At 37.2% G+C, this 72,089-nt stretch overlaps 3 protein-coding genes, 1 long non-coding RNA gene and 1 pseudogene across 11 annotated transcripts in view; 2 read left to right on the plus strand and 3 right to left on the minus strand.

Moving 5' to 3' along the window:
- Window positions 1-5,989: 5,989 nt before the first annotated feature.
- On the plus strand, window positions 5,990-7,212 carry LOC114311098 (L-type lectin-domain containing receptor kinase IX.1-like). Its single transcript, XM_028257166.2, has 2 exons — window positions 5,990-6,502; window positions 6,913-7,212. Exons 1-2 carry the CDS (start codon window positions 5,990-5,992, stop codon window positions 7,210-7,212), a joined length of 813 nt encoding a protein of 270 aa, XP_028112967.2.
- Window positions 7,213-31,545: 24,333 nt separating this feature from the next.
- Window positions 31,546-44,091, minus strand: LOC114311085 (septum-promoting GTP-binding protein 1). Of its 4 annotated transcripts, XR_014347364.1 has the most exons (6): window positions 43,869-44,091; window positions 43,713-43,752; window positions 43,150-43,233; window positions 34,485-34,564; window positions 34,255-34,377; window positions 31,546-32,163 (listed from the first exon to the last, which is right to left on the minus strand). XR_014347364.1 is itself a non-coding variant. In XM_082900029.1 (4 exons), the coding sequence occupies exons 1-4, from the start codon at window positions 44,042-44,044 to the stop codon at window positions 32,032-32,034; spliced, it is 432 nt and encodes a 143-aa protein (XP_082756155.1). In that variant the 5' UTR covers window positions 44,045-44,086; the 3' UTR covers window positions 31,546-32,031. The 4 variants fall into 4 exon arrangements, 1 of the variants encoding a protein (XP_082756155.1); XR_014347365.1 differs by lacking the exons at window positions 43,150-43,233; window positions 43,713-43,752; window positions 43,869-44,091 and adding an exon at window positions 35,211-35,280; XR_014347366.1 differs by lacking the exons at window positions 43,150-43,233; window positions 43,713-43,752; window positions 43,869-44,091 and adding an exon at window positions 35,253-35,271.
- Window positions 35,567-42,763, minus strand: LOC145804834 (uncharacterized). 4 transcript variants are annotated; one of them, XR_014347360.1, is made up of 12 exons: window positions 42,634-42,763; window positions 42,300-42,502; window positions 42,140-42,201; window positions 41,990-42,054; window positions 41,659-41,702; window positions 40,668-41,177; window positions 38,670-40,470; window positions 38,523-38,578; window positions 38,109-38,151; window positions 37,919-38,002; window positions 37,008-37,086; window positions 35,577-35,936 (listed from the first exon to the last, which is right to left on the minus strand). It is a non-coding gene; the product is annotated as an uncharacterized LOC145804834 (long non-coding RNA). The 4 variants fall into 4 exon arrangements; XR_014347363.1 differs by having other exon boundaries at window positions 35,567-35,936; window positions 38,670-38,786; window positions 41,073-41,177; window positions 42,300-42,746; XR_014347361.1 differs by having other exon boundaries at window positions 35,580-35,936; window positions 41,073-41,177; window positions 42,300-42,746.
- Window positions 44,092-47,969: 3,878 nt separating the features above from the next.
- LOC145803941 (lectin 9-like) lies at window positions 47,970-48,443 on the plus strand. Its single transcript, XM_082897323.1, has one exon. It carries the CDS (start codon window positions 47,970-47,972, stop codon window positions 48,441-48,443), a length of 474 nt encoding a protein of 157 aa, XP_082753449.1.
- A 22,622-nt stretch (window positions 48,444-71,065) lies between these two features.
- LOC114311075 (L-type lectin-domain containing receptor kinase IX.2 pseudogene) overlaps window positions 71,066-72,089 on the minus strand; it is a 2,390-nt pseudogene continuing 1,366 nt past the window's right edge. The window contains exon 1 of the transcript XR_014347367.1: window positions 71,066-72,089. This exon is cut by the window's right edge and continues 1,366 nt beyond it. The product of XR_014347367.1 is annotated as an L-type lectin-domain containing receptor kinase IX.2 pseudogene (transcript).

Genomic DNA, 72,089 nt, shown 5'->3' on the forward strand with positions numbered 1-72,089 from the left:
AAATGCCTCAGCCTTGCTAAGGTGGACACATTTCAAGTAAGGTCCTGTGAAGGATTTTTTGTATAATGCCAATGATGGAGAGAGCCAAAATTGCTGTGACTTTGCTCTTATTTTGTTGGCCTCTTTCTTCTCTTCAGGTAAGATGTCGTCTTTTAAGAATACTATAATGGGATCCATCCATGAAGGGCCCAGTTCGGCACAACATACCTTAGTTATTTCAGGTTCTTCAATACTTTGTCTGGGTAAGAAGTCGATCAGTAATGGATGTGGGATAGATGTATCTGCCATTGAAGCAAAATCTGCCAGTTCGTCTACTCTACTGTTTTCTTCTCGGCCGATCTGCTCTATTCATACTACTTCGAACTTCATGATTTTCTTCCTGACCAACTCTTGGTACTTGGCCATCTTCTCATCTTTCGCCTCATAGTCGCCTGAAATCTGGTTTACTACCAGCTGAGAGTCACTTAAACCATTAGCTCGGTGGCCTTCATAAAAAGTGCTAATCTTAGGCCTGCTAAAAGTGCTTCATACTCCGCCTCATTGTTTGATGCTGGGAAGCCAAGGTTGATTGCTTGTTCAATTGTTAGGCCGTCCGGGGAGATGAGGACTACGCCAAGTCCTGCACCATGTCTATTGAATGCTCCATCCACGAATAGCTTCCACATCTCTCCTATGAATAGCTTCCAGCAAGTAGAGGGATCGGATGATATCTTGGGATAAAAAATGTTGCTAATGTTTTCTTTCAAGTCCATGCCTGCTGTTGGGGTTTGATCTTCATTATCTGACTGCCCCAAGTCTTTACTTTTTGATGAGTCTTTGCTGGGAACAACGTGGTTTGCCCCCTCCCTTCTTTCCTCAATCATGTGTGGCTTACAATGTGGTTCGACATCCTATATTAGGGGTTGCGCAGTTCCAGCGGCACTTTCCCTCCTTACTTCGGTTCCGTCGGTCAAGTCAACTGGGCAAATGTGATGGCTTCTTGGTGTGAACTCAGCCACGAAGTCTCCAAAGCTTAGGCTTTTATTGCAGTTCGAGGTTGCAGTTCTAGGTTGAAACTTGATATCTAACTGTCCCAATTCCACCGCCCATTTCAAGATTCGTCCAGAAAAGTCTGCGCTTTCAAACAAAGCTTTTAAGGGAAAAACTGTTAAGACGATCATGGTGTGGGCGTGGAAGTAATGAGACAACTTCCTTGAGGCCATCATCAAAGCTAAGGCCAGCTTTTCCAATGGTAAGTACCTGGTTTCTGCACCCAGCAAGGTTTTGCTAACATAAAAGATGGGCAGGTATTGGATTCCTTCCGCTCTGACCAACACTGCACTGACTGCGTGCTGTGAAACTGCTAAGTACAAAAAGAGCTCTTCTCCAGGTACTGGGGTTACTAGCAATGAGGGAGAGGTCATGTAGTCTTTCAAGCTCTCTAGGGCGTGGTCACATTCTTCATCCCACTCAAATTTGGCCTTTAATGCTTGGAAGAATGGTCGACATCTATCTGATGACCGACTTATTAATCGGTTGAGTGCGGCTGCTAGGCCAGTGAGGTGTTGCACCTCTTTAATTGTGTTGGGCCTCTCAAGATTCTGGATTGCTTTGATCTGAGAGGGGTCTGCTTCTATACCTCGGTTGGTGACCAGAAAGCCTAGGAATTTACCTGATCCAACGCCGAGTGCACACTTGGATGCATTTAGACGCAACTTGTTCTTCTTTAGAATTTGGAACATTTCATCTAGGTCCCTGAGATGGTCCTTCTCATCCTTTCTTTTGACCACCATGTCATCTATGTAAGCCTCCATTGTTTTGCCTAACAACGGTTCAAACATTTTGGTGACCATCCGTTGGAATGTAGCCCCTACGTTCTTTTGGCCAAAGGGCATGACCTTGTAACAATATAATCCTCTAGGTGTTGTAAATGATGTGACCTCCTGATCTAGTTCATACATATCGATCTGATGGTAACCTCTATACACATCAAGGAAGCTAAGTCGATTGTGTCCTGCCGTCAGGTCTACCAGTTGGTCTATCCGTGGTAAGGGCAAACTGTCCTTTGGGCATGCCTTGTTGACTGTTTTGTAATCCACGCAGACGCGCCATTTTTCTTTCTTCTTTTGTACTACTACGGTATTGGAGATCCACCTGGGATAGTGCACTTCTCTGATGGCTCCTGACTCCAGCAAGGTTCCCACTTCCTTCGCCACTATCTCCGCGTGATGGAGTGCCGATCTGCGAGTTCGCTGTATAATTGGTCTGGCAGTTGGGTGGACATTAAGTTGGTGACAGATGAAGTTTGGGTCAATGCCAGGCATGTCGTATGGCGTCCAGGCAAACACTTCGATGTTAGAGGTTAAGAATTTCATGACCTCTATTCTCTCAGTGCTACACAAAGACGAGCCGAGCAAAAAGAACTTTGCTAGGTTCTTTTCATCTATCCTTACCTCTACCAAGTCTTCCACTGCCTTCTGTTCAGCTGTCTTGCCAACATCCGCAAACAGTTCATTGCTCTCTGGTTCTTCTGCCATTTGTATATACCCTTTTGCAGCCCAGCTGTCATTTACTGTAACGAAGTACTGTTTTGACATAATGTGGTCTCCCAAGACCTCTTCAATTACTCTGGTTTCGTTAGGGAATTATAATGCCTGATGGTAGGTTGATGCTACTGAGTGCATGGCATGCAGCCATGTCCTTCCTAGGATTATGTTGTAAGTGGAAGGGACCTTCAATACCTAAAATTCCACCTGTTTTGTCATGGTTCCTGCCTTGACTAGGAGGATTATCTTTGCTACCGGCCACTCTAGCATTAAGTTAAAACCGACAAGGGGAAATGTTGCAAGTGCCAAGTCTTTGTCCTCCAATTTCAGCTGTTTGAAGGTCCCATAGTACATTATCTCGCATGAGCTTCCTTGGTCAATCAGAATCCACTTGATGTCGAAATTCTTGATGCGTAAAGTCACCACCAGTGCGTCATTGTGAGGGCAATGTAGCCTTACTAGATCTTTGTCTGAGAAGGATATGACGTTCATAGCCTCTGTTCTGTTCCTTTTGATGGTAGGTTATGCACTTAATACCTCTCTCAAGTGTTCAGCCTTTTTGATCATCCCCTTGAGTTCACATACCTGCTCAGGTTCGATGATCCCATATATGACGTTGATTACGCCTTGGGGTGGACCATCGACTGGCATCCTGTTCGGTTTGTTGAGATCTTGGAGGGCTGGCTGTGTCCCTCTTTCTATGTACTGGTCCAGGTGCCCAGCTGTCACTAACTCCTCCAGATGTTGCGTCAATGGCGTGCAATTTTCAATGCGGTGCCCCTTCTCATCATGGAAGGTGCATCGGGACCTCTCGTCATAGCCTTTTTGTGCTTCTCCCAACTTGGTTGGCCGCCGAACGAAGGGTTCATTATGTATCTCGTTGAGAATCCGGTAGATAGGCTTATTGAATACTGTGGTAATGGTAGTGAGGATTCTAAAGTTCTTTTTTTATGGGTCCTCTCTGTTAGCTTCCTGCCGCGCCCATTCCTATTTGGTTGTTCCATCGTGTTGACTTTCGCTGTAGTCTTTTTATCTAGCCTCGCTGTTGCGCCAGTTTTTGCTTTAACACGTGTGCTATCCTCTTCTACTCAGATATGTTGGTGCACTCTCTCCATTAGGGCCTCCATCGTGAGGGGTGTCATCATTGTTATTGAGTCCCTTAGTTTGTTACCGACTGGTAAACCTCGTTTATATTGTGCAATGGCGAGATTGGTAGGGCAATCCCCAATTTGATTGAAGGTCTCCTAATAGCGACTGTTGTAAAACCTCAATGTTTCCTTTTCGCCCCTGTCGATGGAGAGTAACTAGTCGATCTCTACTGGTGTCTTGGTATTCGTTATGAACCCGGTCACGAACGCTTCTGCCAATTGTGCCCATAAGGCTATGCTGCCTTCTGGCAGTCTTTCGAACCAGGTTAGACCTAGGTCACCAAGGCTAGATGGAAACAGGATACACATTAGGGCCTCGTTCCGCCGGTATACTATCATAACCTGGCGAAAGTGGCTTAAGTGCATGTAGGGGTCTGTCTTCCCTTTATAGGTGGTGAATTTGGGCTGATGGAAACCTAAAGGTAGTGGTGCGTTCTCAATTTCCAGAACGAATGGCAAGCTCTGTAACCTTGCTAATACCTTGTCTGTTGGTTCGTAAGCAAGGCGCGACATTGGCATTCCTACCTCAACACTCCTATGTGTCCTAGGGGCCAATCGCTGCAGGGCTGAAACTCTGCGAGGGTCGCGAGCCTTGGTGTCCTCTTTCTATCGGGCCCTTTCCTCGAGCACTGTCCATAAGTCCGCTGATCTAGGCAACTCCGTGTGCCTAGATGTCGTCTGGTGCTTGTGCGAGGGGCGATAGTTGCTTCCCTCTGTATATAACCTTTCAGTCCTCGTTCTTTCAGACCTGGAGTGATGAGTCCTGGAAGTCCTTGATTGAGTATCGCCTATTCTAAGGCTCCTACTTTCTACTTACGATGGTGTGGTATGTCTGTCACGATCTTCTGAGTGGCGAGGGGGCGTGTTGCCTTTACGCCCCTCTCCTATCACCACTCCTTTACCCTTTATCTAGCGCTTCATTGTCTCCATGTCTACCACCATTAACTCGTCTTGCTCTCTTACGTGATCCTCCAGAACTTGAGGATCCAACCTCCGCCTCTGTCTATCAGGACTTTGAGAGCGACGGGGACTAGCGCCCCGTCTCTCCCTTGTGTCCCTCCGGGAGTTCCGTCGCTGGGGTTCTAATTCTGCCATGGATGGGACAAAGGGCAGACCTTCGCGCCTTGCACCCCCCTCCGGGGTTTTCCTATCAATAGCAGATTGCGGCAAGTTTTCGTTGTGCGCCATTTTTTCCAACTAGAGAAGAAAACTTGATCAAAAGGTATTGTTCTTTGTGCACTTCCCATAGACGGTGCCAATTGTACGAGCACGAAATAATCTTCTTGTATAATCCTGTTGATCAAGTTTTCACTCCTCCAAACGACGTTGCTTTACTTCCTGAAAACACAATCGTGAGCTTGCCGGCAGGTGTGTGCCGAAAACCCCTCTGATGCCTAAGTCAGCAAAATAGACAATAGACACAAAAGCTCTATGTATTTGAAAGTAAGAATTGTGATACATGTACATAGGTCCTATTATGAGCTTTTATAGATTCTGTGTGGCACAATCCTAGTAGGACTCTTTATTCCTCAATGTAGAGTCCTCCTAGGAAAAGCATCTCTAAGAGATAATGCTTATCCCTTAACCCCCTTCTTACTACTTTAACTAAGTGAAATGGTTTTACCTCGGTAGTATGACAAAACGACCGAGCTAACACTGTCATGCTTAAGCTTGGCAAATTTAGCCAAGCTTCACTTAGCTCGGTTCCACCTTGCTCTTCCAATTATCTTCCTGTACCTCGATTTAGCTTACTCCAACCGGGTTATCTCAGTCATTTATGACCGAGCTAACTAGGCCCAATGGCGAAGCCCATTTTACTCAGCCCACAGCTCAGCTCACTTCTGCCCGGTCTTAGCTCAGCCCAGATTTACACATTTTACCCTCTCAATTATTAATCAATCAATCAGTCATTTTTTCACTCGCATCTCTCATTTCTCCTCTCACATTCTTTCACATTCTATATATCAATCAATCAAAAAAAATTATAAATCATTCCAAAACTATTTTCAAAACTCATAATCAAACAAATTTTCTCTTTTTAAATCATGATTCAAAAACTCAAAACTCAAAACTCAAAACACAACTTCACACTCAAATCATAATTCTAAAACTAAATCAAACGGACATAGTTTATCATTTTTTCTCTTTTCCTCTTTTTTCTTTTCAAAATTTTTCAAATACAGTCTTAAAAAAAAATGCATAAAAGACTTTTGAAAGACTTTGGAACAACTAATGAGCAATCCCCCAATTATTTGCTAATTTATTAGGCCAAACTCACTCATCAAGCATTCATTTTCGTCACAACTAACCATTCCTATGGCTACGGCAGTCTACAACTCTTGGCCTTGGAGCTCCTTCCTATCACCTATTCAGCTTTGTTTTCTCTTCGTCTTCTTCTTTTTCGTCATCTACTTTCCTCATCATGCAACTGTACTGAGCTTTATCTTCACCAATATTAATCAAACACTTGTCGAAAGAGCAACTTCTGTTTCCAATCTCAAAATCATCCCTACAAACCAAACGTGGAAAGCCGGTCGAGCCTTGTATAAGGATCTTCTTCACCTTTGGGACAAAGCTTCTGGAACACTGACGGACATCGACACCTATTTCTCGTTTGTCATTGATTCACAAGGAAACTCGAGTTTTAGAGATGGGCTCACATTCGTCCTTCTTCCTAACAATTCTACTCTGATGAACGCAGATGGTGCTGCCATAGGTCTTCCAATCTTGTCAATTTTTTCCCCCATATCAACTCCATTTGTTGTTGTGGAGTTTGATACCTTTCAGAATGGGCAATGGGACCCACTCGACATCACACCAACAACTCATGTATGTATCGATATCAACTCTCTCACATCTAATGTTACTGCAATATGTTTACCATAACATAACATATGGGAAAGAAAATGAAGCTTGGATTAGTTACGATTCTAGTTCAAAAAATTTGAGTGTTGTTTTCACTAGATATGTAAATAATGAAAAAATTGAAAGTACCCTTAGTTTGCCAGTTAATCTAAGGGACTACTTACCAGAATGGGTTAAAATAGGCTTCTCAGCCGCAAACAGGAGATTATTCTGAGAAACATATTATTAAATCGTGGTCATTCAATTCAAGATTGCAAATACTTGGAAAGCAAACACCTAGAAAGAAGACAAACAAAAAAGCACTAGTAGTGGAATTGACTATCGGCTCATCTGTTTTGGTTGGTGGGTTGGCTTTGTTTGTGTTTGTCTTGTAGATGAAAAATAGTGCACATCAAGAAGATGGGGAGTTTTCCTTTAATATGTCCATGGATAATGACTTCGAGGCAGGTATTGGGCCAAAGAGGTTTTCATATAGTGAATTGTTTCATGCAACAAATAAATTTGCGAATAAACTTGGACATGGAGGATTTGGTGAGGTTTATAGAGGTTTCTTGAAGGAATCCAAGTCCAATGTTGCTGTGAAGAGGATATCAAAGGGATCAAAACAAGGACTAAAGGAGTACGCATCAAAAGTGAAGATCATTAGTCGGTTGAGGCATAGAAATTTGGTGTAACTACTTGGTTGGTGTCATAAGAAATTTGGTGTAACTACTTGGTTGGTGTCATGGTTCGATCGTCTCCCCGCTGGATCGATTTACGACTAGAAGCAGCTCTCTGAAGAATTCTTGGCCAGATTTGTTTCCTACACCAAGACCCAAAGGAACTGGACACTTTGTTCGGTCTTCGAAAGGAACATAAGGAAACACTGAGGAACTACGCAAGGAGATACTAAGAGGAATACAACGATTTGGAGGAAAATGTTTACAATGAAGAAATGGCAGTATTATTTTTTAAGCATGGTCTATGACCAGAAAATAAGTTGAGGCAATCATTTACCAAGCGCCTAACCACTGCGCTGAAGGATTTACGTACTAGGATTGAGCAGTACGTTCGCCTTAAAGATGATCAAATTCCCATTGATGTGCCTTTAGTCGAACAGCTAGGCTGGGGGAACCGATGAAGAGCAGACCAAAGAGAACCCTAGGGGGTCGTAGTAAATGAGGTAGACAAGTCTAAATCCCATGAAGCAGTTGTCACAGTCTTCAAGGAACCCATCTACTGTATTATGGAAAAAATCAAAAGAGAACCATTCTTTGCTTGCCCACCAAAAATGTTAGAAGATCCAGCGCAGCGTAACCAAAAACTTAGGTGTTCCTATCATCAGGACCGAGGGCACATGACTCAGAACTACAGATCATTGAAACAACACCTGGAGCATTTGGTAGCTGCTGGGCACCTTTAAGAATACATCGATCCAGACAAAATGGTAACTGAAATGTATTATTGGAGGTGCCTAGCAACTACCAAATCGATACAGACATACATAGTCCATTAAGCTGTGCAGATATATATGGGACAAAAATTTCAAACTTTATATGCATACACATGACGTCATAATTACAGTAGTCTTACATCACCCACTTATATAAAGAAAACCAAAATGGGACTTAGCCAATATACAGGCAAACAAAAATGTGTTTGAGATACACAAAAAGAAAACAAGATCTTAAACATAGTTCACAAAACATGACCACATGACTTTTTTCTTCGGAACCTCCTTGAGAGGGACAAAGGTTGGCCAACAAAACAAAACTCCAGGTGATCATTATTGAGCCTGGCCACGCATCTGATCACTTACATATATAAATAATACAGTGAGCGGGAGCCTAGTAAATAATAACAAGGTAAAGGAGTGTAATGAATGTTGTCCATAACAGGTACAGAAAACGGATTCAGTAGTTAATAGAAATGGATTCATAATCATGTTCATAAATCAGAGTTCATAACAAAAATAGATTCAGAATCAGACCCATAATTAGAATTTGCAGTTAATCATACGTGGTACATCCATTAGCACTAGCAGAAACAGTTGACCCATAAAGGCATACAGTTGATTCATGTGTATGAAGATAATACAGTTGGCTAATGAGACGTACAGTTGGCCCATAAATGGGACGTATATAGAATGATCCATAACAGTAGGCTCATGAGACATACAGTTGACCCTAATTGGGATGTATACAGAATAGATAACAGATGTCATCTGAAGCTAATGATGCCACGAGTACATTTTGGAAACATTGGACAACCATTCATTCACACAGAAAATAATATTTCAGAAACAGTTCATTTTACATCAATCAAAAAATTCTTATTAATTGAACATAACTTTACAAAGTTATTACTTATAGAAGACTCTAGAAGCAAATAGACAGAGCATACAGATTGAATAGCTTACGGCGTGTGACCTACACAAATAGATAATAGATGCACACTGAAACACATGCTCGGAAAATACTTGACTCATTGCATTTCGTTCTTAGAGTGTTTCTAAGTCTTATCCTCATTATTATGTTTTAATTGGGGCTTAAGAATGCCTAAAATGCAATGAGGATGCCAAAATGTGATTCAAAACACTTAATCAAATTTGCCGAAAACAAGGTCTTCGCTTGAACGTAACTTCATTCGCTCGAGTGAAGGTTAAAAAATAAAGGTGGTCGCTCAAGCGCAACTTCGGTCGCTCGAGCAGTCTGTAAACTCTGCAAAAAGTACTGGTTGCATGATTTCTCTGCTCGACGGTCACTCGAGCGTAAGACTGGGGTCTCCGCTCTAGCGCAACTTTGGTCACTTGAGTAGTCTGCAAAATTTGCAAACTTCTGGGAGCATGAATTTTATGCTCGAGCCAACTTTGGTTCGCTTTAGCGGAAGTGCAAAACAAAGAGTGATCGCTCAAGCGCAGGTTCTATCGCTCGAGCGGTGAGGCAAAATTCTGAAATTTCCATATTTGCTCCCAAGCTTCAAAACTTGAATTCAAAGTTACAAAACAGGTTCTTTTGGACCAAAAGGTTGAGAAAACACTTGTAAACTTGTAAGTCATTGTAAATTTAGAATCATTTCGCAAAATCAAGCCCAAAAACTTTGCCACCTGAGCAAAACCAAACTTAAAATGATGAAAACATGACATGCATGTATTAATTCATGTTCTACACTTTGAAAACATGATCAATTAATGTCAAATGATGTGGAATGAGACCAATTGTCAAAACCATGCTAGAATGAACACATGCATGTATAAATTTCTTGGAAACAACCTCAAAACATGATAAAATGAGCATGCATGCATGAATCATGTTCAATTCTACCATCTAAACTTAGTTCTCTTTGAATCATGCATAAAGTAACTTAAACTCATAGAGTGTGAGTTAATTTCTTACCTAAAGTTCACAATTTCCTTAGATTCTAGCTAGGCTTGACTAACTATCACCAATTCCTTCCAATTCTTGATCAATCTTAGCAATTCTCCCTTAATCTTCTTGAATTTAATCTTTTTCCGTGGTCTCTCTTTCTCTTTCACGTTTCCTGACTCAAGGAATGAAGGTGAAGTGGTGTATGAGAGAGTCCTAGAGTTGTATTGGCCTTATATAGGCTACTTAGTAGGGCTTAATTAAAAATTGGTTTAAGCCTAATCAAGTAACATCATTTATTCTAATTATTTCGTTTTGAATCGAATTTCAATCAAACCTATTATAAAATTCTAAATACCTTATAAACCCAGTCAGTTTCGTAATCGGATGCCGATAAAGCCTGCAATTCGTAGAACAAAACAAAAATACAAACATATATTCCTACAACAGATAGATATAAATATAAATAATGTGATACACATGCAATTAATCCATAATTTCTTCTTGATTACTAATTAGGTACTCTTAATCATGGATTAGTGACTAATCACAGGCCGAGGTTGTTACACCTTTACCTTGTTATTATTCACTGGGCTTCCATTCACTGTATTATTTATGTATGTAGACGATCAGCCACACGACCAAGTTCAATGATGAATGCCTGGAACTCTGTTTTGTCAGCCAACCTTTATGCCTCCCGAGGAGGTTCTGGAAAAGTCATGTGGTTGTGTTTTGTAAACTAAGTTTAAGACTTTGTTTTCTTTTTGTAAAATCTGAACAAGTTTTTGTTTATCTGTATATCGGACTAAGTCCTGTTTTGGTTTTATCTATATATGTGGGTGACGTAACACTATTGTAAATTTGACGTCACATGTGTGTATATAAAGTTTTAAACTTCTGTTCCATGTATGTCTGCACAACTCTATGGATGTTGTATTTTGTATAATTGCTTCCGCTAGCCCCTTAAATATATGTTCTTCTGTACAGAGGCCTTTGGTAATCTAAGGATTACTGGCCAGTTACAACACTAAACCTAAAGGGCAGATTTGGGTCGTGACAGTAGCCATCGTTTTTAGGCATCCTCTCAAACTAGAACTCGGTCCCAGCAAGGAATTCCCAGTTCCCACTAACTTGCAAGAAATCATCATTGTGCTTACCGAAGTCAGGTAAACTGGTTACGAGGTGGCAGTCAACAGAACGAACACGGAGGTAATAGGTACTATGGTCTTTATTGTGAGAAAGGGTATAACAACCTAGGATGTCCCAGATGTCCAAATTCAGACCTAATCGCCTATTCAGAGCAAAAACACTGCAAATGACTCGGAACAGGTTTACAGACACTTGCATTGGGGTAAGTTGGACTTGGAGCAGAAAATGGCATACTAATGGGTCAAGAGGGAGTCGGACCCCTCCTTCAACGATAGCGGCAATAGGGAAAGCAACAGTGTTTCTGGTACCCATGCGTTGGGCATCGACCTTAGCCAAGGTGAGGGTAATATCATTAGGGATGCCATAGTCACAGCAAAACAAAGCCATTGCCTTAGGAGTATCCACCAGTGCATGAAATTTTCCCATTGACTAGACCTAGAAGGGCAAGGACAGAACTAAGCTAAGCATGAAACAGGGAAATAGCACCAGTCGCCAGAAACAGTGGCACGAGGGCCAACAACGGCGACACAAACAGAAAAGCAAGAGAAAAGAAGAGCTTCATAAGAACTTACAGGGATTCAATGAAGATCGATGAAGAAACAGTAAGGAGCGAAGGTCCTTGAAACTAGAACAAGAACGAAAGCATTCGCAACCCTTAGTAATAGCGGCAAGTGTCTAAGGGGAGTACCGTCGAAACCAAGAGTAAGTGAAAAGGTTTTGGGGATTTCAAAAATTAGAGCAGATGAAGCGATTGAGGAGGCATCTCTAGGGCATTTATTACCCCCAAACGACATGATGGTACAAAATCACGTCCCTCTGTACGGAATCGGCGCACTATCTCTACATTCCAGTGCCACGTTGCCACGTGTCCTAGTGAAAAGATATATGTGGAAGTATATGTGTACGGATTGAACCACCACCAAGGCCGAGCTAAAGTAGATTCGAAGTGACACGACGGTTGGGGTACTGAACAGTAGCTCGTCCCAAGGGAAACCTTTACACGAGTTAGGGGGGCAAATGAAGGGACTAAATATGAAACGGTTCGGATCTAAGCCTTGGGCTGACCTAATCTACTATACCCAAGTCCTAGTTAGTCAGATGAACATGTGGGCAAACCAATTAAGCCTAACTCCATGATCAACAGTCCACTCAAATCCTTAAGTACTTGGGCCTAACTTACAGTGGAAATGCCAGTTCAGCCGCGATGCTGGGCTAGGCTGAGTTACAAGACTTAACCTATGGACCGAACTGATGAGCAGAACCCATACAAAGATATCTAAATGGGCCAGCCCATCTATACAAACAGTCCTACAAAATTCCGAGCCGAGGCACAACGATATCGAGCTGAGGGAACCTTTTAGAGAAACATGGAAGCTATGAACGCATACATGTGCAGGCTACCACCTCAGTTGGTCCTCTCCTCCCTAGAATCACAGAAACAGTTAATCAAAGGAATGTGGTATGTTGAAAGCATGATTACAAAGAGCATATGCCTTCATGGTCAACTAACTGGAGGTCCCTCACCTTGAGCTATGTTAAAAGGAACCTGGAAGCACCAAAAGCTTCATGAAACCATCTTGAGCAACAAGTAAGTTGTTTTATATAAACTCCACTCACTTCACATTGAGGGGAAGGAATGGGAGCTGAACTATACTCATTTAAACACAATTAAATTCATTACACATTTTCTCTCTCTACAGCTAGAAAGGGTCCCTCATTTTTCCCATCCACTCACTTCCATACCGGAGGGATTATCCAGCCAACCCCGGCTGAGCAGCTCTGATGGTGTTTTTTGTTGCAAGGTCTCAGTTCTTGGTTAGTCCAACCAAATGTGAAGCTCTGGTCCATAATCATCTAGTACAGTATTCAATAGGCACAAGTAGTATCAATTCTATCCAATCCTACCAAAATAGACTTGAAAACATACGAATCACAAAATAGACTTGAAAATTGAGCATCTGGAAGCAACACATAAACTCTACTGATTGCTTTGAAACCAACACACAAACCATAAATGTGATGCTTTGAGCAATCAATCATCTTTGTTCATGTCTAGGGTTTTCAATGCAATGAATGGTAAGAATAATGATCTCATTTGTAGGCACAATTCATGGTGATTGGTAATGGTATCATGAATGTGACTTGATCATATCACAACAGCACTGTAGAAACGAGATGAAAATGATCGCTAATGAATTCAACAAAATGGATAAGTTACAATACTATTATCCTTCTTGCAAGAAAAACCTATCTTAGTGGACTTTACACAATAAAAATTGTTGGACTGTCCTTTCACCAAAGAAGGGCCCAATTAAGGGATTTTAGCCAAATTTCCCTTAAAAGTGTCTTAGTTGGCCAATTGATCTGAGGGAGTACTTACCAAAATTAGTTACAATTGGATTTTCAACTAGAGCAAGGGATTATTTTGAAAAAACAAATTGTTAAATCACGGTCATTCAATTCGAGTTTGTAAATCGATGCACCGACCAGTCCCAGTCCCAGTCCCAGTCCTAGTCCCAGTCCCAATCCCAGAATGAAACCAAATCCTAGTCCTAGTCTCAGTCCAAATCTAAGCAACAACGTAGTCAGCTTTTGTTCTGGAAAGAGGATTGGTGAAAACAGCAAAAAGGCACTAGCAATGGGATTGAATATAGGATCATCTGGTTTGGTTTGTGAGTTGGCTTTGTAACGTGGAAAAAAAGTAGAGCACAAGAAGAAGATGATGAGTTTCCCCTTGATATGTGCATGGACAATGAATTCAAGGCAAGTATTGGACCAAAGAAGTTTGCTTATGGTGATTGATTCATGCAACAAATAACTTTACAGATGAACAGAAGCTTGGAGAAAATGAGGATTTGGTGGGGTTTATAAAGGTTTCTTGAGGGAATCCAATTCTTACGTTGCTCTGAAGAGGATGTAAAAGGGATTAAAGCAGGGATTCCTTGCATATCTGAAATACATTTAGGCTCTGTTTATTTTGATGTAAAATTATTTTACTAATTTTTTATTGTTTGGTTGAACGAAAAATAAAAACAATTTTAAGAAAAATATTTTTGCATCATTTTCTCAAAAATGACTTACCTTTAAAATTTTCGTAAGTCAATTTTTACAAAATTGATTCTCACTCTCTATATTTTCAACACATTTAGCATTTTCAAATAAGTACCTTAACTCATTAAAAAGTCATAAATGACACTTTATTGAATCAAAATTTCTTTTCCAGACAATAAAATATTTTTGTTTCAGGTGTCAACCAAACACGAAAAACAAAAATAAATTTTTTTTTTGTGTAAAATCAAATTACAAGAAAATATTTTTTTTTTGTGTAAAATATTTTACTTTGAAACAAAGGGAGAAGTTAATATATTTAAATTAAGGGTTAATTACACTTTTCACCCCTGTAATTAACCCAAAATTCATTTTAGTCCTTATAGTTTTAATTTGGACAATTTGGTCTCTACATTTCAAGTTTAGTTTTAATTTTATCCTTCCATCTAAATTAGAGGTTAAAATTAACAATTTTTTGATACTTGTTTTTATCTAAATTTGAGGTTAAAAATGACAATTTTTTAATACTTGTCAATTTTTCACATTAGACAAAATTACCAAAATTGAAACTAACTTTAAAGTGTAGTAATCAAATTATTGAAATTGAAATTACAAGGACTAAAATGATATTTGAATCAAATTGCAAAGGTGAAAAATATAATTAACCATTAAATTAAGTTAAAAAAATCAAGTTATAACTTTTACCACAAAAATCACATGTTGAGTTGTTCTCCCTAAAACTCTCCACAAGTATATGCTATTTACCGATATTGAAGATATTGGAGAACTCTCCACAAGTGTATTCTATTTACTGATACTGAAGATATTCTAGTTGTGACGTGTTTATTTTTTAAAAAATGTTAGAAATCTCTAAAATTTTATTAAAAAATTTATCAAATGTCTCAGTGTGGGAACCACAAGGGACTCATATTGTATGAGTCCCACACCCATGTGAGATATTTGATAAAATTTTTGAAATCTCTAACATTACTCTTATTTTTTTACTTGTTTTAAATTAGGCATCAACAACCGTGTCATTTGGTGCTCTTATTTGGCTCCGGTCCACATATCATGTGAAAAAGAATTTTGTTTGTTAGTTAAAAATATAGGTGCATTGTATGAAATTATTCATAGATTGAATCCAATAGCCTAGCCCCACTGGTCTCCACTCTTCACTGGCATGATCGATGCCTTTCGTTTTCAATGTTGAAGAAACGTCTTGTTGGATTTGTCAAGTCAATATTGGAAATTTGGATCACATAAAAAGAGTTTTTGATTTTTCAAATAAATGAATGTTCTATCCATCTAAAAAAATAAAATAAATGAATGTTCTAATCCTTGTCTTTTGAAATGTATTCCTTAGTTTCTAGCCACAATATTATTTTGATCAAAATTAGAAACTTTATAAATAGGTACAACAACCATGATACTATCTCATTTAATGTCATTGATTAATAAAATAAAATAGGGCTAATTGTAAAAATAAAAAAAAATTAAAAATTAAAGTTTCACACTTTTTTTATTTTAAATTCTAGTGTTTTAATTTCTATAAATTAAATTTTGGAGTTCCATCCGTATTTCGATGTGTCCTCTCTATTTATCTCCTTCTATATAAGGTAAAGGAGAATCATTTTGGGATTTAAAATGAAAAATACTGAGATTTAAAGTGAAAAAATGTGTGACACCTTAGAACTACAAGAAAAATATTTTTTTGTGTAAAATATTTTACTTCAAAACAAACGGAGAAGTTAATATATTTAAATTAAGGGTTAATTACATTTTTCATCCTTTTAATTTAACCCAAAATTCACTTTAATTCTTATAATTTCAATTTGAATAATTTGGTCTCTACATTTCAAATTTAGTTTTAATTTTGTCCTTCCATCTAAATTAGAGGTTAAAATTAACAATTTTGGGATTTCTATCTAAATTTGAGGCTAAAATTAACAATTTTGAGATACTTGTCAATTTTTCATATAGACAAAATTAGCAAAAAAATTAGACAAAATGACCAAATTGAAACTAAATTTAAATTGCAGGAACCAAATTATTAAAATTGAAATTATAAGAACTAAAATGATATTTAAGTCAAATTACAAAGGTGAAAAGTGTAATTAACCATTAAATTAAGTTAAAAAAACCAATTGGTAACTTTCACCAAAAAAAATCTCCTACAAGTGTATGTTACTTACAAATATTGAAGATAATCTGATTGTCGTGTGCTTATTTTTTACTTGTAAGGCTTCGTTTGGCATTTGGAGTTGGAGCTAAATTAGTTATAAAATGAAAAAAAGAAAAAAGAAAAAAAGATTAAAAAGTTAATAAAACAAAATATGAAATCCAAACTATAATTAATTTTTTTTTCTCTCATAGAAATAAAAAATGTCAACTGAAATGAATTTTTTAGTCTAAACTAAAATAGTTTTAAAAAAAAACTAAAAAACTAAAACTCTAACTAAAAAAATCACATGCCAAATGACAACTTAAATTAGGTGTTAACAACAAGAGTTTGGGGATGCTGTTGTGCATTATACATGTGACGCCCTCAAAATGTAGTATAGGTCAATCATTCATAAAACCACAAACATAAGAAAAATATTATATTTTCATTCATCAGAGTTTCCTTTACAAAAGATATCACATGCATTACATTTTCATTGATGTTTATCCTGAAACTATAGCATGTAATTCTAACTCTTAATAACAAGGTAAATGCCCTAAGGGCATACATCTTTCCAAGCTATCACTTGATTACAGCAAAAGAAGAGTTCTAACTCTTTTACATATAAAGCCGTCGGCTTGATTTTACATGCAACATCAAAAATAAATCATCAAAAATGGAGCCTTCAACTCCTGAACCTCCCAAGCTAAGACCTTGGAGGTGGCATGTCCCCTGTACTTGAAAAATGGTATCCCAAGTAGGGTGAGCCAAAACCCAGTAGAGATATGCTAAACAACATATGAGAATTAACTAAAATATTAACATCTGATAAATGTTTAACACTCGTAAACCAACTTACAACATTCCCATAATCAATCAACATTTACATCATAATACCTTTTAAGCATCGAAATCAATTTGTTGACATAGCTCAATTTTATTCAAAGAATTCAAAACGAGACTACAACTCATTTATGAACACTTCAATCACAAACATCATTCATACACTTTCTTCATTCACTTGCCATTTTACGGAACTACGTCCGAGGGAACTGGTACCCAAATATAAATAAGATTTCCGGACTTTCACCCTGGACACTCCAACCAACTTAATTATCCATGGAGTCCATCCCCTATTTCCTCCCAAACAATGGAATACATACCATATCTCCTCCCAAACAAAGATACATATACAATGTATTTAAACACGTTGTCATATACCATGACCAATTCAATCACATATATAATGTTTACATCCAACTGTCATATTCAATGACATATTCTAATTGATTAGTTTCAATTTACCTAATCATCATGTAGTTTCTACAACAATCATGGCTATCCTCCACTAATAGCCCAAAACAGTTATTTTTAAACAGATAAATTAACAACCTTTCCATTGGTGAGCGATTTATCAATCCAACTACATCATTTAATCACATTTTTCCCAAATTTCATAATTTCCAAACCAATTTCATATTCCCACATTGATTTCATAATTCAAACCAATAATTAATTCAATTCAAATTATGGCATTTTTTCCCTCTTTCTCAAATATTGCACCCAATGGCCAAATTTTCCCCCATTATACACAAATAACCCCATTTTCAAGACCTCACATACATATAGAACCCAAAAATAGAAAACCCCTCTTTTACTATTTCGAACTTAAAACCCTACACCCAAACCAACCATTTATACAAAATGACCAATATTTATGTTAAAGCTCATAGTAATGAGTAGATTATCCCTACCTCAAATGGAGAAGCTCAAAGGAGAAGAAGAGAAAAACTCAAGATGCTCCAAATCCAAACTTTTTTGGATCAAAAGATAGCCCACGCGATGCTCTAGCTTTTTAACAAAGGGAGTAGGGTAGAAAGACCCTAGAATAAGGTGTATTTGTAGAGAGAGATGAGCTGTCGATCTAGGGTTTTGGAAGAAGAAGATGATCAAAAATGGTAAAGTTCACCTCTGCCGCGAACTGATATATGCGAGGCTCGCTCGAGTGAAGGAGTTGTCGCTCGAGCGACCAGACACAAAAGAACCTTGTTCGAGCGCAAGAAGCGTCACTCGAGCGAACAATGAGAAGCTTCAAGTCTGTACCAATGCAAACGCACGCTCGAGTGAAAGAAGTCTTGCTCGAGCGAAGGAACAAATAACATGGGGCTCGCTCGATCGCAAGAATGCTAGCTCGAGCGAAGAATACCAACCTTCTGGTCTTACAGAGATGCAGACGTACGCTCAAGCACAAGAAGCCTTGCTCGAGCGAAGAGACACCCCACAAGGCTCGCTTGAGCGCAAAGAAGCTCGCTCGAGCGGAAGCTGCACCTGAAAAAGAAACCTGAGGACTCTCAAACCTCGCTCGAGCGTAAGAACTCTCGCTTGAGCAAAGAAGCAAATACCCAAGGCTCGCTCAAGCACAAAAAGCCTCACTCGAGCGCAGAAGCCAAAACCTGGGCAGCAACCACTTGCACTAACTCATAACCAACCTATTCCAAACTCACCCAATACGTCCCAAAACTCAAATACAAAGGATTAAAGGACGAAAATGAGATATAGACAATAACACACAACCACAGAACTCGAGTCCGGAACACAATAAAGGTCGGGGTAAAACCTGGACCGCTATAATACACAGCAGTTACTGCTAAGCTCAAAATTGTGACATTTTGAATGCTTGAATAAAAGCTATCTTAGTCCAAACACCATCTTTTCAGTTGTGGAAACTTTACATGAGTTTCGTCTCTCTCTCTCTCTCTCTCTCTCTTTTTTTTTTAGTATCATGTTGATGAAGATCTCGCCGAAGCTCCTCTACGCGAAACTCAAATGAGTGAGTTCCATTAATTTTTTGTATGAGTATTGAAGTTCTCAAATGAAATCAAAGGGAAGAAAAAAAGAGACCAAAAATATTTTAGCTAAATGTGGAATTTGGCCTCAAATCTTCCAGATTTCTTTCACTTGAATGTTTTATTTCACTAATTTTGTATTTCTTTTATTTATTTATTTTTTTTCAAATGAGAAAACAGGGTTTGTTTTCAAGTTGCTTGCTGTTGACCTATCATATGTTTCATAATGAATCTTGGAGGAGATTATTGCACTGCATACACAGAAAAATGTGAACTTAATTAAACTGACTAATCCGGGAACTAATCTCACCATGAACTTCATGTATATCTATATATATATATATATGGGAGCAGCAGCCCTATGGCAGTGGAGACGGAGGTTAGACGGAACATGAGGCACACTACAACAAAAACATACTTTAGTGGCACTACACTAGTGGCATATTTTTAGAAAATGCCACAAAAAATGATATTTAGTGGCACGTTTTTGAAAAATGCCACAAAACGATAAACATAAAAGGCTCTAGTGACATTTCAATGAACAAGTGTCACAAAACTACAACAAAAACATACTTTAGTGGCACTACACTAGTGGCATATTTTTAGAAAATGCCACAAAAATGATATTTAGTGGCACGTTTTTGAAAAATGCCACAAAACAATAAACATAAAAGGCTCTAGTGACATTTCAATGAACAAGTGTCACAACACTACAACAAAACATAGTTTAGTGACACCATACTAGTGGCATGTTCTTAAAAAATGTCACAAAATAAATATTTGGTGGCATTTTTTAGAAAAATGTCATAGAGCCACAAACATACAAGACTCTATTGGTATTTCAATTAAAAAAAGTGTCACTTCACTACAATAAAAATGTCACTACAAAAACTTTTTATAAATATTTGCAATGACATTTTTAAAAAAATGTCAGGACACTAGGTAAGTGCAAATTACTTTTTATGGCACTTAGGTGAAAAGTATCATAAACAAATATTTTATAGCATTTTGAGAAATGCCACTAAGCCAAAAACTTTCCAAGCTTATAATGACATTTTTGAAAAAACAAAAAATACCAATATATTTTCTAAATTTTTAAAATGCAGTAAATGATTAAAAATAAATGAATTAAACTCAATATACACTACAGGAAAAAACATATTCGGCGATTAAATTCCCTGACCAAAAAAATTTGGTCGCTGAAATGATAGCTTTCAGCGACCAAAACAGCATTAGTTGCCAAAAGTAAAACTTTTTGGCGACTAAATAATTTTAGTAGCCAAAAGTCTACAATTGACGACTAAAACTAAGTATGGTCGCTGATTATATGGGTTTTAGTGACTAAAAAATTTTTAGTAGCTCAAAGTAAAGCTTTTTGGCGACTAAAAAAATTTAGTAGCCAAAAGTCTACAATTGGCAACTAAAAATAAGTTTAGTCGCTAATTATATGGGTTTTACCGACTAAAAAAATTTTAGTAGCAAAAAATAAAGCTTTTTGGTGCAAAAAAAAATTTTAGTAGCCAAAAGTTTACAATTGGCGACTAAATTTTAGTCGCCAAAAGTGGTCATTTTTAGCGTGGGAGAACTAAAATCCTAAGGCGGGAATAAAATTTTTTGGTGACCAAAATTTTGGTAGCTGAAAGTGCATCTTCGGCGACCAAATCCGATTTGGTTGACAAAAGTTAAGTTTTTTAGCAACTAAAAAATAATTAGTAGCCAAAAGTGTAGAATTGGCAACTAAAAAATATTTTTAATCACCAAAAGTGGTTTTTTTATTTTTATTTTGGTAGTAAATAGTTTATTTTACATAAATTATGTTCAATAAAATAATTATGTTTATACATATACTTTTATATTAATATGGATGTATGTACTATATAAATAATATATGTTGCATATATAATCATGTGGTGCTATAGAGGTGTAGTGGGAAGAGTGTGGTGTATAAGGTTTATGGTGCGGAAGGTTGGCGGTTCGAGTCTCTGCAAGAGCAGATCAAATTGTTCTACAACGAATTATCGTCATGAATGACACTTGATAGCGTCACGAATAGTGCCTACCATGACATTAAAGTGTCACCGAAAGGTTTTAGTCTTGATGGTGTAATGACACTTATAAGTGTCACTAACTCTTTTTTTAATGACGCTTGATAGTGCCACAAATAATATCTACCATGACATCAAAATGTCATTGAAAGTTTTCAGCCATGATGGTGCAGTGGCACTTGCAAGTATCTACCGTGGCACCGATAGAAGTGGCACTTGTTCAAAATGCCACAAGACCAAAAAATGTCATTAGAAGAATAGTTTTGTGGCACTTTCAAATGTCACTAAACTAAGAAAATGTTGTAGTGGCAGTCGAACATTTGTGAGGTTTATAGGAGAAGGCTTCGCTTCGAGTCTATCCTACCGGTAGGGGATGAGGCTTCACTTTACGTTTGAGGTTCACAAATTGGATGTGGATTTGGAGACGTTAAATTAACATCATTTTGGGACTGCTTTTCAAGAGCTTAACATCAATATTATTATGGGAGAATTACATTTTCAGTGGGAGAAAAGAAAAATTTACACAAACAAAATGAAACACGACGTCTTGACGTAGATATCTTTTATTCAAGCATTCAAAACGTCACAGTTTTGAGCGCAGCAGTAGCTGCTGTGCATAATGCACAGTAGCATCCCTAAACCCTAACAACAATGTCATTTTGTGTTCTTGTTTGGCATATCAGGTGAAAAAAATTAAAAATAAAATAAAATTGTTTGTTAGTTAAAAGGGTAAATTACAAATATACCCTTGAGGTTTGCTTAAAATACGAATTGTTCCCTATGATTTGAAAAAAATTACAAATACCTCTCTGTTAGAATTTTTTATTTAACAGAATTAATTGAAAAGGTAAAGTTTTTAACTGTTCACCTATACAATAACAAAATTATCTGAATTATTAATTGAAATAAAATTTTAATATTATTAAAACTGTTAATTAACTTGATGATTTAGTAATAAAAAGACTTATTTGTTATGAAATTAGAAATCTTATGGGACATAATGTAATTTCTAAAATCACAGGGAATAATTTGTAATTTAAGTAAATCTCAGGGGATGTGTTTATAATTTACCCAAGTTAAAAATATAGGGGTATTATATGGAATTATTCTGGCAAAGGCTTTTTTTGCCTTTTTGGATTAAAATCCACAAAATGACAAAATAGACTAAAATAGCTAATAAGACAAAATGTCACATTAAACTCATAAGCATTTACTTTTTCTCTCACAAACATCACATTTAACTACAAAAAATTCAATTATCTTCCCAAACACAAAAATTTTAACCTATAAAATAATAAAAAACTAAAATAACTTACTAAAATAGCAACTTCTCAAACACCCACGTTGAATCCAATAGTCTAGCTCTAGTAGTCTCCACTCTCTACTGGCGTGTTCGATACCATCGTTTTCAATGCGGAAGAAACGAGCAAGGATCCTCTCCAACTTTCCTCTCTGGCCTCCCCTCCGGGCATTGGTCCAGATTGGACCACATCATCTCATGCAAAATGTGCGGCTGAGATTAGTTAAAAAAAAAATTAACTCACTAACACAACACGTCCCACCACTCACTCACACACACTCACTCACTCACACACACACACACACACACACTCTCTCTCTCTCTCTCTCTCTCTCTCTCTCTCTCTCTTATTTCTAATAAAAATTTTAAAAAATTATTTTAATCTTTTTCATTTTATTTTCATAAGATATACTTCCTCTGTCTCAAAATTTAGTCCCTTATTCCATTTTCTATTATCCCAAAATATTAGTCCATTTTCAAAAATTAAGAACAAAAATATTATAAATTTTTTATTTTACCCTTCTTTTAAATTCATTAATAACATAAAAAGTACAATTATGAAAATTGATATTCTCCAAATAATATACTATATAGTTTTTGATATTTTATAAATATAGAAATTATTTTTTTAGACCAAAATGACAAATTATTTTTTGGAATTGAATTTTACAAATAATTTGGTTATGAGTTATGTGTTTGGTTATGAGTTATAAGTTTTTCAATTTTGAAAACTCTTCTCAAAACTCATAACCAAACAACTTGAAAACATAACTAATTTCATCAAATTGAAAACTCTTGTGCGTTTATTGTCAACAAATTAATTTTTATATTTAAAAAATAACAATTTGAAAACATAACTTAGCATAGTAATTACTTTTTATTTATTTTAAATTTTTATTAAATATATTTAATATTAGTGTCATTTTAAAGGTATATTTTCAATGATACTAATTTTATAAAATTAAAATTTTATATTAAAAATTATATATATGTATATATCTTATGATAGTATATTTTTTGGAAAATATCAATTGTCTTAATTGTACTTTTTATATTATTAATGAATTTAAAAGAATGGCAAAATAGAAAATTTATATTATTTTTGTCATTAATTTTTGAAAAGAGACAAATATTTTGGGATAATAAAAAATGGAATAAGGGACTAAATTTTGAGACAGAGGAAGTATATCTTATGAAAATAAAATGAAAAAGATTAAAATAATTTTTTAATTTTTTATTAGAAATGAGAGAGAGAGAGAGAGAGAGAGAGAGAGAGAGAGAGAGAGTGTGTGTGGTGGGACGTGTTGTATCAGTGAGTTAATTGTTTTTTTTTTTTATAAATAAAACTAATCTCAACTGCATATTTTGCATGGAATGATGTGATCCAATTTAGACCGTTGCCCGAATGGGAGGCCAAAGAGAAAGTTGGAGAGAATCCTTGCTCGGAAGAAACGTCTCGTTGGATTTGTCAATTCCATATTGGAACTTGGATCACATAAAAAGAGTTTTTGACTTTTCAAATCACAACTCGCAATCTCAGAACCTATCAGCTGGCAGAAATCAAGAAGCTTGCGCTACATCGCAGTTGGAGAAGGAGCTGGGTATTGACTGTCAAGAGCCGGCAAATGAGGTAATCAACAGGGCTGTCACAACTTCAAATCACAGCTCACAATCTCAGAGCCTATCAGCCGATAGAAATCAAGAAGCTTATGCTGCATTGCAGTTGGGGAAAATGCTGGGGATTGACTATAAGGGGCAGGAAGCGCAGGTAATCAACCATTTAACCCTTATGGAGGCGAAGGACCAAGAAAGGGTGGGAAGAAGGATAGATCCAGGGGCATAAACAGCACCATTTGGGTGGAATCAGTGATACGACCATTTTATGAAGATACTGAGTTGGAATATCAGAGGGGTTGGAAGGCCTGAAAAGAGAAGAAAGATTAAGAAAGTTTTATTCGAAAGGAAAATTGATTTGGCATTGTTTCAGGAAACAAAAAAATCAAGTATGTCTGACATTTTGGTGAAAAGCTTTTGGCAGAGAGATAGCTTTGAATACATGGCTGTGGATGCTGTTGGGCTGTCTGGGGGACTTTTATGCATCTGGGACCCCAATGTCTTCCAAATGTCAGATTGCTGTAGTAACAAGAATTTCATACTACTCTCAGGTAAAATCCAAAACTCATTTGATTGTGTAATTGCAAACATCTATGCTCCCAATGATGTCGGAAGCAGAGGTAAACTATGGGAAACACTGTACACTCTGAAAAATTCTTTCACCAAGCCCTGGTGCCTTGGTGGTGATTTCAATGAGATCAGAAATTTAGGAGAAAAGGTTGGAACATCAAGAAGGGATAGGGGCATGAAAGAGTTCAATGAATTCATAGACAAGTGTGAGGTGGTAGATTTGCAAATGATAGGGCGAAAATATACATGGTGCAATGCTCTTGATGGAAACAAGTGGAGCAGGATTGATAGATTCCTCATTAATCCAGAGTGGATGGAGAGATATAAATTCAAACTTTGGGGCCTTCCAAGAGTAGTATTTGACCACTGCCCTATTGTGCTCATGGAGGATGAGAGGGATTGGGGGCCTAAGCCTTTTAAGTTTTTGAATGCTTGGCTTTTGCACCCTAATTTTGCTTCTTTTGTGGGGGAAACTTGGCAACAATACCAGTGTTCTGGATCTGCTGGATCTGTTTTACAAAGAAAGTTTTATAATTTGAAAATGGCTTTGAAAAAATGGAACAAAAATGTGTATGGTAACGTAACTTCTAAACTAGAAAATTCTGAACTTAAACTCTATGAACTGGATTTGATAGCTGAAACCAGGCCTCTGGGCGAGGAGGAACTGAAGTTGAAAAGGGAGACCCGAAATGATATGTGGAGTCTGAGCAGGAAGTTAGAATGGGAATGGCTTCAAAAATCAAGGCTTGACTGGAATCTGAAAGGGGATAGAAATACAAGACACTTCCATGTCTCGGCTACCAACAGACAAAACAGGAATTCACTCAACTCTATCACCAAAGGAAACCTAATCCTTGAGGACCCAAGTCAAGTTAAGCATGAAGTTTGGACCTATTTTTCAAAGCATTTCACAGATGACTGGTTGATTAGGCCAGTGCTTGTTGGGGACTTTAAAAGTGCAAGGCACAGTGTCTCATTCCATGGGCTTGAGGTGGAATTTACTGAAGTGGAGGTTTGGGCAGCGGTCAAAGATTGCAATGGGAATAAAGCTCCAGGGCCAGATGGCTTCAACCTGATGTTTTTCCAAAAATATTGGAATGTGATTAAGGAGGAAGTGGTTAATTTTATGAAGGATTTTCATGCCCATGGCAGACTAACCTCAGGTATGAATAGTACCTTCATCTCTCTCATTCCGAAGAAAGACAAAGCCATCAATTTGAATGAGTTTAGGCCTATTAGCTTGGTTGGGGCAATTTACAAACTTCTCTCTAAAGTCCTTGCTTCCAGACTTAAAAGAGTCTTGCCCATGATTATAGGAGATACTCAGTCAGCTTTCTTGGGTGAAAGGAATATACTTGATGGCATTCTAATTGCAAATGAGGTGGTGGATAGTTGGTCAAAATCCAAGAAAAAAGGACTGCGGTTTAAGCTAGATTTCGAAAAGGCTTTTGATTCTATTAATTGGAACTCCCTTTTCTCAATGCTAGCAAACTTTGACTTTGGCGCTAAGTGGTCCTCTTGGATAAAAGAATGTGTCTCTACTGCAAGACTCTCAGTCCTTGTTAATGGTTCACCTACCATGGAATTTAGTCCTCAAAAAGGCCTTAGGCAAGGTGATCCACTGTCACCATTCCTATTTATTTTGGTTGCAGAAGCACTGAATATACTCTTGCAGAGAGCTAGAGAACTGAATTTGTTACAAGGGGCCATCATTGGATCCAATAGAGTTGTGATCTCTCACCTTCAATTTGCAGATGACTCTTTATTATTCTGCGAAGCTGAAATATCAGAAGTTCTTTGTTTGAAGAGGATTCTTAGATGCTTTGAAATAGCTTCAGGGCTAAAAATCAATTATCATAAAAGTGTGCTTTGTGGGATTGGCCTCTCAGATCCAGATCTTCATGAGTTTGCTCTTTTCCTTAATTGTAAAACTCAGAGATTGCCATTAAACTATTTAGGCCTGCCGTTGGGTGCAAGTCCTAGGAGAAAGAAGACTTGGAAACCTGTTATTGAGAAATTCAAAATGAGACTTGCCAGGTGGAAAAGGAGATTCCTATCCTTTGCAGGACGGTTAACATTGGTGAAGGCAGTGTTATCTAGCCTACCAGTGTATTTTATGTCGTTGTTCAAACTACCTGAAGGTATAGCAAAGGAGTTAGACAAAATTCAAGCTTCATTCTTATGGGGGGGCTCAGAATTGAAGAGGAAAATTCATCTGGTGAAATGGTCGGAAGCAACCAAAAGTATCATCCAAGGTGGGCTAGGTATAAGAAGAATTAGAGATGTGAATGTGTGCTTGCTTCTCAAGTGGTGGTGGAGATTTGCTTCGGAACATGAATCATTATGGAAGAGGGTTCTTTGCAGTAAATACAGATTTTTGGGAGGAAAATGGTTGCCCCATCTCAACTCAAGCAATATTCTATCTCGACTTTGGAGTGACATCGTATCAACAGTTGAGCAGAAGGTATCCTTATTCACATTTTATGTCTCTCACTTACAATTAAGAGTGGGCAATGGTAGCAGATTGAAATTCTGGCATGACAACTGGTGTGGAGTTACTTCTTTTAAAGATGAATTCCCAAGGCTATTTCGGCTAGCCAATGATAAGGAGGGATCTGTTAGGGACCTTGTGGAGATCAGAGGAAACACTCACCATTGGTCAGTCACCTTCCGGAGACCTCTATTTGAATGGGAAAAAGAGGAGCTACTAAGACTAAATGGAATGTTAAGTGGAGCACCTGCTCTTAACCTTCAAGCCAATGATTTGGCTCTCTGGTCTGCTGCTAAACCAGGTCAGTCCCTTGTTTCTGTTTTCTATAAGCACACCAATCTCGCTTTTGGGGCTAATGCCATCTTCAGTAGATGGGTGTGGATTAGTTATCTCCCTCCCAAAGTGCAATTCTTTGGCTGGCTTGCTTGGAGATATAAGGTCAAAACATTGGTTTTCTTGCAACATCTTGGTATTTTGGGCAGAGATTCTTCTACCCTGTGCACTTTCTGCAAATCCCAGCAAGAATCAATAGATCATGTGCTGATTTTCTGCCCCATGGTATGGAGAGTTTGGTCAGAGCTTCTACAATGGTGGGGGGTAGTTTGGGTGGTCCCTGGTTCCATACAAGGGCTGTTCCAGTGGTGGGCTGGGCATAGCTGCAGAAATGAAGCTAGGAGGATTTGGAGTGCTATTCCTCTGGTGACTTTGTGGTCATTGTGGAAACATAAAAATGAATGTATCTTCCAAGGCACACAACCACAGCTTCAGGATCTTCATGAACTCATCGTCACCAGACTAGCCTTCTGGTTTAAAGCTGCATCCAAAAGGTTTCAATTTTCAATTCATGACTTCCTTTTCAACTTCCCTCAAATCAGATATTGCCTTGATGGTAGGACCTCGTAGTTTTGATCTGGGTGATGATCTGCTTGGCTTGTTCTGATCCTTGAATAACCAGTTCTGATATGTTTTGCTTTGGTCTTGGTTCAGTTCTGATCTTCACAGTCCTTGCAGAGACCTTGGCTCAGTTCTGATCTGCACAAGGTCTGTTCAGTTGGAACTGGTTTATTTTGTATTCAATTGGGCTGCATTGTGATGCAGGGTTGGAGTTGGAAGGCTTCAGTTGGTTCTGTTTTGAGCTGCTATTCTGCATTTCTGTCTTGAGCTGGGGTTGCTGATCTGATGGACTGCTCTGATTTTTTGGTTTTGTTCTGTTTTGCTGATCTGTTTTGAGCTGCTTTGCTTTGAATCTGCTTTGAGATATCCTTGGAAGGCTTCAGTTGGTTTTGAGTGGATGCAGGGTTGGGCGGCTTCAGTTGGCCTGGGTATTGTTCTGCAATTCTGATCTGGCGGGTGTCTCCTGTTCTACTATTCTGCTTCATTGTTTTGAGCTGCATTTCTGCAATTCTGCATATCTGTTTTGAGGGCTCTAGCTGGTCCTCTTGTTCTGCTTTTCTGTTTTGAGCTTTTGTTCTGCTTTTCTGTTTTTTTTTCCTGTTGGTTTCTCACCAACTAGGAGGTTGGAGCTTCGTTTAGCTCCAAGCTCCTCTTTATTGATGTATTCTCTTTTTGTTTGGTTTTCATCAATAAAGTTTCTCCTCTTGCCGTTCAAAAAAAAAGTATTCCTTAGTTTTTAGCCACAATATTATTTTGATCAAAGTTAAAACTTTATAAATAGGTACAACAACGTAAATATCTCATTTAATGTCATTGAATAAAAAAAATAAATAAAATATCGTAGATGAAATAAATGGACAAATCTGATTTCTTATTAACCCAGTCTTGTAGTCTCTCTATATATGACAATATTAAAAAAAAAAAAAAATTATTGACTAGTGATACATATCACTAAAATGGTTGAGCATAATCTTCTAATACAAGTCGAGTAAGATACCAAAATAGTAAAGGTAAATTATCAATAAATTATAATAGTTTGATTTAATTTTTATCAAATTTTATTGAAAATAAATTATGATAAAATCGTTAAAAATAATTTTTTTGTGATATTTTTTTGCATATATTGCAAAAAATTGATAATTAGCGTTCGTATGGAATCTGGATTGGCTTTTTGACTTTTTGATTATTTTAGCCTGAGACTAAAAAGTCTCGTTTGGGATAGGCTTTTTAGCTTATGGGTTGAATGTGATGTTTTGTTTTTTAGATTAAAAGGCCTATTTTGTTTTTTTGTGGCTAAAATAGCCTCCCAATCCAATCCAACCCCTCTTTCCAAACGAATCTTCAGTGACTTTTTTTATCATGATTTTTATAAATTGTCGTTAAAATTTATAATTAGTGAATTTTTTTTACAACGAAATTTTCAAATTATCACTGAAAATTAAAAATTAGTGATTTTTTTGTGACGATATTTTTAAAGTGTCGCCAAACCTTGTAATTAGTGGTATTTTGTGACAAAATTTTTAAATTGTCACTAAAATTTAATATTTAGTGATGTTTTTTTAATAATATTTAATAAAATAATATTATTAATTATGATAGGATTTATTAGACAATAAATCTAGGGAGACTTATTTATAAATCCTTTTTCAGACACTTATGATAGGGTAAGTCCTGTATAATTTCTTATAGAGTCTCAAGTCCTATTTTCATAAGAATGTATTCCACAAGATCCTACATAAACGTAACGTGACGTGACACTTACATAAACGTAACGTAACGTCACACCTATATATACGTAACGTAACATGACACCAATGTGAACGTAACGTGACACTTATATAAACGTAACGTGACATTTACATAAACGTAACGTAACGTGTCACGTTACGTTTCGCAAACTTAATAAATTTTTATTTTTTTAAATTGAATGTGAAATGTTACTGATTGTTATCATATTTTAGTAATTCATCAAATAGTTACTCAAAATTACGATTCATTGTGTTAATCATGCGAAATTCAATAAAATAATGTCATGACAAAAAAAATGATGACGCAGACATTTGTGTGTTTGGCATCCAGTATGTCTTTTTTTTCAATTCACATGCACATAAATGATACTTTCCCTCCATCTGTTAAAAAAATAAAAATAAAAAAAATAATGGGCATCGTTTTTGTGTTTTGAAATAAGAAGAGAGTTTAGACAATTTTTTTAATTTATTTGGTTGTATATTTGAAAAATTGTTTTGGAGTTTAGAAGTTTGGAATGATTTGATATTTTGTTGTAGTTGAGTAGATGTGTGTGAGAGAAAAAGTAATTAACAAGAAGAGATGAGAGAAAAAAATAATTAATTGATGTATAGGAGAGAGAAAGCGATTTTAATTTTTTTAAAAAAAATTTAAACCAAACAAAATTTTAAAAATTTTCTGATAATTTCCCATTCACATGAAGAATATGAATGAGGCCACTAGATGCTTTGAATCTAATTATTTTATTTTTTTCTAGGGTTGATTTTTAATCGTATGATGGTCCCATTCCTATATTTTTTAGATTTGTTGAAATAAAAGTTTCAAAACTTTAATATTTTTTAAATATCTAATTTAATTTTTTTGTTACGTTTATGTAGGTGTCACGTTACGTTACATTTATGTAGATATGTCACGTTACGTTTATATAGGTGTCACGTTACGTTTATGTAGGTGTCACGTTACGTTACGTTTATGTAGATATGTCACATTACGTTACGTTTATGTAGATGTCACCACTACAGGAAATTCGAGTTTTAGCGGCGTTTTAAAAGCATGAAAAACGCCGTAAAAAGTTATAACGACGTTTAAAATTTTCGCCGTTGATACGGTCGCCGCAATAGGTTTGCAGCGTTTAATAAACGTCGCTAAAACTATTAGACGGCGTTTTTTAAAACACCACAAAATGTTGACGTCCGCTTCTATTACCGTCACAAACTAACGTGTGACGTGAGCATGACGTCATTTAGTGGTGTTTTTTGAAAACGCCACTTTTTTTCTTTTTCTTTTTTTTTTAATTATTTATTATTATTATTATTGTGTCCAAAGCATACCATTTTAGAAAATATGCATTATAATGAATCTGAAAAAACAAATCTTCCACTAGACTAAGCCAAATACATTATAATGAAATCTAAAAAAACAAAATTCAAATTCACACTCCGGATACTTCAAATACCACATGAAATTAGGCAACAAACTACACAAGTCATCCAAGATTTTGAAAATTGTTGAAAATTTTAGCTTGATACAAGAATGTTAAATCTAGAGGTTCAATGCTGAGCCACAACCTCCAACTTCCATTTCTCAAAAATTATTTCTACCAAATAAAAGACAGGAATTCAACTTCTTTCAACTTTTTTTTTTTTTCCTCTATTATTTTCCTTACATCCAAACATAGCTTCAAGGGCATGCATAAATACCGAAATGACATGATCTCATAGCCAACAGAGCCTAATAGGCTAATTGACAACCTATAAACCAAATGCATCATATAAAATAAATAAATAAATAAATAAAAATTCCTGGAGAAAGCATAGCTTTTATTACAAATTTTACAACAATTCTTGTCAGCATGCATTACAAGTAATTCCCCCACAAATTTGTGCACTATATTGGATTCCAAGAGACAATAAATTTGCAAGGGGGCAAATTTTGAACGGAAAGTTATGAATTTTAATCAGTAGAACATACAGTGGAGAAGAACATTGATCATTCTTTTCAGTTTCCACCTCAGATGAGTCAAGCTCGTGGCATGACTACCAGGTGCACATATTAAATTAAATGAGCAAATACAAGTAGAGAATGAAAAGCAGAAACAAAAGTCAAAATGTAAAACAAGTAAAGCTGCTAGATGAAAGGTACCAAGAGTGAAAGAGCTCGGGTCAAACATCACCGGCACAAGGGAGACAGCAATTTTTGTCAAGTCAAGGTAGGTCACAGCTCTCTAGCTACATCATATGTTCAAATGTGAAGTGGGTCACGGCCAGAACTGGTATCCCTGTGCTTCAAAGAGAGGTTTGCGAATTGCGAATCAAGGTCTCTACTATTGTTGCGTCTATGACTAGAAGACGGTTGTTGTTGTTGCTGACACAAGGCTCGCAGCCTTCCAATTTCTCTTTCCAATACTTCATGCTCCACTGCATAAACCCTTCACTTGTCTTAGTTTCTGGATGAAAATATGTGAAAGAATTTACTGCTGCCCTGTGTTGCAGCTCGCAAAAAAATACAAATTAAGGATATATTAACCCCACAGAGCTCATTCTTTCATATGCTTAATGTGTCCACACTGGTTGTGAAGCACACACTCCTGCATCCAACACACTTGAAAAAACAAAGAGTACACCCAGTAGTGTCGAACCTTTACTATTCATTTTTCTTTGTTTGAGAAAGTTCCACTATGTACACATGGCACCACAAGTCAAGCATGCAATAAACACTCATATAATAGAACAAGTAAATATAAATGAAAGTGAAGTGAACAAAACAAAAAGAGCATACATGTATTTATCCATATGATAATTGCCAAGCTTCAATTTCCATTTTATGCAATTGTTATCACCAAAAGTAAGATGGTTCAAAATTATAACTGTCTTATATTTAGATGTTGATGTGTTCTCGAAAATGGGGGTTAAGACTGGGTACATCTTGCCCTTCCCAGACCCTGCTTGAGTGCGAGCCTTGTGCATTGTGTCCTCAGCATGGATGGGTCTTCTTTTTTAAAGGTTTGCAATGTCATGCAATCCATGTCGCATCAAGTCATGTCAAGTCAATGTCCTGTGTTTATAGCTATGCTACTAAGCTCCAAAGTCGCACATTTTGTAATGCAAGTGATTTCAATACCAATGATATTAAAGCTTTTCAAGCATGTAACCTATCTACCACTTATATGTGTGTATTTGTCAACAAAGAAATTATGACATGGCAAAATTGCTTGCAATTTTTCTTAAAAAATGAAGCAATACATATCAATCATGTGAGTTTCTATATATAACCTACCTCAATGCCACCTCTAGTAACAATCATAAAGGAAGATATATATGTTGGATTCTACTAATGAAACAAATGACAAAAAACATGTAGATCAACCCAGCTAAAATTTTCGTTCTAATTGTAACAAAGAAATAGTTTTATCATAAATGATTGCCTAATAAATTTGATTATCTAAAATTCACAACTGTCACTATAATTCTGTCCACCAGAAGACAGATTCAAATGAAGGTTGTTTATATTTGCTGCCATTGTCCAATTATCATTTCCTCACCTCAGCATAACATCTTCTACATTATCCAATGAGAAAATACGTCCACCAACTTTCTAAGGGCATCCAGAAGGATGCCACTTTCTCAAGAAAAGAGAATCCACCATTCACCTTAATTTTAAAAAACTAATACTTATCAAAAACAGCCAGGTAATGCAGTGGTGCACCAATCTAGAGAGAAATCTTTCTGTTTAGCAAGCACTTATGCTGTGCTGACGGGGATGCAAACAAGCACAGCTACTACAATTATCCAAGCATAAGTTCAATAATAGGTCTCCTGATCCCAAGACTTAGGTTAGCTATCCAAACATACCCAGGAAACAAGGTATTAAAGTTATTGAAGACCCTGGGCTACAACCAGCTGAACAAATGAACTAGAATAAGCACGGGCTGAAACAAGCATAATCCACCTACTATGTTAATGAGCCTAAAGTTAAGTAGTGCAACAATTGGGTTAGCAGTTTTCATATTTTTTACTGAATAAAGGTCTACAAGAAACCAAAAATGGTAATGATGTAATGCAACTAAAAAACTAAAAATAAAAGAAGCTCTATCAAATTCCACAGAAATCAGAAACTGATTCTGATCCCCCACCCCTCCCCAACCCTATAGCAGTTCCGGGAGCATTCATGCAGAAAACGCCCAGAAATTTAATGTTTTCTTACAGTAAATGTAAAAGAATTGTTTTAAAAATTATGTAATGCTACAACAAAAATTTTCCCCTACTTCAATGACATATAGGCGAAAACCACTGGAAGTTTACAGTTAGCTCAATATTCCTTTATGCTCATTCCAATACAGTTTATATCTTCAATTATCATCTAAGAATTCAGATTCACAATTACCCTCAAACAACATCCATTATCAATATTCTCATAATTCTTGCAGGATTGATTATACCTGAGTGGGGGGCTTCCAAGCAACAGAAGCAAATACGATTCAAAAAGGTTCAAGAAGTATGAAAACTTACAATACTTTATCAGCTGCTCCTGGGCTAAACTTTCTAAACGTTGCTTCAAGGCTTTGTTCTCCATGGTCAGAATAAGATTCTGCTGGTTGAGAAATTCAAGCTCAGCAGAAAATTCAGATCCTTCTGCCTGTAATTGTATATAAGGACTAACATCAGCACATTATGATAAACTACAGCAACTTTCCCCAAAAAAAATGTATCAAATTTTTTTAGTAGTTTCTAACTAATACATGCCTGTAAAGCTTGCACATTCCTTTCCAGTTCAGCTATATATTGAAGTTTCCGAACCCGTGAACGTTAAGCAAATTGCCTGCATAACAGCATTTCATATTTATTCCGTAGCAACTCACATATCAAATTAATAGTCTTTACAGATAACACCAATCTCATTTTAAAGATTGCAGACTTCTCATATCAAATTACCTAATGTATTCAATAGTATAGTCATATAAATGATACACACACACACACAAAAAAAAAAAAAAAAACTAAAGCCACCACATCTGAATTACTAATTGAAAGAACTAATATCAAACAACTTCACTTTAAAACCCATACACTCATACATATTGATTTCCAGTTCAAGAGCAAATGAACTTTGATCAAACGTAGGACCTATTGTCCCACCAGGGAAGAGCATGTAATTTCTTTAATTTGACACTGATCACTGAACGAGTTTTCCTGGTCATGTATAACCAAAATTACAAAGTCGTGTTGATTTATGTTCCTGCTAATTTTGGGAACTCTACTGACTAGGAACAGGATTCTCCATCTGGTGCAAATCTTTCTCTGCACTGGAACAAGTATAAAACCTTGCAATTTTAAACCGGAAAATAAACCATAGAACAACTTTGGATAAAGATCATCATCAAACCTTGCAATTTTAAAGGTGATACCACATAATAAGAGTAAGAAAGCTAAGAAACCAAAGTATTGAAATGAAGGATAGGACATACTGCTTAGCACGTTTTGTATCCATTTCAGACTGGATGACATACTGCTTAGCACTTGGGGTGGGCAGCTATGAACCAAGATTTTGGATACTCCACCCACTGCTGGAAAATAGACTTTTAGTGGCGTTTAAAAAACGCCGCTAAAAGTGGCAAAAACGCCGCCAATTCCTTTTGCGACGCTAAGCACCAAACGCCGAGGACGCGGCCGTCGCTATAGCTTTATGGCGTTTTAAAAACGTCGTGATATTAGTATAGGCGGCGTTTTTAAAAACGCCGCCAAATGTCCCACCAAACGCACGCTGACGTCACTGACCATATTTAGCGACGTTTTAGAAAAACGCCTTCATATCTTTTTTTAAGGATAGATCCGTTAGTAAGTATGGTTTAAGAGGCATTTGTAGAAACGCCGTCATATCTATTTTTTTTTTTTTTGAAATTGTGCTAATTTTATTTGATTGAACTAAAAAAATACCTGTAATAGCACTAATATAAAATAATAGCTCCCATTCAAATAGTTGTAATGAAGCATTAATTCACTTTCTCATTCAATTAATATCCAATCACCATTATCCACAAAATTAACATATCCAAAATCCAGAAATCATGTTTTAACATTAACCACAAACTAACATATATCTAAAAATCATGCCTTAACATTAACCACAAACTAACATATATCTAAAAATCATGTCTTAGCATTAAAGTTATAATCTTCACTGGTCTACATGCCTGCATCAAAACATAAACTGCAATCAGATTTACCAAAATAAACACAAATTGAAGAATTTGTACCCAATACTTATAAACAGTACTTAAAACTTGAAGAAGCACTAACAAGAAGATTTTATCACATACCAAGAAGCACTAAATAAATACATATAAAGAAAAAGGAAAAGATTTTATCACAATTTCTTCAACGTATGATCAATTTCACACGAGAGAGTATTCATGAACTCGAATCCAGGCAAGAGGCTACAAGTAAAAATTATACAAAATAACGTAAAAGGAAAAGAAAAAGAAAAAATATTTTTTTGATTAGAATGAACATTTCACAACAAAATAAGAATTATAATTATAAGTAACTATTTTTATGGGCTGTATGCTCTCCTTGAACTCATAAAGTGTGGTAGTTCACAACTGAGATGAATCAACTGAGGATACATACTATGCTTGTACAATCAAAATCATCCAAACATAAGTGCACTGAAGACACATATTAACAAGGCCCTAAAACATAATATGAACTAATACCTTCTTGAGAATTATGTCAAGAAGTTCTGCCCCTGCTTTTGAATCAAATACCTTAGCTTGATGGCTACTATTCCAAGAAAAAAAGAAACTTGAATTCATCTAAACTAGCAATTTACAACATGAAAAGTCAAGCCATGAATAATAAATGTGAAAAAGAAAACCATATTACATATCCAGGTAAAGGAGTAATCTGGAAGCAACAGGGGGAATTGTGTTGCAATTACAATAGTTGTTACCCCAGATGAGAAATAAAAACCTTTTTTTTTAGCTTTTAGGGTGTATTTTTAGTTCAAGATACGTCCTACTACTTGGAACCAAAGAATTAGTAGATCTATTCCGGTCAAATTGGGACTGAGCAAGGGTTTTGAACTTAAAATCTATGATCTGATCATTGAGTCAATTCCCAGATTATAATTTCCTTGCAGCAAGTGATTGAGTTCAGTAGTTTCCCATATATATTTTATCGACTCTAGAACATAGTAATATGTAGAAAAGAAATTGTTTCAAGAGCCAGCAGATATACCGAGAAGAAGGGAGGGAAAAACCTACCATAAAGCCACCTGTCTCTGTTTGCCACCAAGTGTCAGATATGGGGCATCTTGAATCTCCAACTATATTGAAAAACCACCTGTTAAGATGAAAAAGAAAACGTGTCATACTTCTTGTGTTCAAAAATGTAATCCAGCAACAAAAGTAGAGCTTGTAACCTCCATGCACTAGGATTTATAGGCTCGCCTACACTACTGACAATGAGAAAGAAGAAAACAAACACAAAGCAGTTATGCAGCAACATGAAAATTGTCGAGTCACTTTTCAAAATAAATTAATCAATAACATATGGAGAAGAGAATCTATTAGTTTCCCCGGATTACAAGGCTGGCATTATAGAGAACAAGAAGGTTAAGAGAATCTTTTTATTTATTTTATTCTATTTGTGGGTTTGGTATGGGAATTGGAAAATTTGATATCAGCTCTGTGAGTCCAACCATTCTAATTTCTGGGTGAGTGAAATAAGCTGCTGGAATGCTCAACTGGTTGAGCACGTGATCTTTTCCACTGACTTGGAAAATTTGATATCAGCTCTGTGAGTCCAACCATACTACTTTCTGGGTGACTTGTTCAACAACTATATGAAAAAATCAAATAATATACAAGTAAATACATAAAACAAAACAAAACAAAATGTTTAAATATTCACTTAACTTTGGCTTCCACTTAAACCAGTGAGGCATAGGAATATCTGATTTGATTATAATCCTCCTAGGACCTTTCCTACTTTTGTCATGTTAAAGAATCAAAGTAATACACTGATGAAGTAGAAGATTAAAGAGGCAAAGATCTTTCTTCAAGTGCATTAAAAAATTAAAGAACTCAATGACCAGAAAATCAAACTATGAATGGGTCAATGGAATTGGAATATTGAGCACTAGATGTTTCCAAAGTAACAGCATTTAACCCACCTGATTTAACGTTAAGGTCCCAGTTTTGTCACTGCAAATGGTAGTAGCAGAGCCCATGGTTTCACAGGCAGAAAGCCTCCTGACCTGAAGTTCAATATTTGTGAAACATTTAAACATGTACTTTTATGTGTGTATGTATGAATATCAATATCATATGAAGCGACTCAAAGAAAAGATAAATCGCACATACCAAGGCCTTGTCTGACATCATTTTCCTCATTGAGTAGGCAAGGCTGTAATACAGGTAGGGGAATGCACTTTAAGAAATTAAAGAAGCATAATCTTTGAACTAGATAGTAAAAAAGAGACTGGAATGAGCAGGAAATATGCAGCAAAACTAATGATGGCCCCAGTAAGCAATGATGCTGTCAAACTTGAAGATGCTACAAGGACTAAAGTAACTTAGAAGAAAACATGGAAAAACTAGGAATCAACGACATGTCCTCCAATAAACTTCAAAAAGAGAGTGGCAAGAAAAGATAAGCTCTACCTAACACCAATTTTGCTCAACCAACTCCAGATACTTGACAATATTTTTGATCAATTGAAATGAGTTAATAAAATTAGAATGACAACAAAATGACTGGAAGAAGGTCAAACTTACGTTAAGGTAGCGGCTAAGGGAAGCCCTTCAGGCACTGCAACAACCACAATAGTGACCTAAAATTCCTTCAGGTATTAGTAAAATACTCAAAATAACTATATATGAATATATACTAATTACAAATTATGTCTGTAAAACGGCACATACTGCAACAGTGAAAATCTTAATAACTCCATCTATGGCAGTACCAAACTTTAGTATGACCACTCTTTTAGCAGCTATGGTTTTGTTCGGTATAGAACTCCAAGAAATGATTTAAATGAGCTGCATAATAAAGATAATGCATATTCATCTTAGTATGAAAGAATTAAGAAAGAAAATGAATAACAAAAACCATTTTCAATTTTGTAGCAGATTTTGAAACAGGATATATTAGCCATTTGAACATATTTTAGGATACTATAAATTTCTAGGGGGGAAATAGTTTATTTCCATTTACTGGAGGGTAATACCAATTCAGATACAGAAGGAATCATGTGGAATTTAATGATAGATTGTAGAGACAGAAGACTGGCGAGTGTGGAGGACTGATGGATTGTAGAGAGGGTGCCAGTTGGGAAACTGCTCGATTCATGTCATTTATTCAGTTCTATGATGCTTGAGCTCTACATGTTTTCTATTAACATACTATTTGTTTAACTGTACATATAATTGTGCATGTCCACACACCTCACAGGATAGGATATGCCTGCTAAGCAGTAGCTCACCAGGAACTCACCTTGGCAAGGAGGGGAGTTCACTCCACGAACTTTCTTGATGAGACATTAGATGATTAATCCTGCCATTAGCAATCATGGACATTTGCCTTATATTTTGTACTTAATGATTTAGTATTTGGACATTTTTTTGTAGGCTTGTGTTTAGAGTAATGTTCCCAGACATGTATTATTTTAGGCTTTGGGATTATGTTGGGACGATGTAGATGGTCTGATGTATACTGAATGGACTGCACCAACTTTTCAAACATTGGAATTTATACTTTTAATTTTTGTTTTATAAAACCCCTGAAAAATCGGGGCATCACTGGAATTTTTGTAAGTGCTAATATAGATACTACTGCATGATTTTGAATTAAAATATTGCATGAAAACAAGTGTGTGGTGTGTTTATTGTATGGTGCTGCTAATTGTAAGAAAAATATGAAGAGCACCAATCATCATAATATCAAAAAGTTTAACTGTACTAATGCCAAATAAGAATACCCATGACACATATGTAACATTTTTTGAAATATGTAAAATGGCAGTTATAGTATGCATTTTAGAGAAAAGAATGTAAAATATTGAAAGATTTGACAATTATGCCTTTCTACTTCCAAACCCAATGTGGTTGATAAAATAGCTTGCTTGCTAGTCTCAAAAAATTGAAAGCTCGTAATGATTAGCGGAATTATTTAATGTTGCATACGTGCATCTCAATATCATCATTCACATAAAAAATTATTGTTGCAGAAGAATGTACTGTCATATGAATGAGCATAGTTCTGTAATCAACTCTGAGCAATTTCAAGCCAAATTAAGAGTGACGTATGTCTAACTAAACCTGTTTGTCAACTATACAGCCATTCTATACAAAATTAACATCATTACAACTTTTCTCTGAAAACAAAAAATGTCATGAGTCATAATAAAGCTTAATCACCTGAACAGATCATGCAAAGAATCTATTGAAATGCAAACTTAATTAACTTACCCAAGCTAAAGAAAATGGGGCAGAAAAATATGACACCGTATGTTTTAAATCCTCCACAAAGAAGCAAAGGAATCATGCATGCTCTAAATACCAGCTCTTCTGTAAGTGGTGCCTGTTTAATAAATCAATCTGAGTGTGATCTACATACTTGTGCTTCAACAGTACCACTCTTTTAGCAGCTACATGACTTGTCAACCTCATCACCATGTCCTTCACAGTTGCAGACATTTTCCCCTTATTTCTTATTCAATCTTCCCTGCTTACACACACACACACACATATATATATATACACACACACACAATAACCCATCAATTATAAACTCGTGTCAAGCCCCCAAGTTCACAAATTTTTGTGCTACACATCAATTATATAAACTCTGAATACTTACAATTACTTACAAATTATAAGTATTGATTGTGTTTTTAAAGGTTAACTCATTCTAAAATTCACCTTCTTAATTGTTGGACTACCTGTCCTGGTTCATCGTGAAACAATCTTACTTATTCATCATCATGGATTCATGGTATTGGTTGAACATTGATTATTTGTTTTCTTTCTTCTTTCTTTGCTTTGGTTTTTTGTTTTCTAAACCAGTGAGAAATTGGTTTATTTTACAAGGTAAGGTATAGTACAGTTCTATTAGGAAGATTACATGACGTGTTGGTATTTGAGCAGATCAATACCTCAACCAAGAAAGTAAAGTCCATTCTTGGTTCATTCCAATGACATATATTAACATATATCCCTGACAGGATCCCAATGATTATGCAGAAAGATGGAACACCAACAAATCACAAATGAATTTGAATAAAGGTATTGATTGATTTTTAAATTGAAGCTAATTAACTTGCATACCTGGTAGGTGTATGTGGTTTGTACAGAGAAAATGAGAAACACTAATCTAATCAATTGGGTGGTGGTGCCCTGTTCAGGCTCTCTCAGATCAGAGACATGTGCCTTCTGTCAAAAACAAAAATTACAGTTGGTGCCTTTTTATTAATTTTATTTATTTATTTGTAATTTGAGTGTTTTATTCGTGAGGAGGAGGATGATATGGAAAATGGGTGGTTGAAGAAATTACAATTATGGCGCTAAATCGCTTTGAAAGTAACTGTTGTTTGACTTGTGGGTAGATCATGTAAAGTCCCATGGAGTGGGAGGGAGTTGCTAATTCCACACCCATTATAGTGCACCCATCAAAAACTACTGGTTTACTTTTTAATTTTTTTGTGACAGTTCTATCTTAATGTATAATCATTATTAAGGTCAAAATTATAAAATTAAGGTCAAAATGAAGTAAATATGGCATACAAAACAATTGACAAGTATAATGCTTTTTTGTGTTCTACTTCAGACGACAGATACTGTCCATAATATTATATAGAATGTAAGCACTATCCGAAATCAAAACAACTCATTAAACATTACAAGGAAAACTAACCACCCAGCAGTGATGCAGAAAAACCAGGAAGCAGATAAGCATACCTGAAAATTTTACACAGAATTAACCATTATGAGAATATTTCTTTCTGTAAAAGGGAATAACTCCTCAACATGTTTGAAAGATAATTTTCTCACAATAACTTCGATTATTTTCAGAGAGTAAATTCATTGCACATATAATGAATGTAACTAGAATAAAATCTGGTTTCATTCTCAACAGAAACAACACTGGAAACAGAGAAATTTGGGAGCCGAAGATCTTAGCCTCTATACAAATAAACACGTGATAAGTATTTACATGAAATATGATTAAAGAAAAGCGTGGTTACTTGAATGCAGTTGCCACTGGACCTATGCCGAAAACTGAAGCCACAATAATCTCCCTAATTAATCCCTGCGATGAAAAACAATAACAATTACATCAAAAATTAAGCAAGAACAATCAAAATGTTGAGGTGGTTTTAATCGTTAAAAATCACCAGAATCTTGCTTGTGATGGTAGCCAAACCAATCCACGCAGCATGTTGAATCAAGCCAATGTCTACAAAATCACCCAAATATTAAAGCATTCTAGGGTTACAGACACACATTTATTTGTATATGTATATATATCGAGAGTCTAGGGTTGGGGAATAGTACCAGAGGGGCATCGAATTGGTGTCATCATCTTCGACCTTGAACTCGGATTGGAATGCGTGGCTTGAAGAAGTTTCCACCGAGTCGACGGGAAGGAAGAGCTTCAGAGAGAGAGAGAGGGTGGAGCTCACCTTAGTAGACGATGGTGCAGATAATGGTGCAGACGATGGTGCAGATGGTGGAGACCGATCTGAATCTCTGACGCTCTGCGATGAAATCACTGAGATGAAATCGCTCTGAATCTCTAAATCTCTGAGATGAATCTCTGAATTGCTCTGATAAGGGTTTAGAGAGGGTTGAGAGAGAGAGAGAGAGAAAGAGAGAGAGTGGAGCTCACCTTCGTTGGTGCTCGCTACCTCGCTCTGAGAATGAATAAGCGGTGGAGCTTCGAAATCGCTCTGAGATTTAGAGAGAGAGAGAGCGCGCTCGAGATCCAAGTCTTAGGTGAGTCTCAGATTCAAAATTAGGGTTTGAAAAGGGGGGAGACCATGCGTGTGAATCACAACGCATTTGGAGGCGTTTTTCAACGCCTCAAAACGGTATCGTTTTGTTAAACAAATATGCTGCGTTTTATAAAACGTCGTTAAATATTAAAAAAAGTGACGTTTTAAAAAACGTCGCTAAAAAAACGTCGCCTAAACTCCTTTTTCCTGTAGTGACCTTCAGACTGGATGATGAATATGTTGTACTTTATATGAAAAATATGGGTCCTGTTTAATTTGCATATTAAAGCTTTCCTTAATATTTGGGAACAAAACTAGTTAATCAACTTCATTATTTCAAAAAGACAGATTTCTTTGTCAATTAATACTGCTGAACAAATTATACACAAAAAAAGCTGAGGAATTTGTACCTGGGTCACAATTGTCCACTGCAAATCCGACAGAAGTTGAACAAAATCATCGAATTTGGTCCCGATTAGTATAGGAATTGCCGTCTGCAAACAAAAATTAAAGCAAAAAAATTAAAAATTTTATATGAAAATATGTTCATACCCTTTTAAGAATGAATAGTATCCAAATAATGAAATTCTGCAACTTCATTCTTTTCAATACAAAAATAGAGATTGTTGTCGATATCATCCATAACACACTTATTAATGATCAAATTATTGACATAAATCTTTTTCTCCCCCACAATTGCATTAACAAGTACTTTTTCTATTGTATTTTTTTATTTTTTATTTTCTTTTGAGGAATATATGATTGGATCATTAATAATCTTAAATGTTTGGCACTTCACTAGTAAAGACCCCATCAACAAAATGAAGTTCTACCCACTTTCATAATGTTGTTCGTTGCCATTATATTTATCCATTCACTACTGCTATAGGAGAAAAAATATTACAGAAAAATGCATAGAATAATCTAAACCACACATTCCAATTGATGCAAATTTAGAAGATAGATTTAGTGCTTGATTCCACTTTCTTGCTTGATTGTACCATCCAATAACACTGTAATAATCCAGAAAACACAAAATTATATCAAATTAGTGGTTCTTTAAACTTAAAACTATGTATGTATCACTATTAAAAGGAGTATTGATTTAATGATGAAATAATTAACATACCTATTTAGAGTACACCGGCTAGTAAGATCAAACATAAACAAAATTGCTACTGCATCTTTGCAAGCAATAGGAATTTGATCAAGTGACCTATTGTCTCCTACATCCAAATTAAAATTACAAACAAACAAACATTTTAAGTAAATAGAATCCACTAAGACTTCGGCAATTACAAACATTTTAAGTAAATAGAATCCAAATTTTTTAAACTAAAGAACGAAAAAATTACAGAGAAAGTAGAACAGATCAGCAGATTTGACAATGAGAAAGTAGAGAGTGAAAAATGTACCTGATATAAGAGCAAGAGAGATCAGCTAGAACAGATCGATTTTGGATTTTGGATTTTGGATCTGCGATTTGATGAAGAACAGATCGAGTTCGAGTTCGATGAAGAACAGCTAGAGCAAAGCCCTCGAGCGACAGAGATCAATGAAGAATAGCTAGAGAGTTCGATTGCGAGCGACAGAGATCGATGAAGCGCAAACCATCGAGGGTTTTGGATCTGCAATTGAGCAAATCGAGGGTTGAGAATGAGAAATTGAGTGAGCGAGCGAGAGAGTGTGTGTTTGAAACTGAGCGAGAGAGAGTGAGATCTTCAAATCGAGGGTTTTGGAAGAGAGGGAAATTGAGTTGTGGTAGAGACTGAGAAAAAGAGACAGAGTTCAAAGAGACGGTGGTTTTGACGGTCAATACATTGACCCAATACGGCGTCGTTTCACTAAGATCAGACACAACGTTTTTCGAAAATGTTGTGTTTCGTTAATTTATAGTGGCGTTTCCTAAACGCCACAAAAAAAAAACGTTGCTGTAGACCATTTTTCGTGTAGTGCACGTTATGTATAGGTGTCAAGTTATGTTTATGTAGTGTCACGTTACGTTACGTTTATATCAATTTTCTATATATGGTTTTACTATTATTTATGATATTAACAATTAATATTGAGGGTAAATATGTCAACAAACTTCCCACAGGACTTATGGAAACATAAATTTTTTAGTAGGACCATATGTAGCATAAGTCTTCCTAATAGGACTTATAAATAATTTTCCCATAAATCTATGTATCAAGAGGAATAATGTTTGAGGGCCACAATTTTTGTGGCTCAAATGGCTCAAAACTGTCAAAACGACGTCGTTTTGAGCACAAAACATGCCAAAACGACGTCGTTTTGGCAGTTTTGAGCCATTTGAGCCACAAAAATTGTGACCCTCTACCATTACCCGTATCAAGAGCTAAATGTAAGTCTCCTAAAATAATAAACTAAATCAGCTACTGAAAATTAGAAAAGTAGACAATGAAAAGCTGAGAAGTCATTCATATTTAAAGAAGAATTTTTCAAAAGGGGCATAGGCACGTGGTGTGACAAATCAAATGTAATTAGTAAAAATGGTAGGGCTCACTAGTTTATGTTAGTGATTCGGGGAAGAGCAGAGGATATAGCGGGGGTGTATGGTGTGATTTATTTTGGCCAATTTATAAATTTTAGTTTTGAAAAAATTATTTTAGATTATTTGGTTAAATTTATTTTAAACAGTTTCTGATTCTAGTAATTTATTTTAATTTAAAAAATTGATTCTGAAAAGCTGCTCACCCTTTATTTTTTATTATCAGCTTCTGCTTTGGACATGTTAATTTAAGGTTATACTCTTAGATTTTTTTATTTTTTATTTTTTAAAAAATAGAAGAAGACCCAAATGGACTATGGATTATTATTATTATTTTTTATAAGAAATGTAGACAAGTAGTGAATAACAAAAAATAAAAGTTAATTCAAAGAGTTGTTTCACAACTTATTTAATAAATTCCTCTCAAAAAAAAACTTATTTAATAAATACTACTCAGGAATTTAAATCTATAATCCGTTACACTAAACAGATTAACAGTGCGCCTAGGACACCGAAGAATTTTCGATCCAAAACATAGATAAACTGAGTTTTTTTTCAAAATATCTTTAAAAAAAAAATTAAACTATTTACAGAAATAGCACACCTTTTAAATTATTTAACAAATTAACCTAAGTTTTTAAAATTATATTTTCAAAATACAATTTGATAACAAAATCACATTTTCAAAATACACTTTCATGATGACATGCCCACGTGAAATTGCCAACATGGCTATACTGAAATCTCATTTTAAAAATGCAAGTTTACCTTAAAGGCTGCGTTTGGAAAGAAGGGTTGGGTTGAGCTTGAGACTATTTTAGCCTCAAAAAGACAAAATAGGCTTTTTTGCCCAATAAGACAAAATATCACATCCAACCCATAATCATTATATTCTTTCTCTCACAAAAAGTTAGAAAAACCAAAAAGTCTTTCCAAATGAGACTTGTTAGCCCCATATTAGAATAGCTAAAAAATTAACACACTTTCCAAACGAAGCCAAAGTTACATTTTCAAAACACAATTTCAACATTGATGCAAAAATGATGTTTCAATACTCATTTTGAGCTATGATTTCAACATAAGATTAGGTATGTCATTTTGAAAATGAAAAAAATAAGATTGGATATCACATTTTGAAAATGAGATTTTAGTTAAGTAGATTTTCAAGAAATCTTAGGGGTGGTTGGGCATGCGTTGTTATTTTAGCACATAATCCTATTTTGGTTACAATCATTTTATTTAAGTCATATCACCTCTCTACCACATCACTTCATACCCAACTCATATTTTAATTTTTTCATAAAAAGTCAAAAAATATGCTTATTTAGATAATCTCAAATACCCCATTAATTTAGAAAATACGGTTTTACCAAATCACAATTTGAAAAAGAAAAATAATGAAATTGCAATTTCAAAATGTAATTCTATGTTGAAAAATAGTCATGATATAGCAAACTTGTATCCGTACAGAGTCCAAATTCATGCAATTTTATTACATAAAAATAAAAAATAAAAAAAGTTTGTTATCTTAACTATTTAATGAAATCACATTTATGTACTGAAATTTTGCTATCTTAAATATTTTTCAACATAGAATTGCATACCAACTCTGTTTGGTTTCGTTTTGAGAATTTGATTTCTACAAAAAATTTAAAAAATTAAAAAAAAAACAAAAAAACTTGAAACTAATTTAGTAAAAAAATTAAAAATAAAAACACTCATTACTTTGACATGATTTTAGCTTTTTTTAAGAGTACAAACAATTTTTAAAAATTTAAAATTAGTTTTCAATTTTTTTTTTGTCAAATTAATTTTTATTTCTTAAAAAAATAATAACAATAACATATTCTAAAATTAAACCAATCATTTTTATTTTGTATTTTGAAATTGTGATTCCAAAAAATTGTGTTTCCTAAATTACGATTTCTTAAAAATTCACTTAAAATGTGATTTAAGTGAAATCTCTTTTTTATTAAATGCAGTGGACTCCACACTCAATTATGAGCAAGTCATAGAAAATGTGATCGAAAATATTACTGTATTTATTTCTATAGAAAATTCTAACTATACAAAATTTGATTGGCCTATTTTGAAGAGAAAAAAAAAAGCTTGCTTTTGGCTTATTTTCAGTCTATTTGAGCAAAACAAAATTTGGAGCGTTAGAAATAAGTTAATAAGTGAAATTATCAAAATACCATCATGTGTGTGAATAAGCTAAAAAAAAGTAAAATTACATGAAGGTAATATGGTCAATTCATAATTTTGCAAGTGATGTGACACCATATTAAAATAATTTTCAAACCAAAAAACAAAAATGCTACTTATTTCTATCTTCCCAAATGATTTTATGAATAAGCCAAAAAACAAGAAAATAAGCAAAAAAACTGTTTATTTTCCTCTTCTCAAAATAGGTCAAAATTGAACGCAACATCTCATAGAAGGTGAGCCGTACTAAATATGTGAATCACGTTGTATGAGAAAAAATTGTGTCTGATTTTGTAACTGGATTTGTTGTAGAATAACTAAATTCTTTGTGATTAAAGAATAGATGCAATGAAGAAAATTACTAGTTTGAAAACTCCACACAAAGACTGATTCAACAAAGTACCAAGACTTTGGAACATTGAGTCTACGGTTATTTAATTTCTATGTAAAATTGTGTATATACTTCGAAACTCACTTATCAAGAATTCATTTTCCTCACAACCAACCATTGCTATGGCTGTTTCCAACTCATGGAACTCCCCCCTCCAATCACATATTTTGTTTTGCTCTGTTTTCTTCTACTTTGTGATCACCCTTTACTACTTCCCTCTTCATGCAAATGCACTGAGCTTCAACCTCACCAATACTAATCAAATGTCTAAAGATGTTGTCCTACAAGGATATGCTAATGTTTCCAACAAAGGCATCGAAATCACTCCTAAAAAACAAGAGTTGATAGCCGGTCGAGCCTCATATAAAGATCCTCTTCACCTTTGGGACAAAGCTTCTGGAAAACTGACGGACTTCAACACCTATTTCTTGTTTGTCATTGATTCACAAGGAAATTCGAGTTTTGGAGATGGGTTTGCATTCTTCCTTCTTCCTTATAATTTCAATTCCAATCTTGCAACAGGTGCAGCCATGGGTCTTCCAATCTTGTCAATCAACCCCCCCCAAATCGACTCAATTTGTTGCTGTAGAGTTTGATACCTATCAAAATCTGGGTTGGGATTGTGAGTTTGGTAACGAGGAAGAGAACAGAGAGAATGTAAGGTTGGTAACGAGGGAGAGAAAAAGAGAGGGACTGAAAGTTGGTGTTGTTATATTATGTTTCAGTGTAATTACAAGAGAGCAAGCTCCTTCTCTTTATAGAGAGGAGAGGGAGACAATTAGCATCGGATGCCTGGTAATTTACATTGAGAGAAGCTAAAGCTAAAGTGAAGGTCTCTTCTTTACAGCTACACATTGAGGCCTTTACAGATGCAAGGTCTTTTACAGCTATATGTATATTATATGTATATTATATGTTAACAGCCCCCGCAAACTCAAGGAGGGTAGGCATCGACCAAGTTGAGTTTGGAAACAAGATCACGAAAACGCCCAGGAGAATGAGCCTTGGTGAAGATATCACCAGGTTGATCGGCAGAAGCAATTGGGAGAAGATGAACAGTACCACGTGTAACATGTTGTCGAATGAAATGGCAATCAATCTCAATATGCTTGGTGCGATCATGGAAAACATCATTGTGAGCAATCTGAATAGCACTCTGATTGTCACAATAAAGAGCGGTAGCACCAGAAGAGGAAATACCCATATCAGTGAGGAGCCAGCGAAGCCAGAGAAGTTCCTGAGTAGTATCGGCAAGAGCTCGGTATTCAGCTTCGGTGCTAGAACGGGCAGTGAGGGATTGTTTTTTGCTACGCCAAGTAAGAAGAGAATCCCCTAAGAAGAAACAGAAGCCCGTGGTGGAGCGTCGATCCGTAGGATCCCCAGCCCAATCAGCATCAGAGAAGGCACGCAGTTCGAGAGATGAGGAAGCAGAGTAGTGAAGGCCATGGAACAGGGTGCCTTTGATGTACCGAAGGATGTGAAGGAGAGCAGTATAGTGGGGAGTGCGAGGAGCCGACATGTACTGACTAACAATGTGAACAGCATAGGCAATGTCAGGACGAGTTACTGTGAGATAGACAAGACTGCCGACGAGCTGACGATAGAGAGTAGCATCAGGGAGGAGAGCCCCGTCGAGAGGAGTGAGACGAATCTGAGGATCAACTGGAGTAGATGTAGTTTTGCAATCAGTAAGACCAGCACGAGCCAGAAGATCGGATGCATATTTGGCCTGAGATAAGTAAGAGCCAGTAGGATCATGAGAGACTTCAAGGCCTAAAAAGTAGTTGAGAGTACCAAGGTCCTTCATCTCAAACTGACGGTGGAGAAAGCGTTTGAGGTGGAGAATACCAGCTGCATCATTACCAGTGATAATCATATCATCCACATACAGAAGGAGAAGAGTGGTACCATGAGGAGTAGTCCGGATAAAAAGAGCAGAGTCATAGGAGCTGGAGGTGAACCCAAAGTCATGAATGGTAGAACTGAACTTAGCAAACCAGGCACGGGGTGTTTGCTTGAGGCCATAGAGGGCACGCTGTAGTTTGCAAACCTTATGAGGGGGAAAAGTAGACCCAGGGGGAGGTTGCATGTAGACCTCCTCAAGAAGATTACCATTGAGGAAGGCATTTTTGACATCCATTTGAAAAAGCTCCCAGTGGCGAGCAGCAGCAACAGCCAGTAAACTGCGAACAGAGGTAAGCCGAGCAACAGGAGCGAAGGTTTCCTCATAATCAATCCCATATTCCTGGTTGAAACCCTTGGCAACAAGACGAGCTTTGTAGCGTTCAATCGAGCCATCAGAATGAGTCTTGATTTTGTAAACCCATTTGCAGCCAATCGCAGTTTTGCCAGGAGGAAGGTCAACAAGATCCCAAGTATGAGTTTTGTCCAAAGCCTGAAGTTCATCAGTCATAGCTTGCTGCCAAAGAGGATTAGTACAAGCCTCACGATAGGAGGTAGGTTCATAAGTAGAAAAGGCAGCAGACCCAACAATATAATCACGAAGGTGGATAGGAGGTTGAGTTACCCGGTGTGGTCGACCCGTAGGAGGATCGGTGGGAGGAAGAACCAGTGGAGAAGGAGGTGGTGCAGGGAGAGGTGGACCTTCAGGGAGAGCAGTCTGGTGGGGAGCAGGAGTGAGCAAGGGCGTCTCAATGACGGAGGGACCTGTATCAAAATCATCAGAGAAGAGATCGATGGAAGGATTAGTAAACAGTACATTAGTGGAAAGTGCAGGTAAGTGAAATGAGGATAGGGAGGAAAACATTTGGTGCTCCCAAAAAACTACATGGCGGGAGATACGAAGACGTTTAGAGAGAGGGTCCCAACAGCGAAAGCCTTTATGTTCAATTCCATACCCAAGAAAGCAACAAAGACGAGAACGCGGTTCAAGCTTGGTGCGTTCATGAGATTGAAGGAGAACAAAGCAGGCAGAGCCAAAAACCCGAAGATTATCATAGGGAGGGGGAGTGCCATGCAGACGTTCAAATGGAGTTTGATTATGGATGACAGGGGAAGGAGCACAATTGATAGTGTAGACAGCAGTGAGGGCAGCTTCCCCCCAAAAGTTTTCAGGGCAGGAAGAAGAAAGAAGGAGAGCGCGAGTAGTGTCAAGAATATGCCGATGTTTCCGTTCAGCACGGCCATTTTGCTGGGACGTGCCAGCATAGGAACGATGAGGCAGTGTACCATGACTCTGAAGAAAAGAAAGGAAATCTGAATCCCGATATTCCATAGCATTGTCGGAGCGAAAAAGTTTGATGGTTTTAGAAAATTGGGTGTGGATCATTTGGGCAAAGCGATAATAAAGAGTTTTGAGGTCAGACCGAGTTTTCATGAGAAAAATCCAGGTAAACCGTGAAAAATCATCAATGAAAACAACAAAATAACGAGATCCCCCCATAGTAGTGGTAGGGGAAGGGCCCCAAATATCCGAATGTATAAGATCAAAAGGTGCACAGGAAACAGAAGTACTTTTATTAAATGATAAAGCAGGTTGTTTGGCAAGTTGACAGGGTATACAATCGAAAGTATCTGGAATTACATGACCCAATTGTCCACTAGAAACCAAAGACTTTAAGCGAGTAATAGAAATATGTCCTAAGCGACAATGCCAAAGCTGAAAAGGAGATAATGAGGAAGCAGAGGCAGGAGCAGCAATCTGAGGAGAGGGAGGAACATGAAGGTGAATGAGCTCATAGAGACGTCCATGCTTACGGCCGATCCCAATAGTCTGCCTCGTCTGAGGGTCCTGCACCAAACAATGAGTAGCAGAAAAGGTGACAGTTAGACCAAGTTCACATAATTGACCAATAGAGATAAGGTTTAAAGTGAGAGCAGGGATTTGATAAACTTGAGGTAAAGTTAAGGAAGATGTGGAAACAGTACCAAGATGACGGACAGTCATGAGAGAACCATCAGCAGTTTGAATTGAGGGAATATGAGGAGAGGAAGAGATAGAAGAAAATATAGTTGAACTGGAGGTCATATGATTACAACAGGCATAATCAAAATACCAAGAAGAGTTACCTGGAATTACAGACAAAGCAGTAGGAGGAGGTGTACCAGAAGGGGAGAGAAGGTGTTTGAACATGGCCTCGACATCTGTTGGAGAAAAGAGAGGGGTAGACGGAGCCGGAGACTCAGAAAAACCCTCAGCGGCAGCAGCAGCAGTGGCGGTGTGAGGAAACTGATTCCCAGGATGAGATTGGTTCCTGGAACGATGAAAGCTCCCCCGAGAAGAACCACCGCGAGAAGAGTGGTTGTTGGAGGATGAGCGGGATGGATGGCGAAGACAATCCTGTTGCAAATGACCAGGACTAAGTTTGTTGCAATATCGGCAGGTTCTGACTGGGCAATTGACCAGGAGATGTGTGGAAGGAAGGCCCCGATTCTGACAGTAGAGACAGGCAGTGGTCCGCTGGGGGAATGATGGTTGGTACGGGGGAGTGGCAAGAACAGAGTCCACATGATGAGGTTGGAGAGTACCAAGACGAGACTCTTCTGATAGCAACTCAGAAATAGCTTGTTCCAGAGTGGGCAAGGGATGGCGATGAAGAAGAGAGGCACGTACAGGCTCAAAAGATGAAGTGAGAGCCATAAGAAAGTGCACCAACCTTTGCTGATTACGATAAGCAGTAAATAAAACAGCATCTTCTTGGTGAGGCCAAGTTGGTTCAGAAAGAGCAAGCTGGTCCCAAACGGAGTACATTTGAGAGAGGAAGTCATTGATGGACTGACTAGATTCTTGGCGCATCCGATGAAGTTGGCTCTGAAGTTGATATTGATGAGCAAGACCAGTAGTCTGGTAGCGTTCTTTCAAAAAATCCCAGATATCTTTGGCAGGAGTGGTGACAGAGTCAAGCTGAAAGCGGCCAAACTGAAGACTGATAGAGGTAACAGACGTATTCCGAAACCAGGTAATGATTTGGTAATTCTTACTGTCCCATTCCTCAAGGCGATCTTCATATGTAGGAGTAGCAGGGGAAATAGTGGTTTCAGCAGTGTCTTTGACCGGTTGGGTGATGTCCCCGGTGATAATTCGCCAGAGCTTCTTTCCTTTGAGGAAGGAAGACATGGCTTGGGCCCATAGAACATAGTTGGAACCATCCAAAATAACGGAAATAGGATGGGAGGCATCAGGACGATCCATAATAATAGTGGAGGAGGGAGAAATGGATAGGGAGAGACCTGTAGGAGCAAAATTAGGTAAAACAGAGTGTACCAGTGAGTCCGGAAGGTCGAAAATAGCTAGGAAAGGTGGGCGGTGCAGGGATGATGTCAGCAGGGTGGAAAATGAGGTCAGCGGCGCACATTAGCAGGAAGGGCGTGCGGCGCACGGTAGCAGAGGGGGCTGGCAGCGTATGTTAGCAGAATGGCGCACGCGGGTGCACAATAGCGGAACGGCGCACGCGCGGCTCACGGTATTCGAACGGCGCACGCTGGTGCATGGTAGCAGGGGCGGCGCACGACAGGGCAGGATAGAAGGCGCGTGGCAGCGCGTGTGAGAGTGGCAACGGAAGCAGAGACGCGCCGAGAGAAGAAGCGGCGCGTGAGAGCGCGTGAAGGCTTGTTTGGTGATGGGCTTGGTGCCGTTGGGATCGTAGGGAAATTCCGAGCTGTTTGGTATAGTCCACTGTGTACGGAACTAAGACCTAAAATTGAGGGATGCCAGAATTGTGTTTCTAAGCTCTGATACCATGTGAGTTTGGTAACGAGGAAGAGAACAGAGAGAATGTAAGGTTGGTAACGAGGGAGAGAAAAAGAGAGGGACTGAAAGTTGGTGTTGTTATATTATGTTTCAGTGTAATTACAAGAGAGCAAGCTCCTTCTCTTTATAGAGAGGAGAGGGAGACAATTAGCATCGGATGCCTGGTAATTTACATTGAGAGAAGCTAAAGCTAAAGTGAAGGTCTCTTCTTTACAGCTACACATTGAGGCCTTTACAGATGCAAGGTCTTTTACAGCTATATGTATATTATATGTATATTATATGTTAACAGGGATCCACCCAACATCACACCTGGAACTCATGTTGGTATCGATATCGACTCTATCACATCTAATGCCACTGAAATATGGTACAATAACATAACGTATGGAAAAGAGAATGAAGCTTGGATTAGTTATGATTCTAGTTCGAAAAAATTGAGTGTTGTTTTCACTGGATATAAAAACAATAGCAAAATTAACAGTTCCCTTAGTTTGTCGGTTGATCTGAGGGACTTCTTACCAGAATTGGTTACAATTGGCTTCTCAGCTGCAACAGGAGGTTTGTATGAGAAACACACTGTCAAATCATGGTCGTTCAATTCGAGTTTGCAAGGTGTGTCAGGCAGTCCTAGTCCTAGTCCCAGTACCAATCCCAGTCCCCCAGCGAAATCCAATCCCAGCACCAGTCCTAGTCCTAGTCCTAGTCCCAACACCAATTCCAGTCCAAGCCCCAGTGCAGTTAACTCTGGTATTGGAAAGAAGATGAGTGGTGGGATTGACTATCAGATCATCTTCTTTGGCTGGTTGGTTGGCTTTGCTTGGCTTTATATTGTGGGAAAGTAGAGCAAAAGAAGAAGATAAATGTCTGGGTAAAAGTTGATATCTAGAGCATTGACCTTCACAATCCATGATTTTGCTTATCGATTAGAGAATATCAATGAACTTTTATAGAGGGTTTGTTGGTTGATGTATGTTTTTTTTTGTTTTGATTTGTTTTGTTTGTTGTTGCCTTTCTAGTGTCGTTAGTTTGGCTACTTCTTGTCATTTGTTTTCTTTTCTTTTTTCCATTGTTGATGCTAGTTGTTGGTTTCTTGTCAACTCTTTGCTCTTGTCTAGTTGGGTGTTTGCAAATAATTCACTCATCAATAGGTGCCAACCTAGTTGAGATGTATAGATGAACATAGATAATACAATATACATAGGACATAAAACAAAATTAGTAATAAGTAGTCAGCGGCAATATATATATATATATAATCAATAACACAGTAAACACAAGAGTTATAATGAAAAGGCAAAAATAAACAAAAACAAGTGATAAATATTTGGTAGGACTGACTGACTCACCAATCTGACTCAATACACTTTTTATAACAGTAGCAAAACTCAACCCATATACAGGACTAGCTTCATATCCAAAGTAAATTCAATCTTTCTCCTCCAATAAATATTATATCTCTATATTACTATATTTGCAGATGAACCTAAAAGTTGCAGCTTGCATTATACCTTCAAATGGTATCCTCACCTCATCTAAAAAGAAAAAAAGGAAATTTGAATATATATATATATATATACACTGTAAACCTAATGAATTTATGAAATTAATTGGTGTTTATCAAATATCATGGAATCTAGATTCATGTAATAAAATTAACAAACCAATCAAACACAACACAACATGCATATAGCACAAATCAATCAAATACACTTTTAGCATTCAATCAACAAAGCAGCCAGAAAACTTTACAGAAACGATGCGATGAGGGGGGCCGCTGGCGATGGTCAGGGAAGTGAGGTTTAGGGTTTAGATTTTTTGGATTTGCGCAATTAATAATGAAGATGAGGATATAATAATTGTTAATTTTTTATTTTAATTTCATTTTTTTTTTAAGAGGATGACTAGACTTGTGTATTGATCATAAAAAGACTATTAATTTATAAGTGCTTTGAGAGTTTATTTACCCAATAAATAAATGCTTTGAGAGTAAACCACAAAGTGGCCAAATAATTTGGCCTCCCAAAAAAATAAAACAATTTAGCTATTCATCAAATATCATAAAGTCATACAAATATGATCCCTTTTTAAAATGAAAATATAATTTTACCTACAATAACATGATATTTGTATCTCAATTTTTAATTTATCAAAAGTTTAACTATGTAATGCTTAACTAATTCTTACCACACCTTTGTGATAAATTATGAGTTTTTAATATTCCTCGGTTTTAATTGACTGAGAAATTAATATAGTTTGATAGATTATTATTACTATAAGGTATATCAATGAGGGAGGCGGTATTGAGAGGTAATGGGGTATGTGGTGAAGATCATGGGTGGCGTGGTGGGAAGGGAGAGTGGTGAGTTAGAAGAAATTATTTAGTAGGTTCGGTGTACCACATAGGGACAGATCTAGAATTTTCATATAAGGGGAGTGAAAATAGAAAAACAAAAATGCTTTAGACCACTAATTAGTGGTGGCTCTAATGATGTGACAGTGGGTCCCACCCACTGCCACATGTGTTTTGTGCCTTGTTTTTTTTTTTTTTCTTTTTTTTTGAAGTGCCACCTCACTAGTGGTGGGGTTAGTGATGTTAAATTAGTGGTCTATAGCATTGCTCATAGAAAAATGGTTGAGAGTTCTAAACTAAGAGCTCTAATGTGTGTATGGGTCCCACATGATGTAATGTTTTGGTCTTTTGTGTGTGTGTGTGTGTTTTATATATATATATATATATCTATATATATATTTTTTTCCAGCTCACTAGAACTAATTTAGAGCTCAAAATTTAGGAAGATGTATCATTGTTGGTGAAAATATATATACTAACAAAAATTTTAAATAAAAATATAGATTGCAATATCAATTTTCTACCAACATAAAAAATCGAAAATAAGATGAAACACATACAAATAAGTTGTTACCCAGAAAGCAACCCAACAGGGGAGTGAATTGAGTTTCTAAATAAATTGTCAAATTAAAAAATATTCCCAAATAATAAACAATTAACAATATGAAATAGTAAAGGTGAGTAATAAATTAAAATTTAATCTAAATGAGAAATAAATATGAAGCAATATAAATGAGACAATAAAAATAAATTAAGTGAAGGAACGAAAGAGAGAGCAAATACTAAATTTATAGTAGTTCGGCTCAAACCAAACCTATGTCCACTCCAGATCCTCCTTGAGATTTTTTCACTATTCGTCAAATAAAAATTGCACTCCTAGCTTTACAGGTGCTAGTGAACCTTAATAATTGATCAACCCCGATCACTTTAACCAACTAGTTGTGAATCCGATGCTAGTCACACCTACCTCAAATGATTTTATCTAAAAAAATCACACACAAAAAATATAACTCTCTTTTACAAGAAAAAATGATAAGGGATTGGAAACCCTTTTACAATAAAAGCTCAAATACTCAACAAATTTCTCTCAAAGAAATTATATAGCTCAATGAAAATGCACAACACAATGTTTTAAGAATTCTTGAATATCACCCACAATTTTTTGGAATTTGGGTCACTGCTGTGCTAAAGGCACAACACTGTTGTGCCTCAATTTGAGGTGTATTGTAATGCCCTAAAAAAAAAAACATAAAACCCATTGATATAGACATGCATTGGTAATAAAGATAAACATTCTTTTATTCATTAGAGTAGTTCTTTACACAAGTATTACATGTTAATCAACAAAAGCAAATGCCCTACGGGCTTACAACTTTCTAAGTTAACACTTGGTTACAACAAAATAGTGCTAACTCATTTACACATTAAGCGCTCGGCTTGAGTATACATATAATACATCAAGAAATAAAGCAACAAAGGTCCGCCTGCCTCTAGCCTCCCAAGCTACGTCCTTGGAGGTGGCATGCTACCTGCACCTGAAAATGATATTCCCATATAGGGTGAACCACAGCCCAGTAGAAACACACAAAACCAAATATGAACAATGACTAAAAGATTAGCAGTTGATAGATGGCCAACACTGATACTTTCCTTTATCACACTTTACATTTTGATGACATATAAGTCCATATTACCATTCATTTTCCAATTCCTTTCAATTCTCAATTTACAACCATGGCTTAGAACCTGGCCAACAACTCATATGAGACAATAACTCATATCAAACACTTCCCATTTCATAACAGATAAGCATACTAGCTATATCACACAACAACAGATAAGCATACAAGCTATATCATCACTTCCACAGATATGCATATGAGCACTATCACACTTCCAATGACAAGCATATGAGCTCTGTCAATACATCACTAGATAAGCATATGAGCTCTATCTACGGAGTCCATCCCCTATCTCCTCCCAACAACATCCGGTTTAGAGGTCCATCCCCTATCTTTCCCTAAACCGTGGAGTACATCCCCTATCTCCTCCAACACAACACAATGTATATAAACAATAATTATACACATCATCACATAACAAATAAATTTAACGTGTTCTTTCAATCATCACATTCAATGACTCATTCCGGTGATTAGTTTTCGTTTGTCTAATCATCATGCATTGTCTACAACAATCACGACTATCCTCCACCGATAGCCCAAAGCAGTTATTTCTATACAGAAAATAAATGCAACAAATGGATATAAAATCAATATTTCCACTAGGTGAGTGATAAATAATCCAACTACACTCTTTAACCCCTTCCCTTTCCAATTTCCACATTCTCAATTCAATTCCTCATTTCCAATAATTAATTATACAAATTAATCAATCAATGTAATTAGGGCATTTTCCATAATCTACATTACAACCCTTAGGTTTCATTTTCATTAATGTCTTCACATTAATTTCACATTTTTCCATGCCAAACATGCATCTAGGTTTTATATAGTTAAAACCCCAACTCTTGTAAATTTACACAAAGGCCCCCAAACTTTCACAAATTTCTAAACCAACCCCAACATCTCAAAATACTAAAATTTAAAGACAAAGCTTATAAAGAGGAGTAGGATATCCCTACCTCAAATCCGGAGCCCCAAGGGAGAAGATGACAAAACCCAACGTGCTCCAAATCCCAAAATTTTCAGATTAAAATGTAGCCCTCGACGATCAACAACTTTTTTGTAAAGGCCAAAGATGAGCAAATCACTCCTACTAGATCAAAACCTAGAGAGAAGGTAGAGTTCTAGAGTGAGAGGCTTAACAATGCTGTTTTTGGAAAAGTAGGAGAGAGAAGAGAAAGTGAAAAAGTGATTTGAAAGGTCAAAACTCAGAACTTAAACCCAGTCGCCCCGCTCGAGCGTCCAAACCCCCGCTCGAGCGGCACTCACAGACTCCCGCTCGAGCGGCAAAACTCCCGCTCGAGCTCCGGATGCACTCTCCCAGCATCTCGACACAACAGGTCCCCGCTCGAGCGCTCGAAGCCCCGCTCGAGCGTCACTCACAACCTCCCGCTCGAGCGACCAATCCCCCGCTCGAGCGTCCAACACTGCACAGGAAATACTGGATGGGTGTATTCCCCGCTCGAGCGTCAAAACCCCCGCTCGAGCGGACAAGCCAAAATCTAGGCAACTAGTTTTGGTTTCTAAACTTAACCAACCTGTAACAAACCCGCCCAACACATCCTATAACTCAAATACAAAGTAAGAAAGGATGTAAACAAGATAATGATCAACTACCAACATCCACAGACACATGTCCGGATCACTATACAACAAGGGTAAATCCGGGATCGCTATAACCTCCCCCCTTAAAGAATTTCGTCCCCGAAATTAAACACAAGCTTTCAAAAACAGGTTTTTCTCCACTTTTAAAAATGTTATATTTTAACATTCAAAAACTCGACCCATTACCGGTCATCCCATCTCTTATCAAGAGGCATTTCACAATATGTAAGCAACATATGTACTTTCAACATGCATCAACATTACGCATTTCCTTTCCAATTTCAACAATATATCTCACATATATAATGTTACATTCAACTTCCATATGAGGCAAGTTCCAAAACATACTTTCAATAAATCAAAACATTTTCAATGTTTCACAACTTAAGACATATATAAAAGCTCTTAAGTTCAACAATAGTTCAAAATCTAAATACAAGATTACATATCAACAAACAAGTCCGGATATTTCTCACGGACTTCCAACTCACGTTCCCAAGTGGCTTCTTCCACTCCGTGATGTTTCCACAAGACTTTTACCAAAGGAATGGTCTTGCCACGCAGGACCTGATCCCGCCTATCCAAGACCCAAACCGGTCTCTCCTCATACGAGGCATCCTCATCTACCTCTAAGTCGGTCCAATCTAATACATGTGATGGATTTGGCTCATACTTCCGAAGCATACTCACATGAAACACGTCATGAACTCCGGACAACTGCGGCGGTAAAGCTAACCGATAAGCAACCTCGCCAATCCTCTCAAGAATCTCAAAAGGACCAATAAACCGAGGGGATAACTTCTTGCTCTTCCCGAACCTCATCAAACCTCGCCTAGGTGATATTTTCAAGAAAACATGATCACCTACCTCAAACACCAAAGGCCTCCTCCTATGGTCAGCATAAGATTTCTGACGACTCTGGGCTGTAACAAGCCTCCTACGGATAAGTTCAACTTTCTCCGTCGTCTCCCTAACCAACTCTGGACCCAACAAAGGTGCATCACCCACCTCGGCCCAACAAACTGGAGACCTACACGGTCGGCCATACAAGGCCTCAAACGGTGCCATACCGATACAAGACTGAAAGCTGTTGTTGTAGGCAAACTCCACCAATGGTAAGTGCCTCTCCCACGTCCCACTAAAGTCAAGGACACAACCCCGAAGCATATCCTCACGAATCTGAATAGTACGCTCGGACTGCCCGTCAGTCTGCGGATGATAAGCCGTACTAAAGGTCAACTTAGTGCCCAAGGCACTCTGCAAACTCTGCCACAACCTAGCAGTAAAACGAGGATCTCTATCTGAGACGATCGTCACTGGGACCCCGTGCAATCTCACTATGTCCCGAATATACAAGTCAGCGAGATGATCTACTGAATCTCTCACACACATGGGAATAAAGTGCGCCTACTTAGTCAACCGGTCTACAACCACCCAAATAGCATCACTACCCCGCTGAGTCCTCGGAAGACCTACAACGAAGTCCATGGTAACATGCTCCTACTTCCACTCGGCAATAGGCAAGGGTTGCAACAGACCCGCTGGCCTCTGATGCTCGGCCTTCACTTGCTGACAAGTAAGGCACTTCGACACGAAAACTGCCACATCTCTCTTCATACCCCGCCACCAAAACTGGTGACCCAAATCCCGATACATCTTAGTGCCTCCCGGATGCACCGCAAGGCGCGAATGATGAAACTCTCGGAGTACTTCCTCTCGGCAAGACTCCGGCACAAACAAACGGTCTCGGTATCTCACACTCTGGTCGGGATACACCGTCAAACCCTTCTCAACTTTCCCACCGGAGATCTTCTCTCGGAAGAACTCTACCTCAAGATCACCTCTCTACGCCTCTAACACTCTAGTCACAAGTGTAGGCTGCGCAACTACAGAAAACAAGGCCGCAGCCTCAACCGATTCGCTTAGGTGCAAATCAAACTCACCAAGTACACCCAACATCCCCCATTCTCGGATGGCAATACAAGCTACATCACTAATGGATTTCCTACTAAGGGCATCGGCCACAACATTGGCCTTTCCCGGGTGATAATGCAACTCAAAATCGTAGTCCTCAATGAACTCCATCCATCTTCTCTGCCTCAAATTTAAGTCTCTCTGTGTGAATAGATACTTCAAACTCTTGTGGTCCGAGAACACTTCAAACCTCTCACCATAAAGGTAGTGCCTCCAAATTTTCAAGGCAAAGATCACTGCGGCTAACTCTAAGTCGTGCGTAGGGTAATTCTTCTCGTGAATTTTCAACTGGCGTGAGCCATAAGCTACCACTTTCCCTTCTTGCATCAACACACAACCCAAACCCTCTCGTGAGGCATCACAATAAACCGCATAACCCAACCCTCTCTCCGGAATAATCAAAACCGGAGCGGTGGTCAATCTAACCTTCAGCTCCTCAAACGACTTTTCACAAGTCTCACTCCACACAAATTTGACTCATTTCCGAGTCAATCTAATCAATGGCGAAGCTAGCCTGGAGAAATCTTTCACAAACCGACGGTAATACCCAGCTAATCCCAGAAAACTGCGGATCTCAAACACACTCTTAGGCTTTGCCCAATCTTGCACTGCCTCTACTTTGGATGTATCAACAGACACTCCTTCCCCGGATACCATGTGGCCTAAGAATTTCACCCCTCCTAGCCAGAACTCACACTTCCCAAACTTGGCATACAGCCTATGGGCTCTAAGCAACTCAAGCACCACTCTCAAGTGTTCCTCGTGCTCCTCCTCTGAAGGCGAATAGACAAGAATGTCGTCCACGAAAACGACTACAAATCGATCCAAGAATTCCCGGAAGATCTGGTTCATCAAGTCCATAAAGACTGCTGGTGCATTGGTAAGCCCAAATGGCATCACCAGAAACTCATAATGGCCATACCGCGTACGGAATGCCGTCTTAGGAATATCTTCCTCCCTGACCCTCAACTGGTGGTAACCCGATCTCAAGTCTATCTTAGAGAAACAACGGGAACCCTTCAACTGGTCAAACAAATCATCTATACGGGGCATAGGGTACTTATTCTTGACCGTAGCCCGATTCAACTTCCGGTAGTCTATACACAATCTCAAGGCACCATCTTTCTTTTTAGCAAAGAGGGCCGGTGCTCCCCACGGTGAAACACTAGGGCGAACAAAACCCTTATCTAGCAATTCTTGGAGCTGAACTTTCAACTCAATCAACTCTGCTGGAGCAAAACGGTAGGGTGCCATAGAAATCGGCGCCGTGCCGGGCACTAAATCAATAGAGAACTCTATCTCTCGGTGAGGTGGCAAACTAACAAGGTCTTCGGGAAAGACATCCGAATACTCACAAACCACCCTCGGCAATACAAGCTGGGTCTCACCACACTCACCACTCTCAAAGCTAGCGAGTAGACCACTAAGCTCACTTCGCCTTCGCGAATCATACCCCGGTGGCAGAACACTACCAACCCGGTGTCCCAAGAAATGGAACCACTCCCCGCTCAAGGTACATAACGTGACCCTCTGGCGGTAGCAATCGATAACAGCCCGGTATGACGATAGCCAGTCCATACCCAAAATAACATCAAAGCCCTTCATGGGCATGACAACAAACGGAAAAGGAAGCCTATGGTCGGCGACCTCTATATCACAACCTCTAACACCTTGTTTCAAGATCAGTTCACCCCCAAGAGGTGACACCACACAAATAGGAGATGCTAACTGTGCTAACTCCAATTCCAAAACAGATGCAAATGCAATAGATACAAAAGAATGAGATGCACCCGTGTCAATCAACACACTAGCAACCGAGTTGCAAAACAGAAATGTACCTTTCACTACCGATGGAGCCGGTACTAAATCCTGCGTGGTAACAACATACACGCGCCCTGTAGGCCCCTGATCTACCTGCTCACCTCTAGGAGCAAAAGACTACTGCACAGACTGGGATGACGAAGCTCCCGGATTGGCCCTCGAGGCCTGCACAGACTGAGCTGGCTGATAACTCTGCATCTGCCTGGAACCAGACGCTCCCGAAGTAGCACTCAACTGTGGGCAATACCTCTTCAGGTGCCCAGGCTGACCACACTGATAGCAAGACAAAGGCTGGCCCCTGCCCTGACTCTGGCCCTGAGGTCTAGCTGAAGAAGAAGCAGCTCGCTGACCCCCTCCCTTCTGCGGACAAACTGAAGACTTGTGACTCAGCTGGCCACACGCAAAACAAGTCAGGCCTCCCTGACTACCTCTCCCCGAGCCTGCACTCGGCACCGGAAAGGTCGATCTAGCAACTCCACCCTGAGACTGCTGAGGGTTTGAACCCCTCTGTCTCCTGCCGTCACCCTGACCATCTTGGCTCCTCTTGGAGCCTCTCTGCCCCTCATCCTCCTCCTGCATCATGAGCTCCATCTGAGCTGCAGCATCCACTAAGTGTCTATACTCTCGGATGTAAGACCCACTAACCCTCAACTTGAGGCCCTTCCTCAACTTCTGCTCAAACTCATAGCAACGGCGTTCCTCAGACGCCACCAACTCTGGTGCAAACCTGGACAAACTAGTAAAAGTGGCCTCAAACTCTGCCACAGACATACCCTGCTGATTAAGCCGACTAAACTAATCCCTCAGCTTCTCCCTAGCAACTGTAGACAAGAACCTCTCCTGGAAAGCATTCACAAATGCCTCCCATGTTCCACCAACACGAGCCTTCTCGTACTTCCACCATTGACCCGCATCTCCCTTCAGCTGGAAGGATGCCAAGGTCACTTTCAGTGCTCCGTCCTCGATGCCAAGCATCTCGAACGTCTTACTCATTTGCTCTAGCCACTCATCAGCCTTCAGTGGCTCTTTCGGATCACCAATAAACTCATCCGGGTTAGACCGGAAAAACTCACTCTTCAAGAAAGAAGGCCCTGCCTCAGCTGCCTGATTCCCAGCCCTGAGAATACCCAAAGCCCTTGCTATCTCCCGGGCCAACGCACTCATAGCCTGCTGACCCGCTGGCTCGGCCACGTTGGCCTGACCAACTCCCTCCTGTACTGCCGGAACCTCCTCCGGTAACGGCACCTCCTGCCTCGCAGGCCTACCACGCCTAGCACCTCTTCCTCGTCCTGACATCCTAATAAAGGTAATACAGAACGTTAGCACATTCACAAATGTGCCAAAACTAAACACTCATGTCCTAATGCATGGACAACTGTAATTCACTCCACGTAAGCACATAAACACATAAGCACTTACGAATTTCATTTCCGGATAATGATAGTCCCGAGGCATTACTAGAGTTCCGGTTAGAAACAGCATTGATCAAGTGCCTTTCCAACAAGACTCCCAAAAACCCAAGGATCCAATCAACATCCTAGAAATTAAATCCCATACCCACATAAACACATAAGCATGTTATCAATTAAGCACATAACATATAACACTACACTTAAGTCTCTATCAAGCGAGACAAACCCATTGTGATACTAATCACTTCCCACGTACCCAAAGCATTCGAACACGGTACGCTCTGATACCAAGTTGTAACGCCCTAAAAAAAAAACATAAAACCCATTGATATAGACATGCATTGGTAATAAAGACAAACATTCTTCTATTCATCAGAGTAGTTCTTTACACAAGTATTACATGTTAATCAACAAAAGAAAATGCCCTACGGGCTTACAGCTTTCCAAGTTAACACTTGGTTATAACAAAATAGTGCTAACTCATTTACACATTAAGCCCTCGGCTTGAGTATACATATAATACATCAAGAAATAAAGCAACAATGGTCCGCCTGCCTCTAGCCTCCCAAGCTACGTCCTTGGAGGTGACATGCTACCTGCACCTGAAAATGATATTCCCATATAGGGTGAGCCACAGCCCAGTAGAAACACACTAAACCAAATATGAACAATGACTAAAAGATTAGCAGTTGATAGATGGCCAACACTGATACTTTCCTTTATCACACTTTACATTTTCATGACATATAAGTTCATATTACCATTCATTTTCCAATTCCTTTCAATTCTCAATTTACAACCATGGCTCAGAACCTGGCCAACAACTCATATGAGACAATAACTCATATCAAACACTTCCCATTTCATAACAGATAAGCATACTAGCTATATCACACAACAACAGATAAGCATACAAGCTATATCATCACTTCCACAGATATGCATATGAGAACTATCACACTTCCAATGACAAGCATATGAGCTCTGTCAATACATCACTAGATAAGCATATGAGCTCTATCTACGGAGTCCATCCCCTATCTCCTCCCAACAACATCCGGTTTAGAGGTTCATCCCCTATCTTTCCCTAAACCGTGGAGTACATCCCCTATCTCCTCCAACACAACACAATGCATATAAACAATAATTATACACATCATCACATAACACATAAATTTAACGTGTTCTTTCAATCATCACATTTAATGACTCATTTCGGTGATTAGTTTCCGTTTGTCTAATCATCATGCATTGTCTACAACAATCACGACTATCCTCCACCGATAGCCCAAAGCAGTTATTTCTATACAGAAAATAAATGCAACAAATGGATATAAAATCAATATTTCCACTAGGTGAGTGATAAATAATCCAACTACACCCTTTAACCCCTTCCCTTTCCCATTTCCACATTCTCAATTCAATTCCTCATTTCCAATAATTAATTATACAAATTAATCAATCAATGTAATTAGGGCATTTTCCATAATCTACATTACAACCCTTAGGTTTTATTTTCATTAATGTCTTCACATTAATTTCACATTTTTCCATGCCAAACATGCATCTAGGTTTTATATAGTTAAAACCCCAACTCTTGTAAATTTACACAAAGGCCCCCAAACTTTCACAAATTTCTAAACCAACCCCAACATCTCAAAATACTAAAATTTAAAGAAAAAGCTCATAAAGAGGAGTAGGATATCCCTACCTCAAATCCGGAGCCCCAAGGGAGAAGATGACAAAACCCAACGTGCTCTAAATCAAGAAATTTTCAGATTAAAATGTAGCCCTCGACGATCAACAACTTTTTTGTAAAGGCCAAAGATGAGCAAATCACTCCTACTAGATCAAAACCTAGAGAGAAGGTAGAGTTCTAGAGTGAGAGGCTCAACAATGGTGTTTTTGGAAATGTAGGAGAGAGAAGAGAAAGTGAAAAAGTGATTTGAAAAGTTAAAACTCGGAACTTAAACCCAGTCGCCCCGCTCAAGCATCCAAACCCCCGCTCGAGCAGCACTCACAGACTCCCGCTCGAGCTCCGGATGCACTCTCCCAGCATCTCGACACAACAGGTCCCCGCTCGAGCGCTCGAAGCCCCGCTCGAGCGTCACTCACAACCTCCCGCTTGAGCGGCCAATCCCCCGCTCGAGCGGCCAACACTGCACAGGAAATACTGGATGGGTGTATTCCCTGCTCGAGCGTCAAAACCCCCGCTCGAGCGGACAAGCCAAAATCTGGGCAACTAGTTTTGGTTTCTAAACTCAACCAACCTGTAACAAACCCGCCCAACACATCCTATAACTCAAATACAAAGTAAGAAAGGATGTAAACAAGATAATGATCAACTACCAACATCCACGGACACATGTTCGGATCACTATACAGCAAGGGTAAATCCGGGATCGCTATATGTATTATGGGCTTATTTTTATGATCTGAACTGTTCATTTTGTAGAGTTTGTTGAGTATTTCATGCCTGCCAAAAATCATATTAATTGGATATCAATAACTATATGATCGATAACCAAAAAAAATAAACAATAAGTTCTTCTTTTGAGAAATAGTATAAAAAATATGCAATTCGATCATATAGTTATTAATATCCGATTAATATTATTTTTGGTAGGCATGAAGTACTTAACAAACCTTACAAAATGAATGGTTCAGATCATAAAAATAAGCTCATAATGCACCTCAAATTGAGGCACAACAATCACTGCAGTGACCCCATTTCTCAATTTTTCACCACTTCTATGTCTTTTCTTTTCTCCACAAAACTTCTTTTTATAACCATAGAAAAAACTAGCCATTGCAAAGAGATTCTAGGTAGGCTCCTCTTTCCTTATGTTTTTCTTTCATCTGAATTTATTAGCCTTTTGGGCTTGCATCATTCTTGCTAAGAAACATTTCAAATCAATCAAATGAAGTAAATGAATAAGAAAAGATATGGAAATGATTTGAATTTTTTTATATATATATATTAAATTAAAGTATTCAAAAGATGCACAATAAATTTAGTTATTTTTAAATCGGTGCAATCTATATCACAATGAGAAATTTTATTTTCATATTGTGTCAAATGATTGTAAAAACTATAAATTAAAAAATCACAATTTATCTCATAATATTTTAAATATCATCAAAATCAAACCATTAAATGAACATAAGCATTTTTGTTTATCCACATTGAAAAAGATGACCATTATGAAAATAATTTATTTACTAAAGTGAGGTACTTTGTTTTAAATTGTGCTTGACGCGCTTTCATATTATTAAAAACATCAATGCTATAATCAATTTGAAAATCTTGCATAATGTCTTCCTCAATGAATATGATTAAATAACTAGTTAATATCTTATTTTATTATTTGGAAATAGGATTTTTTTATCAATGGTAGCTATAAAAAAAATTATTAATTTTAGGGAGATTTACGTGTAGGTCCTAATAGATGGACTTATTATCTAATAAATTCTATGACAATTAATGACATTTTTCATCAAACACTACTAAAAAATGTTACTAATTGTTGATTTTTAGTGACAATTTGAAAATTTTATCACAAAAAAATGTCATTAATTATAAGTTTTAGAGACAGTCTAAAAAAATTATTACAAAAAAAGTCATTAATTTTTAACTTTCAGTGACAATTTAAAAAATTCATCACAGAAAAACGTCACTAATTATAAGTATTAGCGATAATTTATAAAAATCGTGACAAAAAAGGTCATTAATTGACAATTTTATTAGGACCTATTTTCAATAGAATTTGATGTGAATTAAATCTAACTATTAGGACCTATTGGTAGTTTACCCTTAATTTTATTATATTTTGTCTAAATTTTTTAATTTTACACTTTATCCAATGTTTTATTGATATAGAGGAGCAACCATTTAAATTTTTAAAAATAGAGGATGACCACTTAAAATTTGAAAAAAAAAAAATACTTAGAAAAGGCGAAATTCTATAAGGAAAATGTTTAGAAACTCTAGAGGAAGAGCTCTAGAGAGGGCTCTAATGGTGGGTCCCACCATGTCATTTGATGTTTTGACTTGTAATTTTTTTTTTACTTTATTACATCACTAAAGTTCATATTAAAGCTCTAGTTTTAGAGTTCTTAATCACTTCTCCTTTTATAATTTCAAGATAATTATAATTAATAGTGCTATAATAATGGGGTTTTTGAAATCGTAAGGGAGGCGATTGCCCCCTCTTACGCCCCTCTTGGTCCATCTTGATATCATGCCATTATTTTGTTGTGGTGAGCCAAATTATTAAAATTTTAAGAAAAATGGTAGGTATTGTTTTAAATTAAATTAATAACAAATTGAAATGTTCCTAAAACTTCTCGTGGGTTAATAATTGTTTTGAATTAATAATAATTTGTTCTTATTAGTCGGACACATGTTGATGAAATAACAGGTCCATCATCCATGGAATACCTTCTTGTGAGTTAGGTTTTCAAGTTAGAAAATGAAGACCAGGTAATTTGTCTTTTAACAATAAAATTTAATTCCTTTTTTTCATGACTAAATTATTATTATTATTTTTTTATTAATTTTACTTAACAACAAATAGTTTAGATTGAAAAAATAAAAAATTAAAGTTTAAATAAATAAAATTAAAAACTCAAAATTATTTTGTTACAAGATTCAAACCTTAAAGTTTTTGTATCTTTTTCTTATAATTATTAGGGGATTTTTTTTAAGGTCCATAGTATTAAGATTTTATAGCATAAAAGACACTCAATATTTTCATAATGTCTAAAATCCCTCAACATCGATCGAGAGAAAATTATTTAGAGAACATTCGATCCAGGGAATTTCTCTGGACAAATCACAAAGAAAATTCTAAATTTCTCTAGACACATCACAGAGAAAATTTCAAATTTCTCTGGACACATCATAGAAAAAATCTCACCAGAGAATTTCTCTAGATTCAACCCAGAGAAATTTCCCTCTCCACCCAAGAGAAATTTACTCAACCCCAGAGAAAATCCCCTTTAACCAGAGAAATTCACTTGTGTTGTCTGCAGTTTGATGGCTTCAGCGATTTGGATGCATATTCACAAAGAAAAATTCACCAGAGAATTTCTCTAGATTCAATCCAGAGAAATTCTTCAAAACCAGAGAAATTTTCTACATCACAAAAAAAAAAAAAAAAAAAAAACCACAACCCGAAAACAATGGCTTGAATTATTGAATGTCTCTGCAACTCTCTGCATCATCCATTCATCCATCAATCCCAAAAACCCAACTCAGTCAAATCTACAATAAACCAACTTAATGCCCTTTTCCTCTCTTCTTTCCTTTCTACACAACAACCATCATCCCACAATCTCTCTCTCTCTCTGTGGAGTTTGGACCTCTAACCATGGTAAACCAGTAGCACAAGCACTTTCTTTCAGCAATTCACTCTTCCTTCAAAGATATATCTCATTGAATTGTAAATGCCTTTGTATGCATTCATTATATGAAATTTCTTATTTGCATCTTCTGCTGCTATCTTCAAAATTAGAAATGCTAATTTATTTGGGCTGCATTCTATCTTTATGATTATGGGACCGTTTGTTTTGTAAGAAAATCAAGGAAAATGATCTTAATTTTCTCATCTTGCTAATTTCTGTTTCTGGGTTCTAATCAATGAAACAACCAACTCTTCAAATAACCCTAATGATTTTATCAGGTTCCTTTTTAATTCTGTTTTAGGTCCTTGAAATTTCTCTGGACACTTCAACCCAGATAAATTCTTTAAAACCAGAGAAATTCCCCTTCTACCCCAGAGAAATTCACTCAAACCCAGAGAAAATCTCCTTCCAACACAGAGAAATTCACTCAAACCAAAGAAAATCCCCCTCTTTAACCCAGAGAAATTCCCCCTCATAATCTTTTCTGGTTGAAAATCATAAACCTCAGGCAAAATGTGTTCAATGGTTCACAAGAACAAAATAAATAAATAAATCGATCAGAATAAAATACTAATAAGTCGGAGAAAACTCATTCAATTGTTTACAAGAAAAATAAATAATAGAAATTACTTACAAGAAATTTACTAGGCAAGTCAAGAGACAATAACAAAGCATCGTCCATGTGAAGGTCCCCAAGCTCCAACCATCTCACAGTGTCATCTCCTTTCTCTTTTGCTTTACGAATTTTAGTCTCCACAATTTCTACCACATTCAATTTGGTGACATTCACATCTAAGCCCCCACCAGCAGAATCGTCTACCACTTCTTGTGCATCTAAGTTAAAATCAATATCAACACACATTAATGAAGCCATACTTTCAACCAAACCTGGAACTTGCTCCAACTGGTTACAAGCATCAGAGAGTCTAAACGTCCAGGCATGGTCAAAGAGGAAGACGTGGGAATCCTTGGCCATGAAATCAAAGGTAAGTTCTCCGGTGAAAATCGGCAAACTCGTGGAGATCAATGAATCCATCACCGTTGCTATCAATCTTCGACATTACTCATTGGACTTAGATAGAGATAAATCTTCGACATTATATTATTTTTTAAGTATATTTAACATTTGATAATCATAAACAAATATATGTATATATATATATATATATATATGGTAGGCAATGTTTATAGTGATAAATCCAAAACAAACACAGAAACACATCGGCCAATACAAAAAATTGCCTGGTGGAATTGATAATTACTAAATACAATAAAATATTGTACTAGGAACTTTTTGAAACAATTTATAAATGTTATCCTAATTTGATCACCATAGTATTTAGTAATCAACTTATTCAGGTGTACAAAGCTGTTGTAGATGAAGAAGAAGTTGCAAAGGATGAGGTTAACTTTGAGGAACCTGTGTTGTAACTCTAGTTTGAAATAGGAGCAGAGTATGTTGCCACTGGCATTTTTGCTGGGAGAATGGGTAATGGAGCTTCAAAATTAAGCACATTAATTACTTGCCTAATTGAAGGTCGGAGATTGTGATTTGGGTGAGCACACCAGAGCCCAACAATCATCAAGCATTCTATTTCTTCTTGAACAAAATTAGGGCATATCTTCGAATCCACTGCCGCTTCAATAAGCCTATTGGAACCATAAAGGTCCCAAACCCACTCCACTAATATCATTTGACTTTCTGGGACCTTGAAATCAATGGGCTTTCTTCCACAAGCTATCTCCAATGCCACAACTCCAAAACTGTAAACATCCAATTCTTTACTAGCTTTGCCTGTCCTCAGATATTCAGGTGCCATGTAACCCCTAGTTCCTGCCAAAACTGTCGTTTTCGAATCTTTTCCGTGGTCGACAAGCCTGGCTAATCCGAAATCCCCAAGTTTGGCATTGAAATTTGAATCTAACATGACATTACTTGATTTTACATCCCTGTGCAACACACACTGCTCCCATTCTTCATGTAGATAAAGCAGTGCCGAGGCCAACCCTTGAGCAATTTTGTACCTCATTGCCCATGTCAACAAGCTTTTTTCTTTGAAGAGATGGTAATCTAAGCTTCCATTTTCCATGAAGTCATAAACAAGTAGGAGTTCTCTTTTCTCATGACACCAACCAATTAGTTGCACCAAATTTCTATGCCTCAACTGACTAATGATCTTCACTTCTGATGTGTACTCCTTTGTTCCTTGTTTTGATCCCTTTGATATCCTCTTCACAGCAATACAGGAGTTGGATTCCTTCAAGAAACCTTTATA

The sequence above is a fragment of the Camellia sinensis genome, chromosome 12 (genome assembly GCF_055761805.1).
Source record: "Camellia sinensis isolate YWXY chromosome 12, ASM5576180v1, whole genome shotgun sequence".
Taxonomy (NCBI): domain Eukaryota; kingdom Viridiplantae; phylum Streptophyta; class Magnoliopsida; order Ericales; family Theaceae; genus Camellia; species Camellia sinensis.

Excerpts from the sequence above, each read along its gene's own strand:
- LOC114311098 (XM_028257166.2), top strand. The coding sequence starts at position 5,990 with ATGGCTACGGCAGTCTACAACTCTTGGCCTTGGAGCTCCTTCCTATCA. Across the intron at positions 6,503-6,912 it reads ACATCACACCAACAACTCAT|ATGAAAAATAGTGCACATCA; the intron begins GTATGTATCGAT and ends TTTGTCTTGTAG.
- LOC114311085 (XM_082900029.1), bottom strand. The coding sequence starts at position 44,044 with ATGTTTGTAATTGCCGAAGTCTTAGTGGATTCTATTTACTTAAAATGT. Across the intron at positions 43,753-43,868 it reads AGCCGGTGTACTCTAAATAG|TGTTATTGGATGGTACAATC; the intron begins GTATGTTAATTA and ends GGATTATTACAG. Across the intron at positions 32,164-43,149 it reads AGTGGACAATTGTGACCCAG|TGGAGCATGAAGTATTGGAA; the intron begins GTACAAATTCCT and ends GGGTTTATGCAG.
- LOC145803941 (XM_082897323.1), top strand. The coding sequence starts at position 47,970 with ATGGCTGTTTCCAACTCATGGAACTCCCCCCTCCAATCACATATTTTG.